The 72,089-nt window shown below is 39.9% G+C and overlaps 1 protein-coding gene across 2 annotated transcripts; it reads right to left on the reverse strand.

The window, feature by feature from the left end:
• Window positions 1–5,679: 5,679 nt before the first annotated feature.
• Window positions 5,680–51,453, reverse strand: septin12 (septin 12). Of its 2 annotated transcripts, none has more exons than XM_061089763.1 (10): window positions 51,391–51,453; window positions 25,124–25,531; window positions 16,690–16,818; window positions 12,341–12,422; window positions 11,593–11,730; window positions 9,908–10,025; window positions 9,582–9,677; window positions 9,078–9,174; window positions 7,916–7,967; window positions 5,680–6,928 (listed from the first exon to the last, which is right to left on the reverse strand). In XM_061089763.1, exons 1-10 carry the CDS (start codon window positions 51,431–51,433, stop codon window positions 6,763–6,765), a joined length of 1,329 nt encoding a protein of 442 aa, XP_060945746.1. In that variant the 5' UTR covers window positions 51,434–51,453; the 3' UTR covers window positions 5,680–6,762. The 2 variants fall into 2 exon arrangements, with proteins under 2 accessions (XP_060945746.1, XP_060945747.1); XM_061089764.1 differs by lacking the exon at window positions 51,391–51,453 and adding an exon at window positions 39,447–39,503.
• Between the last annotated feature and the right edge of the window lie 20,636 nt (window positions 51,454–72,089).

The following is a 72,089-nucleotide window of genomic DNA, read 5'->3' on the forward strand; positions in this document are numbered from 1 at the left end:
GATAAGCTTAGCATTCAGCCACTGTGGCGCTTTTCGTCTCTTATTTGTCCTCAGATGTGTTGACTGCCACCTGAAAGATTGGATCAGTGTCAGCTAGTATCAAGTTGTGCCAAATGCATCCCCAGCAGCGCAGAGAAAGTGGCTGGTCGCCTCTAACTGATTACTGACCGCACTAAAACGGACTGTTATGTACGGACACAGCAGACCATGCATGTTTTTAGTTGGTCTGCATTTCCGTTTTGAGGAGGCTAATTCTAGAGGTTGATCTGCATCTCTTCATTGTACATACATTTATTTATTTATTTATTTATTTATTTATTATATATTTATTTTAATTAATTTGTGTCTTATGTGATTTATTTATCAAGTGACATTTATCAAAGGGTTATATTCTAATGAACTTCACATTTGAGCCTGAATAAGCTAATGCATTGATTGTTGGTTTTGTACTTTTAGTTTTCACATTTTACATGATTTTCTAACATTTTAGACCCCATAGTGAAACAATCTACATCTGACACATTGAACATGCACTCTTTTAGACACCAGTGACCATTAACATCATAAATGCCTTTTAAGTCATCATAATGTGTAAGAGTATATTTTCCTCTGTGCAAGTGAGTGTCAAGTTCTTCAACACTGTTTCATTATTAAGAACAAGGAAATGAACAGTGGTGACAAATTATAATTGCTATAATTTTTCAGAATGTGGCAGCAAAACACAGAGTATAATATACAAAGAAGAATTTGAAGAACTGACTGTCATGGCTAATAGTGTTTACAATGTCTACTAACATCTGTTTTGATGACATGAGGTTGTATGGAAGCCTATTACTGGCAAAACAGTCCTAACAAATTGAAACAGGAGTATTATCAAGCGAGCTAGCTTTAGCACTAGCTCAGTGCTCACTAGCTTTGGTTTGGGTAAGCCCACAGCTTTATTGGATCTTAATGGTGACACTAAGAGACAACCTTAGGAGGGCAAGGTTAAAATGTGCAGACATGCATTTATATGTTTTCATTATTAAAAAAATGATTGACTTTACTCTTAAAGACCCTTCGTTACCACTGCAGCTTTTCACTCATGGAAGGAAGTAACTGTTCCTTGTTTGTAATTAATATTAATTGGGTGCAGCTGATGAAACCTAAGTTCATGTTTAGCAGAATGAGTACCTAAAACATTCAGAAAGATTTTTTATATTTACCTAAATTAGTGTTTTTTAATAACTGAATGAAATCGTTGTCATTTAGCAAAGTTCACTGAATCCTCTATTAATTTAAGGTGTAATATCAACCTGCAGAAGTATTGGCCACTACTTAATTGTCCATTGCAAACATGCTATGTACAAGCAATTCTGCTCTTTCACTCTTAAACCCTTGCTCACAATTTGATAACTGATCTGACCAATACAATGTCTATTGTGATCTTTCAGTGTTTAAGCTTTTATTGAACTTCCAAAAGGATCAAATGTAAGTTTACATATCATGAACTGTGATATGCACAGTCATGCAGTTCTTAATCACAAACAACAACACAAAACCTGTCTAAGGTACACTATAATCTAAGGTACATTTTCTCAATAAATAATTCCTTTTATTTATAGTGCTGTCTACAGTTTTTGGTCTACATCTTTCACCATTTTGTTAAAACTATTGTACAGCACAACCTTAAGTAAGCAGTTAAATAAAAACTGACAGTTTACTGATAATGTTGAAATTGTCAGAATCTGTGTGCCCTTCCAGGTGGTTTAAAAAAGGATTCACTAATACCAACATCACACCAACATGTCTGTTGACAACAAGTGCCACATCAAGGTGTGGTCAACAAGTGGCTTGGATTCATGGTAAGAATTGAAAAGAACAAATCATTTGTAATTCAGTGCATATGTCAGTATTTAAGTGGCAGGTGAAATGATGCCAGAAACAATGGATGTGGTCAAATATGTATTATTAGTTGCAGTTCGAAGCAAATAAAGATAAATGTTTAAAGTATGGGGTGGACTAAATATCAAAAAACAAATATGATACACAAGGGGGCTACTGGCATAGGCGACATAGCTTTAGGCTTGACTCTTCGAAGACCATAATCATTTACCCCCGAACCAGCGCAGAGAAATGCACTTCCTGTGTGAACAGCCAGGCGGCTGCTCACATGAGAATTGCACATCATTAATACTTATTTTTGTCGACATGAATAACTAGCTAAATGTCAGTACATCAGATTTCAGACTCTTTATATTTTTTATTATATATTTGTATTCTTTTTTATAGCCTACATTTTTGTCTGCCTTTGTCTGCATCTGTACATAGTCCAAACGTTAGTGGGGATGCATGACAATTTGACAGGCTATTTGAGAGCATGTGAAATATATAATGTAAAGCATTTCCTCACGTTTTACATATCGATATGTCAAACCTTGTTCATATTGCATTAAAATGCAGACACCAAATGGATTCTGATGTGCATTTTATACACATCGCTTGCAGTTTTGCATGTGTATGTTGGGGGGCCTGGGGGGGTGCCAATCTGAAATCTCGCCTAGGGCTCCAACATTGCCAGGTCCGGCTCTGATGATACACATCAACTGACAACATGCATCAATTGGCCATATATTCAAGTAGTTTAAAGGCTTTTCTGGACTTCTCAACCTTATTAGCTTGCTCAGTTGTCATCACATTACCTAGTTATGGAAAAAGACTCGGCAGAAGATCACGATGAACCGGACGATGGTTGTGGGCCGCCCTCAAGACTCCTGTGAAGTAACCAAGACTGGTAATTCAAAAGGGACCAGCAGAAATATGCCAGTGAAACTCCCCTAACTGGCTGGACTGAATTCAGGTCTCCTGCACCAGAGGACATGCAACACACCGTTCCATCTGCCAAACCTCTGCACTTTTGCTTGCTGCTTTGCTACATGAAGGACTAACTACTTTGGTAATTTGACAGATGTAGTTGGGAGCCAGTAAATGGACCTTATCAAAAGAGTTGTTTTGTAAAACTACTATGTCCAAGGTCAATTGTGAAAATGTTAAAAGTGTAATTTTTAGAAGGCTCTGACCTCATTGTGTTTTCAGGTTATCACAAGAGGAAAAATGCTTCCTGTTTTTTATTTATTTAAATACAAGACATCTGAGAATTTACTTGGTTGTAAGTTAGGGTCTGACCAAACGTCCACACTGTGACATCCATCTGACATCTATCTTTTACATATAAAAAACATGTTTATGCCTTTTATGTATAAATATGTCAATTACATTCCTGGCTCAAAATTTGAGGCCTGTGCCATTTGTCAGAGCCATCTTAGATTTTTTGCAATACACATGAGAAATATTACCATATTAAAACAAGAATTCTCCACTCATATCTCAAATCACCTCATTTTTTTCCTAGTTGAGAACTACAGATGAGATAATGGGACTGTTACCAATGTGGACCATAGTTTGAAACCATAGAAACTAACACTGATAGAGGATATTCAAGTTTTCAGGAGATTCGAAAGAACCAGAGTCTGGCTATACAGCTACTATGTACCTCATCCCTTGATTGACACCAGAATGTTGATAAAGGTAGCGTCCCCCCAGACTGCACAATTTGTGCAGTCTGAAAGTGTTAAATCTGAAAAACTTTCTACCAGAGGAAGTTATGTGATGTAATAGACACAAAGCGGTGACAAAGAGGTTATTTGTATAGGACTCCTGAGTGAGGCTATTGTTTTTTTTCTTACGTATTTTTTTGGGTCCATATATATTTGAGTGACTTGATACAGTGTTTAATGCAACGATTTGAATTCATTAAATGCCCATTCATGTAGAGTCCAGTCGTTGAAAATGAACATCCCCTCAGCTTCCCCAATGTGCACAAATGAGCCAGGGCCTTTTAAATGCTACTTGGAGCTTTAATCATTGATTAGAATGATTCTGTTATTGAAATGCATTTTCCCATTTTGAGTAACATATTTTGATAAGTTTAAATCAGCACAAATTGTTCTGACATGAATTTGAATGTCTGAAATTCGCAAGCAAATCTCCCGAGACATACTCTAAACCAGAGGACACTAACCAACCGACAGACGGACCAAGGTGTTTCTAACCAGCAGTTTTTCTAGCATTTACAACACTGGTTTCAGTCAAATAGATTAAAAATAAACTAAATAAATAAAATAAGATCATGAATTGTGGTGGCAGCTGATCATGGATTTCAAGTAAACTGTTTAGCTTGCTGCTACCTGTATCTCTGCGTAACCTTTTTCTTTTTTATGAATGCTTTAAACATTGAAACACTGCAGCCTCAATTCAGACTCATCTGGAGAACATGTTGTGTGTAGATAAAACTGTGTAAGCAACCATTTCTATTCTCTGGACCCACTAACCAGACTCAATGTTCGTATTGGCTGCGTCAACCAGCATAATGTAAAGTGTAAGAGTCAACTCTTCTATATAAAAGCACCTTAGTTTGTATTATGTGTTACATTAGCTGCATTATACCCGCAGGCAGTGGGAAACAAACCTTTGATAAAACACAACCTTTTTTAAGGTGAGCACAATATGACCTAAAATTTATTTTTTTCAGATTTTGACATTCATTTTCTAGGCCACAAATACAGCAATAATGCAGCAGAATCTTTTTGGATATTGTTGTAATATAGTACTGAAAAAGTTTGCAATTAATCAATTGGCAAAACCGAGAATGACTGAGCAAAATAAGAACCAGCAACATTTGCAGAATAAAGTTTTAGTATAAAGAACAATTTTATTATGATAACATGCAGTGATGTAGAGCTCTGTTGAGATGGACTTAGAGCTCAAGGGTAGTAACTGTGGTAGGAGCTTATTACAATGACTACACTGGACTAAGAATGTTGAAAGTATTTCATTGTAAGCTGTTGACACAGCGGTCACAGTGACGAGCTGGGAGGTAAGAACACTAACACTCAATTTCAGACACAACAAGTCTGTATGTGATATGTAACTGCAGAGCGAAACTAACATTTTGGCACATGACTTGTGCTACAGATGACTGTGTTTGCATGTTTACTCTTAAATAACTAGGTTAAAGTCTACTTTACATAGCAAGCAGGTGTTTAGTTGTTTATGTAATTAACTGATTAACTGACTTAGTCAAGCTATTAGAAAATAATTCGTCCACAATATAAAAAACACCTACATATTTCAGTTTTGTAAAACAAATTTCTTGAAAATGTGCATGTGGATGAGCAATAATTACAGTTGTGTCCTTGTATTTAGCCTGCCCTAAGTCAAATACAAACTGAAACTAACCCAAAGCGGCCTGCACAAGTCTAAATAAGTTGGTTGCCACCGTGTAATTCTAGAAGGTAAATTCTGACACACAGCTAAAATCAGTGGGCCATTCTTATAAAATTATTAAAACTAGTGACTGATTTGCTGCATGCGTGTAAATGAAAATTGACAGTAATCAAGTAAACAAAGTGCATGTAAACAGGTTACTCTGAACAACCTGTTCTCTGTATCACTTGGCCTTGGAGTTTTTGTTGTATATCTCAGAATAAACACCATGTGCACATTTCCTCCACTGGGCGGCGTATTGAACAAGATTAAACACTGATGACATAAAGACTTGTTTTATTCTATCTGTGTTACAAATGTTACAAAAAGATTTTGGAGTTTAGTTTAGCTTAAAATGAGTAAGAGGATAACAACTTCAATCAAGCAGTTGCTTTGGCACTTTAATAGGGAATACATGTGTTAAAGTATCTGAGACTCAAGTGTGGTTCTCAAATATTAAAAACATAAACAGAATATTCAGTTTTATCCATGTAAGTGTAGACATAGAGACCTGACTGGAAAAAGAAGCTAGCAAATGTCGAAACTCAAAATGATGAATCACGACATGTCCTCCAAAATCTAATCATTTTGACTATATTTTCTACAGTCACATATATAATTAATGCAGCTCAGTTATAAAAGGCAGCTATCTTGTTATAAAAGCAACTTAAACCGGGGGCACATCATCCACTTCTCCACAGCACATGGGTTGACTTGATTCTCACGAGTTTTGAGTACGTCAATTCAAGAGTACTTTAGGTAATATGTTAACTCAAAAGGAAGAGGGCAGCATTGGCAAATGAACAGCTTCATATTCTTAAATTGACAGTTTTATTGAGGGGGGTTATTTGACCTGTTCTGCATGCTTTAACTATTTGTATGTTGCTTGGTATTTATTGTTACATTAATCGTCAAAATAATTCAACCTGTCCTGAAGCAACAACTTGATTGGTTTCTCCTTCAGGTCATATTCAAAAGAAACCAGGACAGAATGATACACTGCATTAGTAAGTGTGTGTGAACATCTGTACAAAGTGGGAGTGTGACACCAAAACATTCTGCCCATATGATAGTTGAACATGAGCCTTAATCTCGTACTGTAACAACCTCCCCTCATCTACTTCCAGACCTTCCAGCAGATACTAAAACATGGCTGCAGCATTGGACCAATGCTGACATTAAGTGATAAGGTCTGTTCAAATTTAATACAGCTGGCAGATTTAGATCTATATTACCTCTTATTTTGCCATCTTCTTCTGCCTGCTCTCCCTTGCCTTGTCTCCATCCTTCCATGAAATACATATAAGCGGACATTGAAAAATATAATCATATTTGATGTCTTGTGTAATAGAATTTCTCATTTAAAAACAATAAACAAGTTGGTCCCATGATGAAAAAAGGAAAAACATATTTGAAATTTTTTTATGTGGTGGAGCATCAGCAGAGACTACAGAGAGATTAAAGGTGACTCTCTGATTCACATTTGTCCGCAGTTCCATTCTCCAGTGGCCTGGTGGACAGTCCCATTTCGCTGAAGTTCATCTTGCTCTCGTTGAGCCGTCGTACACGATAGGTCTCATAGTGGATGTTGTGCGTCACCTCTTTCAGGTCCTGCAGATGAGACCTTTACAAAAACATGGAAACAGAAAGATTAACAACATCATATTGTTTTTGCTGCTCTCTTTCTTACAATCCGGTTTGCAGCTTTTAAATATTTATATTCCAAATCAATATATTTAGAGTTTTCTTCATCAAATATTTTGTTAAAAAGGTAATTTTGATGCATTTATTATCTACACAGAAGTTATCTCAGCTGTGTTTGTTTAATTATCCATTCAATGCATGTCTGACAGTACAAGTCACATTTCTCTTGCTATATTTATATAAAGAGTAATTTTACTTCTCATTACTCCCTCCATTTTACATAATTAACTTCATTGAATGTGTCTTGGGTGACATATAATCAATATGTGCCTGGATGTTTTCTGCATGGACAGTGTTACTGTTGTCTGTCTGTCTAAATACCAGACACTGCTATACATGTCATAGAGAGGATGAATAATAATAATAATAATAGTACATATTATGTATACAGCACCTTACCAAAAAGGTAGATCCTGGGGTTTTAAGGTGTTATGGGATTTATTTCACCTCAAAAACACTGTAGCTTCTCTCAGACTACTTCAGGGTAAGTTCACCTACATTACTATTCAAATTACTTATTTCTTTACAATCTTAGGTAGTTCTGTGTTTGATACTTGAACCCGCTCTCCAACTGATTAAGATTTTAAGGTACACGGTGCAGCAATTTGGCAGCATTAGTATGCCTTTAGTTGCTGTCTGTCATATGACCCTCATCTACAAAACTGTAGTGATCCTAAAAAAAGTAAGTTACCAACTACCAGTAGATGTAAGTAGGTGTTAGCGGCCAACAGTGGATGTTAGGGACAACTTCAGTTTTTTCGCCTTTTTAAACTGAACACATACTGTTATAGGCAGCAGAGTCAAAAGCGGTCCCATTTTTTAAAATAGGACAAGATGGATGATATCCTCCCAGTTGATGTTTGTGAGCATTTTAATAACGAATTGAGTGTAGCAGTATTATGCTCACCTGATCAGTAGATCTCTCAGGTTGGCAAACTCGCAGTGTGCAACATTCTCAACTGTGGAAAGAGAAAAAAGATTTGTTGCAGTTAAGAAGTAAACTCATAAGTGTTACGGAAGTTTTCTGGAAGCTGGTGAAAGGAGAACTGATGTTTATGCAGATCATTTTAATGTAGACTTTTAGGGAAACCAGAAGGTGGAACAATTCCACACATTCACCCTTCTCTCTTGGAGAGAGAGGGGAGTATGTGTGGAATTAGACAGGCACTATCGTCCTAATGGTATTGTGCAGATGTAATGTGTGAGGATGGTCAAAAATAACTCCTTGTGTTGGACGAACCACTTCTACAGATTCATGTATCTTTACATTTTCTATTTCATTAAGCAGCAATTACAAGGGATGCTGTTAATAGATGCCTAGTTTATTATTACTATTTACCTGTATTATTATTACTTTTATACCATCTGTGTACTTAAGTTAAGTTAAAAACAGGCATGAGCCATTACCTCTATAGTTGTGAGGACACTCACATTATTGACATAATGCATTCTCTAGCCCCTTACCCTAACCATAGTCATCACAACTAAATGCCTAATCAAAATCTAATGCAACCCTAAAACCAAGTCTATACCAATTAAACAAGCCTTTGAAATTGTGAGGACAAGCAAAAATGTCCTCACAATGTCAAGATGTCCTCACAATGATGGTATTGCACCAAAATTGTCCCTCTTACCTAAAGATAGCCATACATACACACGTCATATATAATCACTTGAGATTCATTTGTTTGTTTAATGAAATTTTAAGGTAATGAACATACATTGGTTAAAGGGAATGACACAGGTAAACATGCAACTGGTGATTGTCATTCCTGTGATAGAACAGGAACCTGGATGTCTGACTCTAGTGATAAGTGAGGGTTCTGCCAGGGAGAAATTATAGTTCAAGTAATAGGTCAAGACATGAAGATGTCTTCCAGAGTCCGTTAATGATTAGTTGTGTGTTACACAGGAAGTTTCAGGTTGTACCGGAGCAGCTGCTGTACTCTCTGAAGCTTCAATCCATCTACTCATGTGTGTGCTTTTTAAGATCACAATCTGTATACATTGGAAACAAGTTAGTGTTCATACATGAATTAGGTTTTACTGATGTAAAAGGGAAGCCTTACCTTCAATGATACCCCACTTTGTTTTACGTCCCAGCACTGTGTTTCCATTCACCTGGTGCTCCTTGTCGGTTCCCACCACAGCAAAGGGAATGCTTTCCTGGACACACAATAAGAGAAAGTCGGACTCAGGCCTATTTGACAACTGAATCATTCATTGTAACATGAGGAAAAGATAAAAAAGATGCAGGGTAGAAGCAATGAGCTTTATGTAAAAAGTAACAGTTGCAGATGACCCGAACTGGAAGATTACACCTGATTTCCTCCGTTTATTTCATCCATGTCCTAAAACAAAAATACTTTCCTCTCAGCAGGCTTTGTTAGGGTAACAATGTCAGCATTAAATAAACTAAATTGATTATATTGAAATTGTTATTTGACTGTGTCTGCTGTCACTTCCTGAATTAGATTTTGGGACAATTTTTTATACAGTCTATCTCTAGTTAAATGATATAAGTAATAGAGGACATTCTCAAACTGACTAAATAAAAGGTGTAGAGACATTACCCTGATCCTGTCGTTGATGATGTGCTCTTCTAGATCTTCATCGTACTCATTTTGGGGGTAAACCTGAATCCCATTGCCTACCAAATCTTGCCTGATCTGTCAAAAGGTCAAAGGTTAAACACAGGTTAAATATTTCAGGAATGCCACCGACATGCAACCATTTATTAAAGTCCACACTGCTGACAGAGCCACAATTACATGCCCATATCAACAGATTATTATTTATATCTATTATGAAAGTCCAAAGTAAATAAAAAATCATATAACACGTCTCTTGCTATTCGATGTGCTGAGTAATTCAAGGCATTTTATGTGTGTTCCCTCACCCTCTCTTTGAACTCCTGTCTTTCCTCAATTGTGAGCGTGTCAGCTTTGGCAATGACGGGTACGATGCTCACTATCTTCCCCAACCTTTTCATGAACTCAACATCAATGGGGCGTAACCTGGGAACAGACACATTTTTGATCAGTTTGGACAACAATGAATATCTGTGCAACCCACACTGTAACACTGTTGATAAAGAGCCAACACTTAGACATTGTTAGGACATTACATATGGTACATTGTTGGTTTTGGCCTTATCCTGGGATTTGTTGAGAATTATTAGAAGTAAAACATTTGAAGGGCACTCAGAGACCACGTAAAATCTTTGAAAACACATATAAATTCACTACATCCTACATTGCATCATAAATATCAGTCCACGTAATATGTCAGTTTTTTGCAAATGTAGAAAAAAAAACTACATCACAATGTTAAATAATGTGAAAAAAGATTCCTGGATCCGCCCCCAACATTAAATGGATTATTTCCTGACCAATACCACATCCTTCCACCAGGTTTCTTGGAAATCCAGCATAGTTTTTTGTGTAATCCTACTAACTAAGAGACAGAAGAACAAAACAAAAACATAACCTCAGATGAAAATATGATCCTGGTCCTTTTACATGATGGATTGATCCAGAAAAACCCTCATAAGATGTTACAGCGGTTGATTGGAGAATCATTAAAATTCAGCTTTTTGTAGCTGAACCATTAGCAGTACAATCTCCTTGACAACATAAATGAAGCAAAGATTGTTAACCATAACCTGGTTTCTAATAACACTGACTTCATATTTACACATCAAGTAAGTTACATTAGGAGCCCCACTCTGGGTTCAGGAGTCAGACACCATCTCTAAATTAAAGGTTAAACATAAATGTTCCTTTTTGATAAAGTTAGGGCTGGGGGAACTCCCATCATGCACTAAGCACTTCTTCTCTTCTCTCTGTCTCTATGTCACTAGCTATGTGTCTTTTTCCTCCCATAGCCTCTCTCTCTCTTTGCAGGTGTCTCCAGCCCCAGAGCTGCAGGATAACAACTATTATTATTATTACTATTATTATTAACATCAATACCTATTATTACTTTATTACTATATGAACTGTTGCTGCTATCATTAATAATCAATAGCATCTTTACACTGTTATTGTTTTCATTATAACTAGTCAGAGCTGATACCTCATCATGTTCCTGGTCAACCTCTCCTCTCTCACCCCCCTATCTCTCTCTCTCTTCTCTCCCCTCTTTTCCACCCATCTCTCCTCCCCATTTTCCCCTGCTCACCTTACCGATCGAGGCAGATAGCCGCCCAGAGTGAGTCTGGTTCTACTAGAGAATTCTCCACAGTCGCCAAAGTGCTGCTCATTGTGGGAACTGTTGGGTTTCTCTATAAACATTTTTAAGGTCTTGACCTTCAAGTGCCTTGAGATAATGTATATTGTGATTTGCCCTATACAAATCGAATTGAATTGAATTGAAGAACAGGTGTATTAATTGATTTGTTATTTCAGTTAAATATAGGAAAATATGCTTAATGTTGTCCTTTGATTAGTTAACATTTTTCAGTGTACGCTGCCATGGGTGCCGCAAGCCTCCCCATGAGGTTGAAGGAGCTGGATCGAGTTCACAAGTAATTGGGTGAGTGCAGAAATGTGATTCTGCATCCATTAGTAATTGAGTACTGACCTGTGTCCGGTGGCAGGGAGGAAGTAGATGCAGCAGTGGACTCTGGTGTCAGGTATTCTTGTCTTGCGGTTCACATGCAGCTCCTCTCTTAGGTATTTCTCATACTGCTCATTGACGTACCTCACTATGGGCTCCCAGCTGATGAGAGGAGTGGCGGGAAGAGTTAGTGAGAGCCTGGAATATTCTGTTCTTTTCAAGATGCATAAGGTTGGCATTATTCTTTCTCATCAACAGGACCTAAAACCATCAAGAAAATCTATTTTCTGACTACTGCATAAGGGGTCTTGAACTCTGAGGTTTCTGATTATGAGATGTTATGCTACCCTCCAAGCATTAAAGAAGGAATTAAGATTCCAAATTGCTCAAGTATGTCACTTCATCACAGCATATACAGCACAATATTCTGAGGCTAGATTTTTGACATTGTCAGGCACAACAAGAGTAGCTGCATGGAAATATATTGCATCTTTAAAAAGTGTTTAAAACAAGACTGTAGCTTGAAGTGGAAGGAGGGACAAGTCAGCCTTAATTTTATACAGAATTGAATGCCATATAAAATGACACATTGTACAGGACTCACCCAAAAATATGGTTTAGTAGGGTGGTGTATGTTTTGATTTATGTTGAATCTACAGTGTGTGTGTGTGTTGGTGCTTATTTTTATTTGAATCCTACAAACAGCGTAGACAGTATATAAATCATTAAAGCAGCGACAAGATTTAAGGTAATTTGAGGTATTGTCACTCACCAGTTCTCATTATTAATCTGGTCCCCAAATCCTGGAGTGTCGATCACTGTCAGCTTCATTTTCACTCCCTTCTCCTCAATCACTGGACAGAGGACAGAGGGGGTTACATACGGAATTGTCTGCAAGACCAGACCATCAAACAAATCCTCATGGTGATGTGTCAAATCCGTCAGTGTGGAAGCATATTGAAAAACAATTGGCATGTGAAGTTTTACACAAGAGGGCAGAGAGAATCAGGCCAATGTGAGAAATTTACCTAATTTATAAATGTAATGAGAGGCTTATATCATACAGAATCGAATTGATTAAGAGAATAAATGCTCTTTATTTCAAGGCAACTAAGCAAACAATCAGTAAGAGGAAGGGTGATTAGAATGGGAATTAAAAATAAAGCATACAAGTTTTCACTGAAAACACAGTACAGGCAGTATACAGCCATTGGCATAGATTTGGGTGTCAACTATTTAATAGTGTTGTTAAATTGCCCTAACTGCTATTTCTACACATCTCACATGATCTTGCAGTTTGAACTAATCCCAGGATACCTGCAGGGGTTGGGGCTGTGCAGTCTGTGATGGGATAAAAGGAGTTTGCAGGTAAATTCTGAATAAGTTCTCTATTGTAAGAGCTCTCACGTGTCGGGCCATGTGTGAATGTTTTAGGGAAAGCTGAACAGAGAAGTAAAGACCATCATTTTAGTCTATTGCCCTTCTTGAGTAAGAACACAAAAATCCACTTTGAGCTTAATCAATAGAGCAAACATCTGGAGCCTGACTATTAAGATTTTCACAAACCTGCAATAAAGTCCCTCTTTGTGGGTGTCTGGACCAGTCAACCAGAATGACTGAGAATTGTACATACACTGGATTCACTGGTTCAATCACATTCGATCCAGAGGGCATGATCCATATACCAATCAATACATTTATAATATGGACATAAACTTGATTGCTCCAAGGCTAGTTAACTTCAATCTAATTTAGATCTACTTCAGCTTTACAAGTGAGTTGGAACTGAGTGGTGGCGCAACCCAGCCCTTACAGGCCAAAGCACTAACCACTAACCAGGGTCAGAATTTGGCGTAAACAACATGAAAGCATGGATCCATCCGGCCTTGTATCCATCCTGCCTTGTATTAACGGTTCAGGCTGGGGGTGGTGGTGTAATGGTGTGGGGGATATTTTCTTGGCACACTTTGGGCCCCTTAGTACCAATTGAGCATCGTTTAAACTCCACGCCATCTATGCTACGAAGAATTAAGGCAGTTCTGAAGGCAAAAGGGGGTCCAACCCGGTACTAGCAAGATGTATCTAATAAAGTGTCCGGTGAGTGTATATATAAAAATATGTGTGTGTATTAGTTTGAACAGCTTTTATTAAAAAAATAAATGACATTCATAAAAAGGTATGGGGAGATGAGACAGGGAATGAGCAAGGGTAAGGAATGTATTGGGTATGACGTTTATAATAGATTCTTAGAGGCAACAATCAAAGTCATACTTACAACCATAGACTGTATATAAAAAGCTTACAACAGAAAACACAGTATGGTAATATGTCTCCATTTGCATCAAAAGGGCCCATATATTTATTCATCTAGTTTCAATAAAACATATATATTCTTTTGGGAAGTGGAAACTGATCATTAAAAAGGTAACTGGTTTTAATGTTGTGGCTGATATATATTTTATAACTTATTCAAGCTAAGATGATGAACTCAAAATTGCAAATCAATACAATAATTTAATTTATGGTTAAGAAAATACATAGCCAAAACATTAAAATAATTTATCTCTTGTAATGTTTTGGCTGATTGGTGTTTATGTGCCATAATGGTGTATTAGGGCCGGGGTTTGGCTGTGGCTCAGGGGTTAGAGCGGTCATACTCTCACCAGAAGGGAGGCGGATTGATGCCAGTGTTCCCCATTCCGCATGATGAAGTATCTGTGGACAAGATACTGAACCCCAAATTGCCCCTTCTCAGGGAAAATGGTGCGCATAGATGCGCTGTATGAATGTGTGTGAGTGGGTGAATGTAAGACTGTACTTAATAGAGAAGTAGCCTGACGTCCTTCTTCCTGGTCAAACTTGGATATGTAGGCTCCAAAGGAAGGCACCCAGGAGCCATCCTGACTACATTCGCGAACCACCTCAGCAACACGAAGAAGTAACAGATCTACTCTGGATGTCTGAACTCTTCACCCTATCTATAAGGCTGAGCCCAAGCAGCCAACGCAGAAAGGTAATTTCTGCCACTTTTATTCTGCCACTCTTAGTTCTTTCAGTCTCAACCGGTAAATTGAACGCTTTCACCACAGCAGCTTGGTACATCACCCACATTACTGTTGACACTGCATCGAGAAGTCCACAACTGACTGTCAAATTAAACAAGGTATAATGCAAACAACAAGAAGAACACCAATTCTTGTTGAGAATAGAGTTACACAGAAATTACTGTATTTCACAGCAGTCAGTAGATTTGAGCTATCAGAGCATTTGAGCCAGGTGATGTGTGCAGATAATGAATTAAATGAATTGCCATCTCAATATTTAATTCCTCAATCAGCACACTAACCTTAACCAATGACCCACATAACAACTTTTCAACAACACGCAAAGAGAATTTTTATGAGGGTCACTGTTATGTAACTGCATTTCCAAAGGATTTATATGCAGTGAGGAGTTTGTCACTGCAGATGTCTAACTCCAGATTTGAGGCTTCAGGGAAGTTTCCACTGTTAGGATTTTGACAGAGACAAGAGCATTGTTGCCTGAGGCTATGAGACTCGTCCCTGAGGCAGTGGAGGTAACTATAAAAACCTTGTGTGAAAAGTGTGAGGTGTGACTGGGAGGACTGAATACAGCAACAAGACAGATGATTATCTTTACTGGAAAAAGAATGAGTAACCATATACCGGTAGAAAATTATAAAAATGTAGCAGAATGACCTTATAGTGCTTGATCTGCGGTAAAGAGCAAAAGGTTAGCTGTGGTTTGCCTCAGGTTATTTACTATATACTGTAAGTTTCATTCTGACAGTCTTGTCATGTGGAGGCAAGCCTCACTTCCTCACATCCTCATCACAGCACCTTAACTTCATGAAATACTTAATGAATGCAGGTAATGGATTTGTTCTTGACTTGTCATTTAGCACAGTGGTACAGAGCAACCATTCTCCCTAATGATTTTGAAGACAATTGGATCATTTTGTCTGGGGAACATTTCTGATTCCTCATTGAAAAACACATCGTCCAAATGTCCTTAACTTGTACACTGATATTTCAATCCAACAGTCTATGTTTGCTGAGCACATCCTCACCAGAAGAGGACTTCATTTGAGTTTAATAACAAGATTTTAATTTTGTCTCCTAAATTTAATTAAGAAAACACATGAAAATAAGCAACAATTATTTGCCATTATGTGATGATATGAAAACTTATATTTTAGAGAAAAAGAATGCAGATGTGCATTTATGTTTACAAATGTTTAATGTCTTAATAACAACTTCTTTATATTTGTTTGTATTGTTTTTCTTTTTATTTGTAGGTGTTTGTAATAAAGTCAATGGTTAAATTGTATAAAACCTCAATCATACAACTTTTCATGGGGTTTGAAAATGATATCCGCTTTGTTATTAACGATACATCAACATTGGACAGGTTTAATCCTTAATATCAACCCCAAACATCCATTTTGGTAGGGCTCTTAACATGTAACAAGCTCATAAGAGTCTTCATCATCCTTATGCCATTATCAATTTGTTTGTATACTCAGGTTTTAAGCCATTTAATACATCTTCCTGTCACTCTCACTAACCTGCAAAGGTCATAGCCGATGTGATGGGAAGAGATCTGTAGTTTGCCTGAATAATGACCATATTTAGATTTTTTGCCGGGATGATATGTGTGTTCAGCAGCACTCTCTGACCTTTTATTCGTGAGTTTCACCATGAATTCAATATAAGAAGGACTACCTACATACTTCACAAAAGGACTATATATTCTGAGTGCAACATTTTATTATTGAGGCAGCTATAACCTGCCTACATCATCATAGTGAAAATGTGAAAAACTTGAGAATTGGTTGGGAAGCAGTCATGGTCATGAGACAAGCAAAAAGGAAAGGGATGTGAAAGTAGCATGTGAAAGCTCATCAGTCATAACCTCTTCACACTGGCCAGAACAAATGTAAATGTTGTAGACATGGGAGGACAGGGAACAGAAACACATGACCATATCTGATATTCAAGGTACACCGTCTCTTATAAAGCCATAAAGGGACAAATCCACATCCCTCATAGCCTCAAGAATCCTAAAACATTCCATGTGTGTGTGTGTGTGTGGACTCACCATGGCTGACTGAATGCAGTTTGACTGTTTTGGAGATCTCCTCTGTGTAGTTGGGCATGCAGGACTTTCGGCTGACTTTGGACTTGAATAGAGTGTTGACAAGTGTGGACTTCCCCAAACCACTCTGACCTGCAGGCACATAAAACAAAGGCTTTTAACCACCTTCAAGTGAATATCAGAGTGTGTTTTATATGCCGAAGCCCTGTTCATACCTGGATTTAACATGTGGCTTGTGTGATCTGTTCAAAAGTGGACAGCTCAAACAAAACCAGTTTACACCTACTTTCGAAGGTGTTTCCAGTGACCACTTGTGATCGGATCTCAATGTGCAAAAAAACAACTGGTTTAACTGTTTAAACAACTTAATTGGCAGCAAGGCTGTTTCCTTGCTGCCGATTAAGATGTGGAGCAGTGTGTTTTATTCTCCCACAGGTGAACCACTCCTCCACCCTACAAACCTCCAGGGAATCTGGAGCCCTGCACCTCCCACTGGTTTTAGATTAAGATTAAGATACAGATTAAGATTAATTTATTTGTCCCAAACACATGCACAGACATGCACAAGTACACTCATGCAAGGACGGAAATGTAACCTCTGCTTTTAACCCATCTGGTGCAGGACACACACAGAGCAGTGGGCAGCCATGTACGGCGCCCGGGGAGCAGATGTTGGGGAGTAAGGTGCCTTGCTCAGGGGCACTAGACAGGGTAGGGAGAATCCTCTTGGATTTTTGGACAGATCAATCCAGGTTTGTCTTTTTGTTGTTTCTCCGTGGAGTCAAACCACGGAGACCTTTTCTGCCCATAGTCCAAGTTTCTGCCACTAGTCCACTAGTTCAGTGTTCAACAGTGGTAGCTGGCTCCTCCTCCAATTTTGTCAGCAACCTATCTCGCTCCCTTGTCCCTGTTGCTGAGAATATAGATATAAACCCTGTGTAATGTTGCTAGATTTCACTTGATCAGTTCGCCTCGGTGCCTCTCATTGTGTCATGTTAACTAGTGTGTGTTTTGTAATCGAGTAATGGTTTGCTCTAGGATTGTTGATGGATCTTAATTTGTTAGGCACGTGTTCTGTGATTAAGGGTTTGTTTGGTGGGCTATAGTTTAGTTGGTTATTGTCTTTATTTCATTGTGCACTTCACCCAGACTCTTTTTGTTATTTCACTAGGCCAGGGGACAGGGTCTGCAACCTGCGGCTCCGGAGCCGCATGCGGCTCTTCAGCCCCTCTGCAGTGGCTGCCTGTACAGTGCGTGTTGCGCATATTTTTCTCGAACAGTGAACTTAACGAATCAGTTTTCATATGATGAAAGTGAGTGAAAGTCACGTGAACGTTCATCAGTCATCATCGTATCAGGCCGTCATGAAATACCAGGAGCGGGTGAATGTGTGTGTGTGTTTGCGCTCCCAGATAGCTTACACACACACAGGCCCCGAGGCTCTGCCCCTCGCCCCGCGCACTTGCTCAGAGACTTACGTCCGGTGTGAACCTGGCGTCACACCATGAGATCAGAGCTCGTTCACGTGAAGCTCAGTGATTCACCGGCTGCTTCTTAACAGTGAAAACACAGAGTTTCTCTGGTCTCAGCTGCTCAGAGATCAGCGCCGCAGCTTCTTGATCAGAGCAGAAGCTGCAGGTGGTTTGTACTGAGCTTAAGTTTCTGTGTCTGCCTCCGGTCTGACCTGCTCTCACTTTTTGATTTAATATTTCGTCAACTAAAATATGCGTCACATCCTATTACGTCTACGTCCCGGCGCTCTTCCCTGCAGGTCGCTTATCTAGAGGTTCCGAACCCCGGCCTCGGTAAACTAACCAGGGACAAATCCCCAAAAAAAAATCTGGGAGGAAAATAGAGAGTTTAATTCTGCGTGTACAGTTTCATTTGCTTTCACTGCCACTGCCCCAACCCTATGTCAGCCTGTTCAGTCTGCAGGTATGAGGCGCGCTGCCTGGAGTCAGCCCAGAGGGAGAAACCCCAAATGTAGCTTAGCGTAAATTCAGTCAGGAAGACTTAACCTGAATATTGATCAGCTGATTGTGGACGTTCCTAAATGTCCAATCATGTCTGCTACGGTCTCTTTCAGCCAACCATTCAGCAACTGTCAAAAATCCCTTCTCTCTTCAGCAGTCAGCCGTCTTTCAGTGCATAACTCCTCCTCCATCCCAATTTCCTCCAGTCTTCAGCAGAATATTCATCACGTCTTCTCAACTGATAGTATGCATAATCCCACATCGTTTTGGCAGCGATCATGGATAATGATGATGGATCCCAATAGTATCAGTGAATCATGACAATGGATCGTGGATTACGGCGGCACCCAACCATGGTGGCAGCTGATCACAGACAAAAAATCGACAAGACTGCCTGACAATATACCTATTACACGTGGCATCCATTGCACTTCTATCCGTCCTCGAAGGGGGATCCCTCGCATGCGGCTCTTCCTGAGGTTTCTACATTTAGTCTTGTTTAGGGTTAAGGGCAGAGGATGTCACACTTAGCAAAGTCCAATAGGACGATGCTCATGAATATAGGCCATCCAGAACAATCGATTGACAGATGAACCACCACCAGTGTCTAGACCCCGGGGGTATTCCTGCTCGACGCTCTGCTCCAACCCCTAATCCTGCAGTTTCTTCCCCCATATATATATATATATACCGTTCAAAAGTTTGGGGTCACCCAGACAATTTCGTGTTTTCCATGAAAACTCACACTTTTATTTATCAAATGAGTTGCAAAATGATTAGAAAATATATTCAAGACATTGACAAGGTTAGAAATAATGATTTTTATTTGAAATATTAATTTTGTTTGCTTTCGTCAAAGAATGCTCCATTTGCAGCAATTACAGCAACAAATTTCAAAGAAAATTTGCCAGGGCGTATAGTTTTATATTTAAATGAGTAGAAAGGGAAATTATTATTCTGTTTTGGCCGAATATGTGCTTTCTCACAAGGTTAGATATCCCTTGTCTTCCTCTGAAAATCAAAGTAGCCCAAATAAAACACCTGCTAAAGAAGAGAGTGTTTCTTTTGCAACAAAACTGGACATGTGATCGTTATCTGTATATTGTTAAAGCGCAAAGCACTGCATTGCCAACTCAAAGTGTATTGAATGAGCAAAAACCAAAAGACATTGGATTAATTAAATCTAGTCTTTGTGGAGAGACTCCAGAGCAGACTAAATGGTTTAGTGTCATTGATCCGCACATCAGGTGATCAAAGGCCCTGTGAAAATTTTACGTGATACTAGATGGTCTTAGTCTGTAATTCTATCTTAAGTTTTTCAGTTTTTTCGAGCAGTCTACATGTGGCTACAGTACTCAGTGGTATTGAAATGGGTTACGTCCTGCGACCACAGCATTTTTGGGGTGTTCCCTGTTGCCTTATGCCCAGCCTAGCCCATCAGTGGGATTGCCACTGACAAACGATGTTGGTGGAGGACAAGTAACTCCTGCCCTCAAAGTGTTAAGCAGTACGTTTACACTGCACAGCCTATATTCCCTTGATGCATAGTTAAGCGCACCCGTGGTAGAAATTTATCGGACAGAGTATTTATGACAGATTTGGCAGATGATATCAAAACAGGACATATCATCTTCGGACTGGCTTCAGCTGCCAGCTGCGGCTCATTAAAAAGACCTACCAACATGCTTAGCTGTGGTGGTGAGTAGTAAGCAGCGCACATAGGAATCACCAAGCTACTTTGTAGATAATGATGTTCTGATGCGCACATGGTCATCCCTGATAGCTGAAAAATCTGACTGGAGGGTAATTCGCTAAATTGTTGTGCCTTCCATTTATTGTCAGCATGTGTTGACTCTAGCTCATTAAAGCCAGTGGGCTGGCCATTTAGGGGTAACCAAAACATACAAGCTCATTCTAAAACACTTTTTCTGGCCAGGCTTAAAGTCTGATGTCAGTAACTATAGCCCTACCTGCCACATGTGCGAGTTAGCAGGAAAAAACGAATCAAATTCGCAAAAGTTTTCAGTCTTAATTGTTCAAACAGGTCCTTAAATCCTTAGACATCCAACACAGCGTTTGGAGTGCCTACCTCCCGGAGTCACAGGAACCCTTGGAATGGTGGCAACAAACTTTAAAATCCATGATTTGTAAATTTGTTTAAAAAATGGGAAAAAGCTGGGATGAGGGTATTCCGTTTCGGATTTTTACAGCGGGAGGCAGAGCAGGAATCATTACGATTCAGTCTAGCAGAAAGCCCAGTTTGACCGTTCCCTGGTAGCTCGCCACATCAATGTAGATGATAAGGTCTTGGTGTTGTTACCAGTCCCTGCCTCGTCTCTGTCTGCACGTTTTTCTTGGCCATACAATATCAAAAGCTGAGTGACATAGACTATGTAGTTATTGCTCCTGATTTGAAGATATAAACTCTTGTCTTTCACATCAATATGCTGACACTATATTTCTCGCGTGACAGCGACCCAAAAGTCCCACGATGAAAGGCGATCCACCGCTTGCTCGGTTCTCAGTGTAGAGGAAGGTGATTAGCTGTCAGTGTTGGGGAGTAACGGAATACATGTAACGGCGTTACGTATTTAGAATACAAATTATGAGTAACTGTATTCCGTTACAGTTACAAATTAAATAGATGGTATTCAGAATACAGTTACATTGTTGAAATCAGTGGATTACATGACGGTACTTCTCGAGTTTATTCACTCTCTCGTAAATCCACCGGCGGCAAAGCCCCCAGGAAGCAGCTGGAGACCAGGGCTGCAGTAAGAGCGCCCGGGCCCCCGGCGGCGTGAAGGAGCCTCACCGCTACCGGCCCGGGACCGTTACAGGCCCGGGACCGAGGCTCTGAGAGAGTTCCGTCGCTACCAGAAATCTACGGAGCTGCTGATCCGCAAGCTGCCCTTCCAGCACCTGGTGAGAGAAGACCGACCTGCGCTTCCAGAGCTCCGCTGTCATGGCTCTGCAGGAGACCAGCGAGGCACGCCGGGTTCACACCGGACGCTGAAGCGCCGGGCAGCGCTGATAATATCACCCGTTGACCCAGTAGTATAAAAGCATATGGTCACTTGTTGCTCCAACATTAACTGCAACAGCGTCCCAATTTAATTTCATCCATCTTCAAGAGCTTCTCCGCTGTTTGCTCGTTCAATGTCGGGTGTCGAGGGTAAATTACGTATTCTCCGCCCCCCCCCCTCTCTTTTTATCTTTATGACTGCTTGTGTGTCTGTAGTGGATGGGCAGAGGGGGGCATTTAATAATGTGATCGGTAAAATTGGTAAAATTAAAACTCCAGGACAACAGAAGGGGAATACAAACTATGGGATGCATACTTTATCATTTATATCATATAATATGTCATCAATATCGTTTAAACTGCTGCTGCTCCACTGACTATAACAACGCCGCAATCATACACTTAAAAAATGCAATACAAACCGGAAGTATTCCAAGTATTCAGAATACGTTACTCAGATTAGTTAATGTAATGGAATACGTTACAGATTACATTTTTGGGCATGTATTCTGTATTCTGTAACGGAATACGTTTTGAAAGTATCCTTCCCAACACTGTTAGCTGTGCATCCACAAATCAGCGATTTTAACTTATCTCTGGTCGTTTACATTAAATTAAAATGATTAAAACCCACTTGTATTTTAAGCACGTATATATAATCACAACCAGCAGCTCATGCGCTGGGCTCAAGAGATTAACCTTGTGATAAAACCCTAGACCGATGCCCTGTGTATGGTGCAGTTATTCTATGTTGTTACCCTTACCCCTAGAAGCATTTTGGGTTGTAACACCAAAGCATCTGAGAAGCAGCTTGTAGAAGTATTTGTATTTTTACACCACTCAGGGCCGGTCTTTCCTACTAGCGACATAGGCGGTTGCCTAGGGCGCCACTCAGAGGGGGGCACCAAAAACTGCGGCCAGCAAAAAAAAAAAAAAAAATATATATATATATATATATAAAAAAATTTTTTTTTGCGCGTGTCTTAATTGCTGCTGCATTCATCCTGTATTCTACGGGTTAGTAGTGGGTGAGAGTCACCTACGTTAGCTCCTAAAGCTTCGCTTGATCACCATGAGTGTCATTGAGACATATTGATATCGTTTTGATTGTCAACTTAGACTGGAAAAAACTTAGAAACTCCGCTGTGCATTGGGACACTCGCGCCAATAGGTGGGCGGGGCTACATTCACCTGTATAGGTGTTTATTTTACCTGCGCGTCGTCTTGCAGGCGGGTCGAGATAGTATTTTGTTTACTTTAGACAGGGTGTAGTTCAGCTCCGACACAAACAGACTCTGTAATTAAGTCATGTGTTGTTATTGTGCCTTATAAAGACCAGCTATAAGCCAATGTTCAATAGGTCTATATTGTAAATGTTTATATTTCTTTATGAGTGATAATGTTTGAAGTAAAGAGACACCATAATAATTGAATGTATGTATTATGCACTTTAAAATGCAGTTACACTCAGAGAAATGCTTGTACTTGAAATTGTGTTTAATTTGAATAAAATGCATTCTGGATGAGGAACTGAAGGCTCCATGTCGTTATTGCTGCTCCATTCATGCTGTATTCTACAGATATACTTTGTTGCTGTGGTATTAACATTAGGGTAAAATGAGCCAAAAATCGAAAAACTGTGTTGTCAGAACATGTTAGCACATTGAGGCTTATGTTAGAGTGTGTGTGTCCAAGCAACTTCTACGAAGAAAGAAATCATTTTATAAGTTTTTGTGGAAAATCGTTTAGAAAAAATATTTTATATTATTTTTATATATTTTATTTTAGCTTGCCTAGAGCGCCAAATGTGCTAGGGCAGGCCCTGACACCACTGACAGTAAAGTAACAAACATATGTATGGCTGTTTCTCAACTTTGTACCATGCAATCTGTTGGCTCACCTGCCTTCCACCAAAGTGAGGCAGTGGAGGAGGCATCAGAGACAAACACAGCAACGTTAAGTGTTCATCCTCATCTGACTTGTGCAGAGGGGAGGTCAAATTTCAAATTACATTTTTAGAAAAAAACTGTTCTTAAATTGAACTTAAAAATGATTTAGTGATTTGACTTTTCTCTGATTTCTTACAGGTACAAGAATATAGGATTGTTTCAGACCTTTCGAAGGAATGATCTGAAATTAGTTTACTGTTATTCAAGTAGAAAAGATTTTCATTAATGCATTGTATATTTCATTAGATTATATTTATTTATAATTAATTCAGACTTGACCTTTGCAGTTCAGCCAGAGTTTGTCTTTCACACATGCACAACACAGCTGGGGTTCTCTGCACAGACGCGTTCACAACAGCAACAAATCCTCCTCATTATGAAGGCGAGAGGTGAAGCAGCCGGATGCAGCAGGCAGACACAAGAAGTGATGGATAGACAACTACAAATATGAGTTGATCTTTTTGACAACACACAGAAACAGGTTTCAGTTATTATAACCACGACCCCTTTTAACCCTTAGTCTGTTTTATTTTTTGTGTGTAAGTTGCGTGTAAGAAGTGTCATCAACCCCCTCATAGCAGGAGGCCAAGCAGAGAAAGTCTGCAAAGACTGCAACGTGTCTCACTTGGACATTTGCAGAGTTCAGTGCATGTGTGAAAGCAGCTTTATTCAGCTTGTAAACAGCCAATCTGACATTATCCTGTCAGGCAGGCATAAACTCTACTGTATACTATTTATATTGTCCCCTTTTCATATTTGCATATTCTAATTGAACCTCAATTGTTAATAAGTTATTGTCAACACAAAACACGATGGAAATTATTAGCTTTTATCTACTAGGAAATAGTTATCAATGCAGTCCTTTGCGTCTCTACGTGTGTGTGGAGGCAAAGAGAAAAAACACTTCCTTATCACACAGTCTCACTTCCTATTTCAATATGAAACAATATGTATTACAAACACACACATGGCAATGCACATCGCACGCAAACACACATACACACGCACGCACATGCAGACATACACATACACACAATGAAGGAGAGCAATTGTAGTTTGCTGTTTAATTTTGGTATTTTAAATGTAAAGAAAGGAAAATCCAGTGTTCTGACTTCTGAGCTTTGCTAAGTGGCTCAGAAGAGACTGATCTCACTGACGAGCTCTGTGATTGGTCAAAGCACAGCAGGTATGTAGGACTGAATCAATGAAAGAACCTTTTCGCAGAAGAAAGTCAGCTCACACATGCACCCACAAAATGAATATGCATGAGAGGCATGGAGTTGGTGTGTGTATATTTGTGTGAACTGGCACAGTGGCAGTTGAATAAAATAGAACAATAAAAAAACAAATAGATGAGTGTTGCTGCATGAGTTTTTTAGCGTGTTTCCAGGTTGCCTGGGTTTTTCCCCGGATTGTTTAGCCAAACTGGAGACTATGTTACAGATTTACTGTTATTCGGTCTTGCTTGTGTTTGTGTGGGTGAGACTCACCAACTACCATGATGTTGAACTCGAAACCAGCCTTCATAGTCTTGCGCCTCATCTGGTCCAGTACTGCCTCAATGCCCACGTATCCAAACAGGTCAGTGCCTCGGATGAAGCTAATCTGCTGGCCAGGCAATGACTGGCAGAGCTCCCCATCAAACTCTATTTCCAGCTCCATTTCTTTCTTCATCTCTCCCTCCTTCATTCCCTTCTCCTTCCCCTTCTCCTCCATCACTGGGCAAACCTTCAAACAGTTCTCCTGTTTTTCTGTCATGGAATTCTGGGTAGTCATGCTGGCGGGTTGTTCATCATTCTTGTCCTCATCTTTTTGCTCTTGTCCCATGATGCCTCCCTCTTCCTCCTCTCTCTCCTCCATTGGAGTTGGCGGGGGTGTATCCAGCTTTTCAGCAGTGTCTGTGGGTAAAAAAGAGATTTCTCAGTAGTTTTCAATGATTTGGCTTTGTGGAGGGTCATGTCTGTATGTGCCACTATTTGTAACACACTGAAAATCTAGCTTTCATTTGTTTTAAATATTCACTTTTTAACTGTCTGCACTCATTAAACCCATCCTGCTCACTAAGCAGGTTATCATTTTGTTGCTGGTAGAGTGAGGTTGTCAGGTTTGGTATACCATTGTGTTTGTGTAGCATCAAATCTGGGCACCTGGATTAACTGCTGTCTGTTAGGACATGCAGAGATGAGACTGAATAGCTCAAAAAAATCTTTGGTTGGAAAGAATGTAAATAGTTAATACCAACATATATTAGGGTTGGGTAAAAGTAGTAGTAATAATAATAATAACAATAATAATAATAATAAACATTACTTTAACTGTTTTAACAAGAAATGCAGCTTTAAGTGCTTTATATACAATATAGATGAAAATAAACCATGTTCAAAATTTATTGAAAACAAAATAAGAACATGGTGAAATGATATTGAAAAGAAAAGGACATAAAAAAGAATTAAATAAATGTATAAATAAAATGTAATAGAAAAAATGCATTTAAAAGATAAAATTATAAAAAAAAAAAAGAGATAATAGTGCAGGAGTCCCGGCAAGTACAAGATCTAGTAAAGTGCTGAAGTAAAGGGGACATTTTTAGGTTTTCTAATAAATAAGTTTACTGAACTAGCTTCTCTTAACCCTGGCAGATGTCTGTTCAACAACTTTGGAGTGTATTTACAAAAGCTGCATCGCCGCTTTTCTTTCGGCTGTAGTTAGGGACCTCTAACAGATTTGCTGCAGATTATCTCAGCGTTCCAGAGGGGACATATTTAACTAGAGAATCAGCTATGTAACTCAGTCGAAGCCCATTCAGAGCCTCAATTCAGTGTATTATAGGCAACCAGTGCAAATGTGTCCTCCCCATTTTTCTCCCATTTTACCTCAACTGGTCAAGGCAGAGTGCCGACCAAATTGAGTCTGGTCCCCCTCTGCAATGTTCAGGCGAGAGGTGAGGCAGCAGACAGAGAAAGGCACAAACATTCTTTGCAGAGACTGCAGTGTCTCACTTGGATATTTGTGTTCACGCATTTGAGTTTGATTGCTTGCATTACCTCATGCCATTTTGCTGTATTAAGACACTGTTTTTTAGTATCAATTATTGTAGTGGGTTAGGTTACATGTATTATGTGATTTTGATTGTTTGCACAATTCATATATGTATATTTAAATCACATATAATTTAAACTGCTAACTGTTATTATTAACTGTTTTTCAAGAAAAGTATGGCTTCACAGGTCAATATCACTAGATCACTGACATAATACAAAGTTAGAATCAGAAAAAATTAACACGGTGTGTTATTAGTGGATGTGAAAAAAACTAACTTATAAAATCATGCACAGGTGACTGAGAAATATATGGGTTTCACAAAGCCAAAGAGAAACAAGAATCTTCACACACAACATACAATTGTTTTAAGACTTAGCTGGACTATATGTAACACAAGTCTATCCCTTCCCTTATCTGCAGGGGTTTGTATGTGTAGTCTGGTCTGTGCTGTAAGAGGATTGAATGGTGCTGACAATCCCAATGAAGACGAAAAGCTGTGTGTATGTGTGTGTGTGTGTTTTTGTGTGTGTGTGTGTTTGTACAATTCGTTTAAAACAGTCATCTGAAACCAGCATGACTGAGACTTGTATGTATGGATTTGAGAGGAGGTGCACATGCACACTCACAGACACAAAGCCACACACACACACAGACACGCACACACACACACACACACACACACACACAAACACATACACACACACACACACACACACAGAGGCTGATGGTAAGTGTTAGTCCACATAATTTGATCAGCTATAAATATACTCTGTTTATCCATTGGATCCGAACTAATCCTCCTCATGAGTCAGGACAGTGAAGGGCAGAGTTGGTGACAGAGACAAGTCTCTTTCATTAATGAATAAGGAAGTGTTTTTCTGTAAAATATTAAGTGAATAAAACACAAGGGAAAGTATTTGTTGAATAAGTAAGTAGGTTTAACATCCTCAGATGCTTCAGTGCCATTAAACAACTACCTTGTAGATAAATTGCAAATGTTAAAGGAGGACTCCATGTCAATTTCACATAAAGATACATTTCTTTTACATTCTCACTACGCCAATGAAATACAGATTATATTCTCTGTGGCTCAAGAGAACCTTAAAAAGTCTTGGCTATCGACTAACAGCCTACAAACTGGAGACCTCAAACTGGTTCCATTTTGGGAAATTTGGGATCCAGTATTTTGTAAGCTTGACTACAAAGGATTCAAAGAAAGCCTGATAGATTATCAATGTGTCACATGTGAGTGCCCATTAACCTCGACATTTACCACACACTTGATGAACTGGAAAAAAACCCTGGCCTTGTTCAGGTCTGAGTATGTCAGTCACACCTGCACGAGAGTCCATCTCGACAACATCACTTCTGTATTTCACTCTCCCTCCAACTGGTCCTGCTCCTGCTCACTGTCAAATGAACAGGTTATCATCATATTACTCATCAGATTTTTTGTTTTCAGGTCTGACTGTTCCCTATAATGCGTGCTGAAGAGACACTGCAACACTTTTGGGTGGAAGTCTACAGATGTACATTATCCAAATGGGGATAGTTATGCAAACATTTAGCAAGTTTTCTTTCAGAGTATTTAAAAGTTGGACTAACTTGTGACAATAAAAGTATGATAAACGAAAAAGTTGAATGATTAGATAAAAGTTCTAATCCTATATATTTTCTAAACCTTTCACAAGCAAGTACTGCTTATCGCTTTTCTGAGTATGTGAGATTGGTGGATTGTGAGATATGACAAATTGTTGGTGATGTGTGGAGTTCCAAGGGCTAGAGCAGTACACCAAAGAGAGAGTGCAGTTTGGAGATGGAGTGATGACTTGATGACAGACAATAGCCAAGTGCTGAGCTGACTGAAATTCACACTGAATAATTTAAATGATAAAGTATGAAGCATTGATCTATGCAATTATTGAGCAGCATGGCTTCTGCTGCGTTCACCTGCTAGCTTGCAGACAGAAAGTGGTGGTCTCTGCAGCATCTCATAAATCTGTAGATCTGAGGGGCTGTTATGCTAGGAACACAATTAAGATACTCTGCTGTGAGAACAGAGTAGTTTTCTGCTGCAGCCACTGCAAAAATGTGGTACTTCTTGATAACAAAATGCTGTGTCATTTTAATAACATTGTACATACTTTTGGTACAGTTCTGTGCGTCTGTTTCTTTAGAGTTCGAATGAAGAATTGTTGGCTCCTACTCGTTCATCACTCAGCTTAACTCAACTTTCTCCTGTATTATGCATTATAATGGGTGCTTTTTAAATTTCCATGGCACAGTCAATGCTAGGTTTTCTGACAAAAACTCCAGAGGATGTCTGCAGAATTGTGTGTGGACTTTCTCCTGAGTTTGCCCTTCACACATGAACAACACAGCAGGAGATTGTCTCCGTACAGACACGTTCATGACAACCAAAGATCTGAAAAGAGAGTGCAGGCGAATGAAGACACAACAAACAGAGGCAGGATGTAACATAAAATCCATTGCTGAGACCACGTGTCTTTGTTTACAGCACATCGGCATTTGCAGTGAATCCTGCAGAGGATCTCCTCTCTGATGTGTTCTCACATGTGCTCCTGCGGACTAACCGGACAAGTTTCTTCAAGGGGACAAACCAGATAAAGTCCCACTCTTAATGAATGAAAGATCAATATTTTGATGTTACATAATCAGGTCATGTGGGACTGTGATAAAGACTGGTATATTTAAAAATCTGCATACATGCAGTACAGTCCATCAACATAGGTATTTTCCAATCAGAGCTGTGGACAAATTGTGTTTGACTTTGACAGCTCCGCTCTCCTAATTTGTTGCACCTGTTTGGATGGGATGACCTCCCACTGAAAAGAGGCTCTACAGCTGTGTACGGTCTAAAACAAATAATGAGTATTTTGAACTTAACAGCAGATATACCTGTTAAAATTATTATTAAGCTGTGAATAGCTCAAATTTGGGCTATTTAATAAATGAGAAGAAAAATTAATGAAAATGTTCTTGATTATCATAAAGATACTACAGCACAAAGTTTGTATATGAGTTTAAAAACCTAAAAAAAAAAGCATAACTGGAGTCTTGGGATACACAGTCTACTTTAGTTTCAAGAAAACTACAAAGATCTTCCTGATGTAAGAAACAAGCTGAGGCCTAATAACCCCCCAACCCCCATTCTGACCGCCGAAGTGGACCAGTCCTGTCAGCCTTCATTGTTTGCACAGAAGACTGAGCGTACCCCACTGATATCCATGGAGCATGAGAGAAACAAAAGTATCCTACCTCCTCTCATTCACAAAGGCAGTTGCGTGACTCCCTGACAGGCAGCGAAGGGTTCTCAAAGCCGACCGGGACAGAAACTCTGCTTACCAAACTACTTTTTCTGCTCAGTGTGTCTGCAGTGATGGTGCTGCACTCTCTCTTTCCCTCTCGGACCGCATCTGACCCTCACCCTCTCTCTCTGGTCTTCCCTGATGTTAGGAGGAGTGGAAAAAGGTTGAGAGACACCAAGAGAGAGGGAGAGGGGTTGAAAGGGAGAGAGAGAGATGGTGCGGTAGAGTGAAAGGGGGGTGTTTGGCTGCTAAAAGCAGGTCCAGGAACTATTCACATGCAAATGGCCCAAGCAGCTTCCACTAATCCCTGAGAGGAGAAGGAGATTTCTGTAGTCAACATGCAACTGACTGCAGTTCAAAGTAAGCCTTTTTTTTTTTTTTTTTTTAACACAAACTATCATGTAATACTTTGACATTACTATTTGTCAAAAACTAGGGTGATATAATGAAGCGTTATACTAACTGCAACTACAGTAACATGTAAAATCATTGATAAAAAGGTCTAAATTTTACTTAATTTTTTAGTTTAAGCAAAATGTCTATATTTTTATTGACAAAAAAATTTGGATACTAAATCACTTTTTTTAACAATCACATGTTCTTCTTCAATAGGATGGGTTGCAGATTTCTCCTCCTTCTGGTGATTCTGCACAGCATCACAACATCAAAGTCAGCCTATTGCTGTGCTGATAATGACTTGAGATTTCTTCAGACATGACTCTCTCCAGAGCTTTACTTTCACACATGAAAATCACAGTGGGATATTCTCTGCTCAGACCCGACAGCAACAAATCCTCTGGTGAACTCAGGTGAGGGGTGGTTCCAACAGCCAGAGGCAGCAAGTAATGCATTGAGGTCACATGTTTCTGTTTGCAGCACATCAAAACCAGCATCGGCTCTTACGACAAGCTCTCTGCCAAGATGTTTGCAATAATCATCCAGGACTGGTAAATTGGGCTTGAACTAGTCCTGACTGTGGCTGTCTAGGTACTTTGTTTGGTTTAGCACTGTTCTAAATGTTGTATTTAGAGATTTGTTTACATTTTTAGTTTAACATCAGCTGAGACTGCCTTCCAGCCCTCTTACGGCCTGCAATGATAAGTGGATGCAGCTAATGAGTGGAAATTAAAAACCAAATTAATCCACCCATATTACAATTAATATTTTTTCTTGTCATTTCATTGAAAAATTCTACTGATATGTTTAGACAACGTTTTTTTACAAACACTTTAAACACTGGAATAGAAAGCAAACAAGAGAGAAATTATTCAAAAATACCAGAAAATCTTTTCCACGTGTATACTAGATGAACCAGTTTGTCTCTGTGAGTTGAAGCATCATATCTGATGTCTTATAAGTCTAGATAACTATATAACAATATATTAACCTGTACTATTACTCTCCAGATAAATGTTTCCACATCATCCACCCAAATTCAAAATGTCCCCCTAGCAGCCTAATTTACAGTAAATAGATTCATGTTACATATAATTTAATCTCTTCCCTACAAAACACTGACAGCATATGATTTCTCATGTGTTACGAGGATAGGTTTTCTTTTTCAACATAACAATGGATGAATATGGCGTGCATACCTACATCATCATCTTGTTTAATAGTAATGTAACTCCTGATAATCAAACAGGAGTGTCACAACCACACACTGAGAAGTGTAATGGAAAACGGACAACACTCCCCTAACACTCTCTGCAGACATGTTGGATGTTAAACATAAAATGTGAAGCTAGAAACCTTAAAAAAGTAATACACCAAAGAAGTTCCAATCATTAAACCAGCATAAATACAGTAAAATCGTAATTCACGTCGGCAGCAACGACTCCCGGCTTCGTATGTCGGAGGTCACTATAGTTAATGTTGAGTCGGTGTGTGCATTTGCAAAAACGATGTCTGACACAGTCATTTTCTCTGGCCCTCTCCCTTACACAACAGGTGATGACATATTTAGCCGCATGTGTCTTTTAACCACTGGCTGTCGAGGTGGTGTCCTGTAAATGGTGTGGGCTTTGTAGATAATTGGCAAACTTTTTGGAGGAAACCTGGTCTTGTTAGGAGAGACGGCGTCCAACCCACTTGGGATGGAGCTGCTCTCTTATCTAGGTATATTATCAATCAATCAATCAATCAAGTTTTATTTGTATAGCCCACATTCACAAATCACAATTCGTCTCATAGGGCTTTAACATTGTGTGACATCCTCTGTCCTTAACCCTCAACAAGAGTAAGGAAAAACTACTAAAAACCTTTTTAACAGGTAAAAATATGTAGAAACCTCAGAGAGAGCCACATGTGAGGGATCCCTCTCCCAGGACGGACAGAAGTGCAATAGATGTCAAGTGTTAAGAAAACATCATCAGGATTAAAGTTTGTTTCAGCATCGATAAGGGTAAACATTTTTTCAATACTATATGTGAAGCAGTCCTGCTGCAAGCATAGTCTCTGGTCAGCAGCAAGATCACGATCCAGCATCAGGATGGGATCCACTATAGTCCACAGTTATTGTCCACTGCCGCTAGTTAGAATCCATTATCAGCTGCCGCCTCGGTCGTGGTCCACCATCAGCCGATGCCAGCGCGACTAAGGATCCTCCATTACCACTACGATCAGCTGGCACGATACAGAATCCACCGAACTGGATCCACCATTGCGACCTCTGACGCGCGATCCACAATCATATCCATGGTGCGGCCACAGCTGTATATATATATATTACCCAGTCTATTACATGACAGCTGTTGGGCAAGGCCCAGTGATCTGACATAGAACAAAGAGTCGTAAAACCTTAGGCCAGGCTCGGGTAACCCCTCAGATAAAAATTCCAGCATGGAGATCTCATCTCCATGTGAGAGAAAATCACTTCCTGGGTCCACCACTGTAAGCCGCTCCCTGAGACTTGACTTCTGACCTTTCAATTGGCCGAAGGCCACACTGACCCCTGACCCCCCCTCCAAGGAGGCCGGCCTCCTCTCAGGGGTACAAGACTGCTGACCTCCCAGAAATCATTCTCTCTTTCCTCCGATGCTGACGTTCCCATCAGGCCCTTTCGGGTCTGCCCAGAGGTTCCAGCAAACTTAAGGAGGGAACTACTTTTCTCTTAACTGCTCTCTTTTCCTCCGATGCTGATGTGACAACGAGACCCCCCCCCCGGGGTCTCACCAGTTAACCCAGCAACTTAAGGAGGCACTTAACTCTTTGTCCTCTTTTGCTACTCCAACGCTGAAGTTACCACTAGGCCTCCCGAGGCTTTACCAGACGACTCAGTAAACTAATGGAGGCGATAAGACGTTTTGTTTTATTCATTTCAATTCATTTCATTCATTTATTCTTTTATCTTAGTCGACGTTTTTATTTTGAAAAGGAAATTTCCTGTTTTAACTTTGAAAGACCAAACAGGAAATTGCTCGCTGGACGATCTCAGACTGTTTCCTTTTCCACACGGACTTTACTTTTATTCTTTCTCCACACGATCTACAACGGCTACAAGCAGCCGCACGTTCCTGCGAGTGACCACGAGCTCCGCTGCTGCAGAAGAAGACGAAACCTCATCTCGCCACGGAGCACGACGGATCGGCTCCGGCCCAGCTGCGGTGCTCACGAGAGCCCGCCTGAGAGAATTCAAGCGATTCACTGAACCTCCGGGAGATTCGCGCCACGCGCATGCAACCCACGAAATCACGGTCACAGTAAGAGGCTTATGTTGTCTGGGCAGATGTTAGTTTTAATACGTAGCATATTGATTTAATACTTGAGTGTATTTTGTTGAGGGAACCTCCGTGTTCCATTGTTTTAGCCGGCCACTACTCCGAGCCGCTACTTCCGGTTTGACGTCAATGTTTGGTGTTATAGTAAATAGGGCCGCGAGAAGCGCCTCCGCCCGCACTGTTAACGTCTGTGTGAGTCTGCAGTGATTTCACCGATCAGAACCTCGGCCCACCACGTTCGCTTGAGGGCTGAGGGGTGAATCACTGTTAATCTATCTCTGGCGTGTTTTTAAGAGCTTCTTTGAACTCTCCTTACATGTTTTCTCTCTCTCTCTCCTTCTAAACCGACCTATACACACTTCTGTCACATAGTTAAATCTATGCTTAGAGAGGCTGAACACATCTGGAAACCATTCGGCCCCCAAAGCCAAGCAGAGATAAGAATTCTCTTTGTCTAAAATTTCCTTTGAGTAATTCATGTGACGACCACCAGTGTGCGCTCCGGCCACATGGTGTCATTAACATAGACTCCATCTTGAATAACGCAAGTTAACCCACCATTTTGAGTCTATTATTGCCACGCCTCCGCTCTCTCTCTCCTCCCATCCTGGCTCTAAATTCATAACGGCTCCGCCATCTTGTTTTGTAGTCAATCCGCCATTTTGAGAGTTTTTAGGCCTTGATTCCACGAATCATGATCGGCCTCCATCTTAGATGTGATGTCACTACGCGTCATCGCCACGCCCCTTCTTTTTCTCTCTCTCTCGCACACACACACACACACACACACACACACACACACACACACATTGATAGACACAGACAGATACACACACACAGAGACACATAGATGGACCAGAGGTTACATGCGTGTTCTAAATTGTGATAAGCTGCTGTTGTTATCTTTGAAATATGGGAGTTTGTTAAAATGATAAATCATTAAATAACACTAACTTTATTTCACATACACACACATAGACACACCCACACAGAGAGACACTTTGACACAGACACACACACACAGAGACAGACATACATAGGTAGACCGCAGGTTTTACATGTATTTTCTGAATTGTGATAAGTGCTGCTGCTGTGTTTATCTTTGAAATATCGGAGCTTGTTAAAATGATAAATCATTGAATAACATTATAACTTTATTTCCCCTTTTTAATAAATACTTTTGTAATTAAAGTATCTGTAGTCTGTGATTATTTGTGCATAAGTGTGTGATTGCAGCTGGATTATGATTGCCTGTGCTCGAACTTAGAAGCCTTCACTGTTTATTAAGTAATCGTTAATATTAAAATATTGACATTATTAATTTGACATTTATCATTATGAGACTGATAATTATAGCTTGACATCGTTGGTCCCTGGAAACCAGGGTGGTGCCCCCCTTTCTCAATTATTAATATAGATAGTATTATTCTTAAATTGATAATTTTATTGTTTTTGACTAATTATTTTCATTATTCTTGGTTGATAACCTTATCATTGTTAATTGATAGCTTGTACTTTCTAATTGATAATTCCTATTTTCTCATTAGTGGTTTTATTGTTATTTGATTACTGATCATCTTCAATTAATAATTTAATTATTTTTGATAGATAATTTTTATTATTTTAATAATCATATTTCATGATTATTAATAATTAGCCAACGTCAAGTCTACTCCTATTGCACAACACAACTCAGAGTTGGGACCAGGAAGTAGAGCTGCAGTGCTAAACATTTCTCTGCGCTCCCTCTGGATCAGTCACACATAGAGATTGTGTCTGTCCACCGTCCGATTAAATTATTTAAATTAAACAATTATAGAGCGAGAACTCCACACAATAATCTAATACAAATTAACACAACCTCTGAAACAACGCAGGAAACTAAGACTTTTAAATGTGGTCTTTTAAACATTAGATCCCTGTCATCGAAGGCTATTTTAGTAAATGAACTAGTCTCAGATTACAACATAGATTTATTATCCCTCACTGAGACGTGGCTGCATCCTGATGAATATGTCAGTCTAAATGAATCTACTCCCACCAGTCATATAAATTCAGTTGCTGCTATTTTTAACTCCAGTCTATCAATTAAACCTAAACTCAGCTACAACTAATTTGAATGTCTTATTCTTAGTCTTCCACGCCAATCAAGGAATCACCAACAGCCAATCATATTTGCTGTAGTTTACCATGCTCCTGGGGCTTATACTGGATTTTTAATGGAATTCCCTGAGTTTTTATCAGACCTAGTCCATAGACTGATAAAATTATTATTGTTGGTGACTTTAATATTCATGTTGACAATAATAAAGATAGCCTTAGCGTAGCATTTATTTCGATACTAGACTCAATTGGTTTCAGTCAGTGTGTACACCAACCTACTCATTGTTGTTACCACACACTTGACCTTGTATTATCATACGGTGTCGATATTGAACATTTAACAGTACTTCCGCGCAATCCAATTCTATCAGACCATAATTTAATAACCTTCGATTTTTCATTATCTGAATATATGCCACTAATAAAAAACTGATTTTCTAGATGTCTACCTGATAGTGCTGTAGCTAAATTTAAGGAAATAATTCCGATTACATTTAAACCCGTATTATCCGTCGATTAATTATCTCCGTGGTATAATTCCAATGAGACATGAGTTAAAACAAGTATCAAGAAAACTAGAAAGGAAATGGCGCTCCAGCAACAGTGTTAAAAATCTCCTAGACTGGAAGAGTAGTGTTAAAGCATATAAAAAGGCTCTCCACAAAGCAAGAGCTGCCTACTATTCAAAACAATAGAAGAGAATAAAAACAACCCCAGGTTTCTCTTCAGCACTGTAGCCAGGCTGACAGAGTCACACCTCCACCAAAACCCAGTATTCCTCGATCCCTAAATAGCAATATCTCTATGACCCTTTTTATGATAAAATTCTAACTATTAGAAATAAAATCAACCATCTCCTGCCCTCAATTGGCACTAATACCCTCCGAACAACTGAGATCTCAGAAACGGCTGAGAATCCTACCCATTATTTAGACAGCTTCTCTCTGATCACCCGTGATTGGTTTACCAAAATAATCTCAGGTTCTAAACAAACAACCTGTATCTTAGATCCCATTCCTACAAAATTACTTAAAGAAATTCTGCCCCTAATAGATAGTTCGTTACTTAACACAATCAGTCTGTCATTATCATCAGGTTATGTACCACAGTCCTTTAAAATAGCAGTAATCAAACCCCTTCTCAAAAAACCCACCCTAGACCCAGAGGTTTTAGCCAATTACAGACCAATATCTAATCTCCCCTTCTTGTCTAAAATCTTAGAAAAAGTTGTTGCCAATCAGCTGTGTGAATTTCTCCAGGAAAATAATATATATGAAGACTTTCAGTCTGGGTTTAGATCTAATCACAGCACAGAGACAGCCTTGGCAAAAGTCACTTATGACCTTCTAATAGCTTCAGATCAGGGACTTGTGTCTGTCCTCAGTTAATTAACATTAAATGAACTGCCCTAAACTGGTTTATTTTTCTGATCGCTCCCAATTCGTGCAAATTAATGATGAGTCATCTGTGCACACCAAAGTTAACCATGGTGTTCCACTGGGCTCTGTGCTCGGCCCAATTTTATTCTCATTATATATGCTTCCACTAGGAAACATTATCAAGACACACTCTGTAAATTTCCACTGCTATGCGGATGACACCCAATTATACATGTCAATAAAACCTGAACAAAATAATCAATTAACTAAACTTCGAGCATGTCTCAAGGACATAAAAACCTGGATGACCCGCAATTTTCTCTTATTAAACTCAGATAAAACAGAGGTTATAAATACTTGGCCCTAAACACCTTACATATACATTATCTAATGATACAGCTGCACTAGACGACATTGCCCTTGCTTCCAATGAAACAGTCAGTAACTTGGGAGTGATCTTAGATCCTGATTTGTCCTTTAATTCTCACTTAAAACAAATTTCTAGGACGGCCTTTTTCCACTTGCGTAATATCTCAAAAATCTGACATGTCCTTTCGGGAAAAAGATGCAGAAAAAGCTAGTCCACGTCTTTGTTACATCGAGACTGGACTATTGTAATTCATTATTATAAGGCTCCAGCAGTAAGTCGTTAAAAACTCTGCAGCTTGTCCAAAATGTTGCAGCACGTGTCCTGACAAGAACAAAGAAAAGAGAGCACATTTCTCAGGTATTAGCATCGCTACACTGGCTTCTGGTTAAATCTAGAATAGAATCTAAAATTCTCCTCCTCACCTTCAAGGCCCTTAATAATATGGCACCATTATACCTTAAAGAGCTAATAGTACCTTATCAACCCACTAGAGCACTCCGCTCCCAAAATCCAGGCTTACTTGTCGTCCCTCAAGTCTCCAGTGGAATAATCTCTCACTTACAGTTCGGGAGGCAGACACCATCTGTACGTTTAAGAGTAGGCTAAAAACCTTCCTTTTTGATAAAGCTTTTAGTTAGAGCTGGTCTGGGCTACATGGTTTTCCTAGTACTGCCATACAAACCAGTAGCCAGTCTGATTTACCTTGAGCCTCAGTGTACCCTCAAGTTCGGCCTGTATCATTGTATTATTGATTACATTTCAAAATAACCTGATGACGCTAAGGTGCAAAGGGAATTTATGACACATAACACAGGGAGCTTCTCTTTCCAGCTTCTCCTTCCTCTTCTCAAATCATTATCACATCAAAGTAATTCATATCTCATCAATACATGTTTCCGACCCTTGTTCGCCTTCCCCGGAGTGCCTTTGCCTTATCGCCCGCAGATCCAGGGCCGCAGCTGTAGCTGGATTACGATTTGTGGATCGCGTATCAGAGGTCGCAATTGTGGATCCAGTATGGCGGATTCTATATCGTGCGGGCTGATCGTAATAATAATGGCGGATCCTTTATTGCGTTGGCATCAGATAATGGTGGTGGACCACGACCTAGGTGGCAGCTGATGATGGATCGAATTGGCGTCAGTGGACAATGACTGTGGACTGTAGTGGATTGATGGTGGATCGTGATCTTGCTGGCTGCTGACCATAGACTACGATTGCAGCAGGACTGCTTGACATATAGTATTTAAGTTATCCTTCAAAATGTTTACCCTCATCAATGCCTCCAAAACCTTTATCCTGATGAGGTTTTCCTACACTTGACATCTATTGCACTTCTGTCCTGCCTGGGAGAAGGATCTTGGACATGTGGCTCTTTCTGAGGTTTCTACATATTTTTACCCTGTCAAAAGGGTTTTTAGTAGTTTTTCCTTGCTGAGGGTTAAGGACAGAGGATGTCACAACATGTTAAAGCCCTATGAGACAAATTGTGATTTGTGAATATGGGCTATACAAATAAAATTTGATTGATTGATTATAATGAATGTTAATATTAACCTCTAAAGCTTAAAAAACTAATCACAATTGCATTACCCTAATTTCTGATAAGCTTTTCATTTCTCCTAGTACTAGAGTTAAAATGTTGAAATGAAACATACTTTCTGTTCCCTAAGCTAAGTTGCATCACATTCAAAGCTGACAAACAAGCAGACTAGTTTTCACATGTTCAGCTCTGAAGTTCCAAACCTGAAACATTTTCACCACAGAACAAGTGTGTGACTAACAGAAAGCAATAATGTCAATGTTACACTAAGGACCAGGTATAAGCAGTTTAAAGGGGCTGAAAACAGGAAGGAGAGAGCCGTTTTTACCTGGTGTGGAGACCCAGCAGTCAGAAGTGACACATAAATACAACTGGGCAGGATGTCCTTTCACTGCCTGTGTGTGTGGAGAGGCGTGGCACCTTGTGTGTGCGTGTGCGTGTGTCTGTGTATCTGTGTGTGTCAAAGAATGATGCATTTCCTGGCCTTGGGGAAACTGTTTCCTGGTAAGATCCTCTGCTGGCTATATACTGTCTTAACAACAACATACCATTAGCTGACAGTGATGCTACATGCTTTTAATCTCCATAGTTGTTGTTTCCATGGTTGAAGTATTACATTTAAATCAGGGCAAAATTGGATTTAATCATAATGAAGTAATAAATGCCACTAACGCCTCAACATTTTCCTCCCCTGATCTTTTCTGATTTTATAGCAGCATCAATTTGTCAGTCGGTTTTTGGTGATCAAATTGAAATCAGACAGAACTTGACCAAATAACAGTCCAGGTGTAAATTAATGTAGAAGAAGGATAGTAACAAAATGTGGAAATTTTACACATGTTACCTTTTATTTTTGTCAAAAATGTATTTTTGCCCCAGGACAAGGATTCAAATTCTCCACTGGACTGACACTAGTAAGGTTCTAAATGGTCAGTGTGGACGGGAGAAATGGTTATAGCAAAGAAAACTGTTTCACTGTCCATTTTTTGTTTTCAAATGGGTAGCTCTGTTAGCGGCCTTATTACATTTCTTACCTCAGTATTGAGCATCTTAGGTGGCGGGATTCCTCTATCACCCACTTTATACAATTCCCAGGCACTCCACATTCCCATCCCCCTCCTTCATCCTACACTATAGAAACAGAGCAGCTCACTGAACTTTCCCTGCATGATAAGGTATCATCTGCCAAATCTTTTCAAACGATGTTTAACCAAATGCCCTTGTCAGTTTGATTGAGGATCTATACACTGATTAATTCAATTATTATTGCTATAACACACATTTGCTTTGCTGCTCTAGGTCACATCATGTATGATCATTAGTACTTAATTTAAGGTAAAAATAATGGTTCATATCATGCAAGCGCACACCTCTGGAAACATTTAATGTGAACGCTGTATTACTACTGTTTCACTTATAATAATTGCAACATAAGATAAAATGATTCCTAACATTAGTATTTTCATTTTACAACTGTGGCAAACGACTTTGCCACCACCAGTGATGTGCCAGTTTAGACTTAAAAATAACTAGTTCAAAGTTCAGTTCATAAATATGAAAATGAACTAGGACAAAGGCTGTCACAACTTTTTAAAGCCCTATGAGACAAATTGTGATTTGTGAATATGGGCTATACAAATATAATTGATTAATTGATTGATTGACTAGTTCACCTTCATAGTACATTTTTCTTTTTTTTTTTCACTTAGTTCATGGTTCCAAAAATGAACTAGTTCACGTTCATTTGTTCATTTTTTGGGGATGGTTATGAGGAAGATGACAAACCCTTGATCATGTGATGAGTTATTAATCAATGGCGTCAGATAATGAATCTGTATCTCTCTGGTCACTTTAACATTGAGTCCTGACTGTTTGAGTCAGGTCTTGTGTTGTACTCAGCCCAAAACTCATATTTCATATTATTATTCGCTGTCAGTCTGAGGAGTCTGGGAGCACGCGCACACACGCATGCACGTGTTAAATGATAAATTCAGTTCAGCGTTTACAAAAAAATATGAATGCGTTCATGCACAACACTGCAAAAGCAGCCAGAGACAGACCATTCTAGTTTCAACATCGTTATTTGGTGACTGCTGGCGTCTTGGCAGCTCAGCTCTGTTCACTCTCATGTCTTTCTCTTGCTCCCCTGCTCCAACTAGACTCAGCTGTGCCAATTATTTCTCTCCTTAGACCATCAGTGACCCACTGTCGAACCGGTCATGCTGGATGATGTGACAGGCAGGATAACGTTCACCGAAGCGTCTCCAGACTTTTACACTCCTGTCACATGTGCTCAGTGTGAATCTCATGCTCTTATCTATGAAGAAAACAGGGAGCCAGTGGCAGATCTGCCAATTCTGGTGTTCTCTGGTGAATGCCAATCGAGCTGCTAGGTGCCGGACTGTGAGCACAGGTCCCACTAGAGGATGTCAGGCCCTCATGCCATCCTAATGCAGTCTGTTTCTTTAAGTTTGGTCAGAAACATGCACACCAGCGCTTGCTGGAGGTCACTTTGTAGGGCTCTGGCAGTGCAGGTACGTCGGGGCCATACACAGTTACTGCAGACATGTCAACCTCTAGGCCTGTGGGCCGCTTCTGGCCGTGGTACAATTATATATGACCCACGTAAAATATCATATGTCTATCTTAACTGGCCCGCAATGCGACACACATAGTGAGATCAGAGCTCGTTCACATGAAGCAGCCGGTAAGTGACTTTGTTGAAGAACAGTGGAAACAGTGAAAACACTGGTCACAGCTGCTCAGTGATCAGCGCAGAAGCGGCAGTAGTTTTACCCTTTTACCGTTTATTTTAAGTGTGAACTGGCACAACACTGCATATCTGTGTGAGCAGCTTTTCTCTGTGATGAAGATGAACAAAAACCCACACAGGAGTCGTGACATGATGCACACCTTCACTCCATCATGAGGGTTTCCACAGCACTGAACTTAACCCAAACATTAATGAACTGGCAGCCAAAAAAAGATGCCAAACATCTGGCTCTGGAAGAATGTAGCCTATATGCTTTCTTTTTGCATTTTATTTAATATCCTGTCTATCCTGTTTAATAAGTATTGACCCTGTTTGGCCCTCAACGTAGTCCCAGTTTTTAATTTATGTGATGTTTGATTTAAGTATTCCCTTAATTTTTTGGAGCGGTGCATATAATTAGTAAATAAATTATAAATGTCTGTATTCTGCACAAGCTAAATTAATTAAATTTACAATTATCCTAAGAACTCTCATCATAAAATTTAAGCTGTGATTTTTTCGTGATGATTGAGTTGATTCTATGTAGACATAGAGGCTGCGTTCCGAAAGTCTAGTTGTTGCCCCCGATGGAATACGTCACACAGTCAAGGAAAAATCTGAAGGAGAAGCTGTACGTAGTTGGACAAGGAGAACCAGGTTGCGTAGAAAATCCGTCTCCACTTTCACTCTGCATTTTTTCTTTATTTTTAACATAAGCTAAACAAAAAATGCACGGTACTCTGTGCAGTAGGCTCCACTCTCACAGTTATAATAAAGTTACCTGTTAAAAACGAAATTATATGTCCTGAGTAAAGATGTTTTAAATTTTTTCAAAGGGCACATTTAATCATTACCCACTCAAAGGAAATAACAAAAAAACTGATTTAAAAGAAAATATAATACAATATAATAATGTGAGGAATATACGTGGAGACAAACTTATCTAATTGGCAAAAACAATTTTTTTCAGTTCACAAATAGGGGATTTAAATATATTATATATTTGTGTTATAGTTAAGTTATTCTAAGTTACTATGATGATATTTTGAACTGAAAATATTAGTTCAATATGTTTGTTGTTGATTGGACAGAAGTGACATGAGAAATGAGTTCTAAATCATGTCATGAGATTAAGCGGCTGTTGTGTATTTTATATTTACTGTAAGAGCCATTATGCAGTATGTGTGTGTATAGTTAAATATTTATGTTGGTTTAGAATTTCTTATATTATCCAGGTTTGTAGTTTAAGTTTTGTACAGTTGAGCACTGTTTATGTTTTTTGCAACAGTTTGATGAAGCCGTAAGGCGGTTCTTGATATCAGGTGGGTGGTGAGCCAGCGGGGCTGGTTTAGTGACGCACAAGAAGATTGGTGAGTTTAAGGAGTCTGAAGGAGTTGACTCAAACAAGTTTTGACCGTGTCATTTATGTGAAACGTGCGTGAAATGTTGAGTGACATTAACGTGAAGATGACGGGAAAGTGATGGTTAATATCAGTGCTTGAAACGAATAAAATACCTCACTTCAAGATTAACCCGCCTCCTGTATTCGTGGAACAGTGGGTTATCACGCAGGGTCGGGCCTGGTTAGTACATGGACACGAGTCAGCTGTAGGAAATACTCCTCAGACAAAATCAAGTGGCTGTCATATTGGAACGGAGTGGAACGGCCACTACATTTACGTTGTCCAGGTGCAACTACGAGGTTGTATGGCTCTTAACGTTGCTGTCGCAAAGAATTGGTGTCTGGGTTGTAATTGATGAATATGGAGGCATTTTCTCCTTTCCTTTCATAAAGTTCTGCTGCTTCCTATGCTAAAGAAGGTAAGTTGGGAAGCACTCCTTTCCTTATCCTTCAGAGAATTCGAACAGCTCTTACTATGGCAGCTGCTGAAATACTTCCAGGTCATTTCACTCAGTTAGGAAGGTTCCTAATTAAAATGGACTTTCCAAACACTGCACAACGTCAGCCTATATAGGTGGTGTGTCTGTGGTACAAGAAACGGATAAGAGGGTCACTGAAATTGTTAAAATAAGTACTCTCCATGTTATCATCTAGTAAGGTGAATTTCCAGACAGAACGGTATTGGGGGATCTTTTGGCCTGAGTTTGGGTGAGATGAGAGGTCACAGGGCGGCTGTGGCTGAGAGGTAGAGTGGTCGTCCTCCAACCTAAATTTCGGTAGTTCGATCCCCAGTCTTTCCCATCTGCATGCCGAAGTGTCCTTGGGCAAGATGCTGAACCCTGATTTGGCCCTCATAGAACAACAAAAGTGCTGCTAATAGATGCACTGTCTGAATGTGTATGTGAATGGGTGAATGTAAAACTGTACTGTAAAGTACTTTGAGTGGTCATCAAGACTAGAAAAGCGCTATATAAATACAAAACCATTTACCAAAACCATTTACATAAGCTGCTTTCAGATAAATTGGATTTCCAACAATTTAGAGTTCCGCAAACGCAGATCAGCAGGAGGATAACAGCAGACATTTAGGCTTTAACGAACAGTTGCCAAAGTGCTTGCTCATTGTGAAAACTATTGGGTGTCTGTATAATTTTGTAAAGCGCCGTGAAATAATGTCTGTTATGATTTCGAGCTATATTAATAATATTGAATTAAATTAATTTGCTCTCCCAGTTTTGTCCTTAATTTTTGATTTTAGACTATTCAGTATTGTTTTTTTAATTAGACATTTTATTTAGGGATGGGCGTCTTCAGTAGTCCAGTTATTTAAAATTTAAAAAAAACTTAAATCATGGCACTTCAAAGGTCTTAGCGTCCTTTCTAATAAGGTCCATTGTAAAGTCGATCAACTGTTGGTTCAGAGAGTCCATATCAAAAGATTTTGGAGTAGTGTTGTCCCGAACGGAACATGAAGTCACACTCCCTCTCACGCTCACTTATTTGTTGTGATCCGAGCTTCTCTGTTCTTTGTTTTGACAGCCAGTCCAGCTGTGCGTTTACATTACTCATGTGAGTCCCCTCATGTGAAACCTTTGGCACTCCCCACGTTTATAAAGAAAAACAACTTGAGCTCCAATCATCAGTGACTTAAATCATCATCTGGTGCCTCTGGTTGTGTGTTTACAGGCTGCCTTCATCAGGGTTTAATAAAAATAATTTCATAACACTATTCTTTTCTCCTAAATTCTTTCATCCTTTTACTAACTCTTCCCTTCCTTCCAGTCTGTCTTTGTTTGCTTTTTCTCTCTTTTCTCATCCTACAACCTTTCTCGTCATCCCTGACTGTCTTAAATGAGAAGGATTAGAAGTGAATGCTGGCCCCCTGAGGCCAAGAGCCACATTACAAGGACATGCCCTCTTGAGAACAAAGGGGATAAAATCATTGTGTATAATGGCAGATATGTAGGTTAGGGTTGGGTGGGCATACAAACGGTCAAAAAAGGTATGAAGATACATTACATGAATGAGATTCTCTGCGTTTGGTCTGGGCCAGTTATTATAAGTTCTGATAATTATACTATAAGAAGACAAGATCAACTTATTAGTGAAAGGTCGCAACATCAGAAAATGTCCCTTTTCAAAGAACTATTTTTAATGCTTAATTTTGTCATCAACATCATTTGGTTGGTCTGAAAAAAAGCCTTCACAATATGGGAAAATCTGTATTGTGTGAAAACATTGATATTGATAATAATTCATCCATTCATTCTGTATTTTTCACTCTGCATAAACAATTTCCAAAATAATTTTGACACTAAATCTAAAAATTCAAAACTATATGGATGATCCTGCAAAGAGTTCTTATCACTCCCTTTGCTTCGCTCCACTGCTTCTGCGTCAGTATTGCCAGTGGATTCAGCATCTCCTTCACCCCAGTTCCACCTTTAGACTCTGAAAGGGAGTTATACTTTTTTTTTCATGGCTCTTTTGCTTATGATTGGAAAAGCCAAAGGGCAGCCATGTTCGGTCAACTAAACAGATTGAAAACAAATCCAAACCAAGCCCCGCTGCAGGCCCCTGCTTCTTAACCTAAAACAAACACACGCACACTGACCAGTCTGTACGTGCCTGCTAACAGAAATCCCCCTCTTCCTTCTCTTCCTTCACACATGGCTGCAGTGAGTGAGTGAGACATCCATGACAAAATCTGTGTTTTTCTGACCCTTTACTCCAGAACATTCTCCACAGAGGTGTTGGAGCTTCCAGTGGGACGTGTACTAACCAGCCTTTGACAAGGCAAACAGCTACACAGCAAATATGTGTGAAACAAGATATTCCTCGACAATCTTGCCAAACATCACTCATAAAACAAGAGCAAAAGACGAGGGAGGAGTAGTTCTTGTGGATGGACTGCTGACTGTTCTCTGCTGCTCCGGGTATATATGTATGCAACAAGTAATCCATTATAATTGATTAACTTAAAACAACTGATTTCATAATGGGTTAATTGGGCCTGTTGTAATACACCTGACACTCTGGCGATGTCTCCTGAAGTGGGGGCAGGAAACCAGCCATGTTGTGCCTTTTGTAGCTCACGTAACAAGACCGTCTGCTGAATATTAGCTTTTTAAAAGAGGCAAACACTGTTAATGAAACAGAAGAGACAAGTGTATGACCCAAGTCATCCAAAATGTTGGAACACTTCACATTAAAGCCTTCAAAGAAGACCATAAGCAGCAAAATGTGCAAAGATGATTTAACATATGGCAGAAGTACAACATCACTGTGGTATGAACCTGAGCAAAAAAAACACGTTGGAGCAATTCTACTTCTGTGGACACTTAAGCCTTTTTACATTTTATCAGTGTCTCCGCAACTGTCTGTCCTACGTTGTGTGCGTATGTTCAGCCCAAGTAGAGTGAGCTAATCTAATCAATTGCAGGAAACACATTTCAGGGTCTTGAACCAAACAACTGGACAGGAAACTGGGCTCTAATCTGAGCTGATGGGAAAGACAAACTAGTGGGTTGCAAGAGATACAAACTGCAGCACAGAGGATGATCCCTTACAAAAAGATACAACAGGATGTTTCCTCCAGCTGCAGTTTTTGAATGTGCTGAATAATCCAAATGCCTTGAGTGCTCAAAAAAGGGAAAGGGATCTGCTGAATATATTGATCAATCTATAGAAATTAAAGTATAAATAAATAATCCCACTGATGTTTTCACTTGTGTGTGAACATCTAAATTGTACTTTTTGTTTTTTTCCTTACCCTCAAATGGGCTGTTTATATTTGTATACTTTATATTTACACCTCGAGTGGGTCCTCTCTACAGGGGCCAGCATGTTTTTTTTTAGAGTAGCCCAGATTGGACAAGCTAAACACCTTTTGAGTTTTTATGACAGCTATAGGATTCCACAGGTTCTCTTTCATGTTTGGAAGAGGAGTGTGAGGGGTATTCAGCTGCAACACGCTAACTTTACCACTAGATGTCACTATATTCTCTACACTGGACCTTTACAAAGAGGATTTAGAAAAAAGTAGTAAGTCAAAGAAGCAAAGTCATTCCATTTCATGGTTCTACCGCCCATTATCAAAGTTGTTCTATTTAGAAAAAAGGAGATGTAAAGTTGACCATCAGTTTAACTAAACCATCTCTTTACTTACTGTTCTAAGCCCTTAATGAGAAAGCTCCATCATAGCTTAAAGAGCTCATGGTAGCGTGAATGTGGGTAAGCTAGGACATTGGGAAATGTGGGACACCTCAGCTTCAGTCTGTTAATTTCTTATTCTAACAAAATCACAATCTATTCAACAGGATCTTTATAACAGGTAAGCATGGTTATCATGTGACTAAATCCTTATACTTCATGAGAGTGATATCACAAAAATGTAAAGGGTAAATGTCAATCAGAAGCTCCCCTTGTAAATACATGAAAAGGTTAGTGACATGAAATTAACGTTAAGGATACAAATCTTTCATAAATTAGACAATGTTGCTAATTGTTATCGAATTATGTTTGTGATGTATTCAAGTAAAAAAAATCCAGTGAGTTGTTGAAAATGTTGTATTCTCCAAACATTTCAGTTCTCCCACTTTATCAAATATGATGATAATGTGGGACACCATGCTTTGGGTAATCTGGGGTCATTTAAATTCTCTAAATGGGGAACTTCCTGAAGTAAAGAGATGTAGCATATGGTCTGCAGTTTTCAGTTGTAAGTTAAATACAGTCTGCCTCTGTCTATTCAAACTGATGAATATGAGGGGCAATTTGGGGTTCAGTATCTTGCCAAGGCACACTTGAGCATGCAGGTGTGGAAGACTGGGATTGAACATTGGCCCTTGTGGCTAGAGGACAACCGCTCAACCCACTCAGCCACAACCACCGAAACATTTTAATATTGAGCCTGGCATGCGTAAATCAAGATGATTTTTTAAAGCCCAATACAAATGTCCCAGATTACAAAGTGACCTGTCCCAAATCATCAAATTCAAGCAGAAATATTTTTTTGGGTACAAAGAACACACATAGCTGTATCATGTCTCCTCTGGGTATTCTGTCTTTGGTGTGGTTAGAAAACATTTTAAGGATTACATAATGGCATAATATGTTTATCTAATAATAATGAAAAATCGTAGAAGTCAATGTTGCAAAAAATTTCCTAGATACCTGAATTCACCCTACTTTATAATCCCGGAACATATTTCACTCTCAAAATACAGGTTTACCTATGCTCCTAGTCTCTGTAAACATCACCATACTTTTTTTTTTCTCTCCCCTGCACTTTTCCTCACTGTCCTCATTGCCCAGGTCTCCAGAGCAACAGCATCCAGATCTGACATTACTACTAAATTAGCCTTATAGAAAGCAACAAGTGTATTTCTTGGCCAACATACAAAAATTGTGACCAAATTCAAGTGATAAGAGTCAAACAAGATGCAGACTTAGACATCTGAATGAATCGGACTGTATTGCTTTTCAGATCAAAAAGGTCAACATTAATAAAAGAGCACAGAAGAGCTGAATAAAATGAGTCAAGACAATGCTGTTGTTTGTTCGTGGTGTCTGGACGCTGCATATTTACAATCATTACTGGCAGTCATGCATGGAATACTGAGGTGAACAGATGGGGGAATGCAAAACCACAGAAGCAAGATGTGGAATATGGAAAGAGAGATAAGAAAGCTTTGCAAATATGGGGAAGATTTGAGTCGGATATGAAGAGGGAATGATAATCTATGTGATGAGGGAAACAAAGACAACCATACTCATGTGTGTGAATTACAGTATACAGAATTGCCTGGTATGGTTGGATTCTTACAGTCTTATTACGACTGATAAAATGAATTATACAAAATGTAACTGAGAACAATTTCAAGGTGATTGTGTTTGTGTGTGTGCGTGTCACTCTTTTTCTGCATTGCAATCTTCTACTGTTTGACTCTGTGCATTTCTCCTGAGGCAGAGGAGGACAGTCGAGGAAAGGGCCCCTGAGCTGCTTCAATGTTTTCATAATTTTTTCCTTTTCCTTTTCAACCATCTAAGTTAATTACTGGGTCGAACAAAACAATAATTCCAAAGTGCCCACCCATTATGGCACATTAGACTGTTAATAACACAGTGAACACAGATGGCTGCCACCAAAGTTCAAACTCATCTTCACCTGACACATACATCAAGAGTGTAGTAGCATGAAAGTAGACAACCTAAAAGTAGTCAAAAAGACAGACATTAATTAATTTCTATGTGGCCGAGCCTGAGTCTGTTATTGTGATATTGTGCATTCTGACTTGTTGTTAAAACCTGAGACTTCCTGGCAGTTTTTGTCCAGAACAAATTACACATTAAACAAAATGCATACTCACAAGACTTGTTTATCGCTCTGACTGTCAAGTGAGCCTAGTTGGGAGTCAGAGAGAAAGAAGCCACCCTCTTTTATCCCTCTTTCATCTCATAGGAACTTGACTAATTCCATAATGACATTGGAAGACGGAGGGGAAAGTCCCCAAAGGTGCCGAAAACAGATGCTGTTTGTTTTCTGAATCTGCAGTCAACAACGTTCTAATATAAGAATCCAGGCATGTGATCAGACTAAACCAAAGTTGGACAAGAGCTAGGCAGAACATCTCACTATTCCATCGAACTGACATTATATATATAGAAATGAGATCCATTAATGAAATGAATTGAAAATCATGTCAGTAATACAACAGTCACAAGTGTGCATTTCTTGTTTTGGGCAGGGCAGAGTCAGTCAATACAAGAAACCGTTCAGTAGGTGTTGCAGCTGTGCTCATCTGAAAACCTTGACTTTTCTACACCAACATAAAAACAGAAGGAAGCTCTGTCATCATTTGCTAAACACACCCCCATTCACAAAATGGAACACTCTTCCATGTCCCTCAAGTCGGAGTTTCCAGGCACCAACAGCTTTTACTGAAGCATGTGCAGACAGATGGATGCTTGTTATGTGCAGTATTTAGTAGTACGCTGGCAAAATAACATTTATGTAGAACGCACTGCAAATGTTTTTTTTTCTCCTCAAAGGTATTTGTACATATTACAAAATTAATTTCCCATCACTACAAGTGGATAATGTTGTAGGCTACTGAAAGATCTGATATTTTGGTCGAAAATTAAATACTATATGTTGTCAATGATCAGTTTACTGATACAGTCAATAGCAATGGCCTTGTTCACAGATGATCTCATTACAAACTCGTTTGAAAGACCGTCAACTCAACTGAAATCCCTGACATTTATTGCAGGGCTATTCAATAACAAATTCAGAGGGTTCCAGATAGTGAAAATGTCCTCAAGCAAATGTCTCCACCATCATAATGTCTTATTGATATATATAAGATATATGTAATAGAAAGCTTTTTCAAAAAATGTGCATCTTTAAATAAAGTGCTTGATTTCAGATAATGTAAATTTGTGAACATTTTTTCAATTTTTTTTCTTTTTTTGTCAACTCAATTTCAGTCTCAACCAGTTTTTTATGGTTCCAACTAATTGTTGTAACCGCTTTATCACCTGCTTTTCTTTGTCCTGCCAGGGTTCGAAATCTGGGTTGTAATTGTGTATAGAGTTGTTTCAAATTGATGCTTTTGACAATCGCCACTCTTAGCTAGAGATTTTCCAATACCACTTTTTACCCTCCCGATACTGATTCCAATACCTAAACTTTGCAAATCAGTCAATACTAAGTTAAGTGGTAGTGGTTTTCTCACACACTATCTTTGTGAAATAAAATTAAGAGAGACAAGGCATAAAGAGACATATACAGTACTTGCTTGAGGGGCCAAAGAAATACTCTCTGGCTCCTAGCATTTGCATACACATGGTTTCAATATGCAATCGTTTTGAGGTCTAGTTTAACACCACAGATCTTGTTATTAGATGGCTGAAGTATGTGTTTTCTGGTCTTGTTGATGCAGTGCTCACAAACCCAGACAAAAACACACAAGCACGCATAAAGTTGACTATAACTTTAAGTAACAATTCTGTTATTTACCTACCACTAGAATCTGTTCAGCCCTAAGGGATTGTCTCATGAATAACCACACATACACAAACCCAGCACTAAGCACTTTGCAAAGATCATCTTACCTTCATGATTCTTCTTCCAGTTTTTCCTAGAGGGCATTGGCATGGTTACAGCAGGGCAACCGATTGTAGATGACAACCAACCATTGCCTGGGCCTGTTGGGAGCTGGGTCACTGTTGCTTGCGTTTTGTCAGTGGCTGCAAGCTGAGAGAAGGAAGCGATCCTCTGTAGGATTGAGCCAACACTATCTCTGGTATCACATGCACAATTCTCCAAAGACTGAGTGGCTCTTGGGCTGGAGGGGCTTGACAAGCTGCAAGGGCTAGGTAGGATGGCGACCATCTGAACAGGTTGGGGCCCTGTGAAAACCTCCAGCTTCGGGCTCTGGCTTGGCGTAAGGGGCACTCGGGAGCAACTCATCTCTGGGTCGGGAACTGAGCCCTGTAAAGGTTTTGGATAACATGGGGAGAAAAGCAATAGGGGATTGTGCTGGGATAGGGGCAGAGTGTCAGAAGTACTGTCCAGGCTGTTGAGAGAGGCTGAAGGGCTGGCGGAAGTGGGTGGAGGGCTGGTGTGGTGGGGGATGCCCCCTGTACTCCTTAGAGTAGTTTTGGGGTTCATGGATCCTGCTTGAGCCTTGGCAGGAGATATGGAGGTGCTGCTTACCAAGCTGTCCAAATCCAAGGGAAACTTGTTGAGACGCGGTATCTCTTTGACCTTAGGCTGGGGAGACTTGAGGACCTTGGGGACCACAACAGAAGTGTCATTATGACAATGACCATTCCGGTTGGCATTTGCATTGGCATTACTCAACCCTCGAGACACCTGGCCTCCAGCCACCATTCCTCCTCTTCCATCACAAATTTGGACGTCTAAGGTTGGCATGGAGCCAAGGTTCGTCCCCCGAGGATGTGGAACACCCAGCATCATCCCTGACCCACGGTCCATCTCGGTGTGGAAAACACTCCCATGGGAGGAGAACTTCTTCATTCTATAATTGCTTACCAAGTTGGCCACTCCACCTAGTTGCTGTTGTGGGGGTTGGGTTTGGTGGTACTCTCTCTGAGGTGGAGGGCTAGGATATGACCCTAGTTTGTTAAGAGGCAGGGCAACCCCACCACCCCCAGAGTACTCCAGGCTGGAAGAGGAGCTGTGAAGACTGTCGTTGTCACTACCGGGCCCAGAAAACATGGAGTAGCTTTTAGGATTTAACTTGCTCTGGAAGGATGAGGCTCTGGCCACAGAGGAGCCATTATGGTGGACGGCGGGCTTGTTCATTGTTCCTCGGTTGAAGGAGAAGCTGTTAACTACTGTACGAGACTTGAGAACAGTGCTGGGATTGCAATGCAGGCTTGTGCAGGAGTGGTGGGCTGTAGAGTCTAAGGTGTTGTTGTTGAAGGCTAATGAAGAGGACTGGCCATCTCCACATATCCCCTCAGTGGCTTTATTGTGGTTAAGGAAGAAATGCGAGGAAGGGTGAGAAATGGGTGAGGAGATAGGGGAAGCTGAGGAGAAGGACGGTATGTCATCCACTTCTTCGATTTCAAAGGATCTCTTCAGTGCTGCAGGTGTGAAGAATAAAAAAACACAAGTCATTAGGCAGATTTAACAGTTGAACTAAAACCTGCACACATTATTGTGGATACTATCCAGTTATTGAAGCAGAAGCATTCTGTCAGACAGGGATGAGTGTAGAGATTTAACGGTGTGAAGATTTTGTATCAGGATAAGAGTGAACAAAATGATCACAGTTATCAGTCATATTGCACTGATGTTAAAAAGTGCTGATACACAAACAAACAAATTTTCAAAATTTATATTGACATATTATACATATATTATATCAATATAATGTGTTTTCATTCTTTATTAAAGTTCGACAACTTGTTACGTTAAATGCATACGTCAAGCCTAAATGTCAAGAATCAGAACAAAATATCAGGTTGTTTAAAGAAAGCAACTTGGCCTCGGTAGATGATGGCATTTGTTATCTATGGCCATGGATTATGTGTTCTACAGTATATGTCTGTGTCTCTGCTTATAAGATCTTTTAAAATCTCTCCTTCTCTTCCTTGGTCCTAATTTACCCTGGCCACTTGCATGCACGCATGCACCTTAATATCTCTCCGATACCAATTAAGTTCCGTAACCAAGAAAAAACTGGTGAATAGTAGGCCAGAGATGTAAAGTAAAAGATACGTTTTGAGACACGTCTTCTTACATATGCAGCACACAAGGCGTATTCACACTTGTTGTGAGAGGAGAATATCTCTGAGAAGTCCTCTCCCTGCATTTTTTTTGTTGTCACCTCACCTAGTCTGGCTCTATCAATATAAGCTGGGGGCATTAGACCTGTCTCTCTCTCCATCTAACTTTCACAGCTTTTGGTTTTAAATGATTTTGATGTGAACACTTTAATTTCATTTTCATTTCTTTAAAATCATCAAAACTTATTTTCAGTTATAACGTCTCTCTCCTTTGTACAGCCTTGTACCAAGCTGTGACAAAAAAATGAACGGGTAAATGGCAATAAAGAAGGGGAACACAAGCTTTGGCGACTCCACTACATCATCAATGTTGATAAAGCATAACCATGAAGGACCCAATTTTCAATGACACACTTAGAACAACTTCTCTGGCAGAAACCCAGAACATGACTGATGTGGAATTAAGCTGTGGAAATGTAAATTATTCTGTATTTCTACGACATGTTATTAACCCACACCTCAATATTTATGGCATTTAATTACACTACACTATGAATTCTAACAACACCATTTGATGGGACTCAACCCTGGTCAGTATTCAAGATTGAGGAATATTCAAAGATCCTACAACATAAGTTCGGACAGACTTTTGGTACATGGCAGTCAACTCGAGCCTGCCAGTTATATTACACGTTCATTTGTGCTATGAAGTTTCCATTAGAAGTGAAACAATTGGTCGATCAACAGAGGAGATGAATTTATAAGTTATTACATATCTTACTTGTTATATATGTAAATATGCACACACTGTATATATATATTTACTGTTTGTTTACGTACATTAAATAAAAGGAATGCTCAGTTACATGTTTATTTTTAACATGCAGACAGTTCATCCTAAGTTTTTTAACCTAGTTTTGTTCAATAAATACTTGAGCCAATTGGTCACAGCTTATTCCCTCGGCTCCAGGAAGGCTCGGTAACGGTATGTGTGGTGTGGGGGGTTTGTTAGCTGAGGCTACAAGTGTGAACCTGCTCTCCAAACAAAAGATAAGGAGACCTGCTATCAGGTAATTTCTGGCACACTGTCAAACACTAGGGAAATAATTACGGAGCAGTTATGTGCCCTGTGTATGTGTGTGTGTGTGTCAGATTTTTGTCTATATTTGGCTACACGCCCTCATTTCTCACAGTTGTGCAGAACCTAAACCCCACCTCTTACACAATGCCTTTAACATCTGATAAAGAGAGATGCTCAAACTCAGTCTCTCTCTTACACACACATATGCACACACACACGCACACACATAAACACAGATACTAGTGTGCACTATTATAGGAAGTATGCGTTAGATTATCAGCCTGGCCAATTATCAGTTTGGTTGGATCTGATTTACAAAAAATATATACACTTTCACCAATTAAAATGCCATAACTAAGTTATATGTAGAATGTTTGCAAACAAAAAGGTCATTGGTGAAGGATTTTTAAGGAACATCTGGGGTAAAAGCGCAAAAGTGACAAGGCATTTCATAAAATAGGAGTGAAATGTGTGGCTAAATCAGTCACTTATCTCTTATGCTATAATTCCTGCATGATGCATGTCAGTGGCGATTTTAGCTTGAAATTTCTGGTGGGGCAATTTTGTATGACGTCATGTCACCATCACAAAAATAGAGGTAGCTGATTATTATAAGCAGTAGGCCTATAAAGACCAGTGAGATATACCATGGGCTGCATTTTGAGTGCCAGCAGGGAGCAGAAATCCTATTTCAAATACATTTCACATGCTTTAGCGCTCAACCCGACACAAAGATGTTGCCTATAATCGAGCATTAAAGTAAAATGATTGCAACAAAGTTAAAAGATTAGACAGACACATAGCTCAATAACTTGCATAATTAATTAATTAATTATTATCAACATGAGGCGACATGCACCAGCTTCATATGCACAACAATTTGTGTTTTCTTCCCTTAACTAAAGAAGGCCTTCAACTGTTTAGAGTTGGCAGTCATTGCTAGGTGTCATGGATAATAAAGTTAATTTCTATATTCATTATATATTATATATTCAAATGAACACTTATTAAAACAATGTTTATCTTTTGCTTTCTGATTTGATACACTTTAGATAAGAACCCAGTGTTTTATTTTTCTTCTTTGCCATAAGAGACAGAACACGGTCAGCACAGCTGTGTCCTTCAGGCTCGTCCGTACCTAATAAAATGATAGGAAACATAAAATATGGCATTATTGTAGAGGAAGTGTTACACAAAGTGTGTATCCTTATTTTCAACTACTGATTTTTAATATGGTTTTGGATTAAACTGTGCACTACCAAGACAATGCATGTACTGTATGGAGTTCTTCCACATTATTAGTATTGCATAGCCTATTCTCCAAACACACGCATCCTCATAAACTAACGCTTCTCTCTGCTTGGTGGACTGGATCATGTAGCCTGCCTGCGGGCTAGCCGCCGAGCTAAGCTAACCACCAGGTACACGTCCCTTTGAATCACTACTTACAGATAAATACAATACTAAACTTGAATAACCTCAGAAACGGGACGTCACAAGTCTTTAGCCTCTGCCAGGAAAACAAGCAGAACTTCAAAACTTATTATTCATCCGATGTGAGTGAACCTCTCCACAGACCCGGGTGGTGTCCACTGACGAGGTAGCCTGGTAGCTCAGGTGACGCCGAACGGAGCGTCAGCCTGTTTCCGGCTGACGCTGGAGTCAAGTAGCTTGCTGGGAGACGTTGTAAGGCCCATCTGAATAATCACCACCTTCCAATGTTAACAGTGGCCTTTGTGGTTCACGCTGATTGGTGCTCCCATGGCACTGGTCTGCCGCTTGCCCTGTTGTGCCCACAGCAGAGACGTACGGCAAGCGAAAAGCGTTTCACAAAGCCCAGAGCAGACACGGACGGTGAGAGAAAAGCATTTGACATAGCGAGCACACAGACAGAAACACACACGAATCAAATTACTTCAAAACAAGACTATAATGCTTGTGAGTCAAGTTTATTCACACACACATTCACGCTACTTTGCATATAAAATAAAATAAAATATATTTTTGCTACAAAGTTCAGATATGCAGTATTTAGCTTTCTGCACAACAGCGCCATCTGCCCCTACTGTAGAAACGCCACTGATGCATGTAGTAAAAGATAACATTACCATCACTTTAGAATGATTGTGCAGTTTGCCTTTGTATAATATTGGTAAACATTGAGCTACAGATGGCTGACGGCTATTGGATGGTCAAAGTTTAACAGAAAATCTTCTGTATGCACAGAGGCCCACAAAATGGTCTTGAAAACATTATGCTGAATCTTTTCATGAATAACCTGATCATTATCACCAGTGCAGGAAGAGATCTGTTTTCTAAACTTAAAATTCACTTTTCGAACAAGAACACCTCTCCAGAGGAGTATAACGCCGGGTTCACACCGGACGCGTAAGCGCAGCGCCAAGCCAGAAAAGCCAGCTGGATCCTGCCACTCCCATGTTAAAACTTTGTGCGGGTCACACCGGACATTGAACGCCGCGCCACGTTGAGGCTGCCTAGTGCCGTGCAGCAATCGTTTCGGCGTCGAGTCTATTTTTTCCGCTTGACGTGAGCGTAATCAGCCCAGGAAACACACTGGAAAATGATTTTAAACGATATTGATGACATATTTTATATGATATAAATGATCAAATATGCACATACTTTGTATTACCCTTCTGTTGTCCTGGAGTTTTAATTTTACCAATTTTACCAATCATTACCAATGTCCCCCTCTGCCCATCCACTCCAGCCACAAAAGCAGTCATATAGATAAAAAGAGAGGGGGGGGGCTACGTATTCTCCACATAGGCTTGAGTGGAGAATACGTAATTTACCCTCCACACCCGACATTGAACTGACCAAACAGCTCCGTTCAATGTTGGGTGTGATAACTGCGATATCAAATCAGAAAGCAAGACTTGTGTTTTTTGTGACACAGAAGCAGTTTCTCTGTTTCTGTGTCTCTCCTGCTTAACTTCCTGTTATTGTCTTAGTTCCTGCCCTTGTGACCGTCTGCACCTGTTCTCATGTGTTTCACAAGTGCTCAGTTACCCCTTCCTCTCTTGTGTATAGTCTTTGTGTTTCCTTTTGGCTCGGTCAGCTCATCTGTTTACACATCGTGTTTCAGTTTTAGTTTCAATTATTCATTTAACTGTTAATTCTTTGCTGACTGCTTAATACCTGAAACCTTAAGCTTTAGTTCTGTTTCTTTTTTGCATTAAATTATCATTTAACGACCAAGCTTCTGTGCCCACATTTGGGTCCTTTCAGCGGAGCGTTTGCACATCAGGGTTATTTTTGGATATATCAGATTGGCATGTGGCACGGTTGGTTGATTGGACAAATATATAGTTTAGCTGCAAAATGACTGAGTCCATTGTGGGTTGATTTATTGTGCGATTGTTTGGCCAATTTGTCATTTTATTTGGCTGATATAAGGCTGCTATCCTCAGGAATTAATTCAACTGTTGAACACAGATAAACAAATATGTAATATTTAAATATACAGTTAGTTATATTCAGTTTTAAAGCATGATCATAATGGGATGAGTTTCTGCAGCTGGAACACAACAGGATGTTGGCAGTAGGTAAAGTGAAAGAAAATTAAGAAAAACCTATCGTCATTGCAGAACTACAGAGTAAGACATTTCACAGTGACTGGGTTTGGAAAATTTATGCTCCAGTAATAGTAAGGGAGTAGTAATTCTAGTTGATAAATAAGAGTTTAATATACTTTTTTTACTGATGATGATGATGAAGATCATTGGCGGGTGGTCAATAGAGGGCGCTGCCCTCGCTTGTGGACAGTGTGTTTATTTTTTTTTTAAACTTTAGATAACTTATTTAAGTATTTGTGTGTTTAAAATTCACAATAACGTGTGTTGTATAAAATACAAATAAATATGTTTAGTGGAAATGTGTGGATAAACGATCAGGGCACACAGTCTATGGTTCAGGGGCGCTGGAAATGTCGCCCATAAAGCAGAGATGAGTAGCCAATAAGGGACTGTTGCAGGGGAAGATATGCGTATAGCAAAGTAAATTTGGCCGATCAAACATCATCGAAAATAATATGCGAAAGGTGATTCTAGTGGCACCCAAGCTCAGTGTTGATGGTGGAGGAAGAGATATGAAACATTTATCAGAGAAAATAAAGAAACATGATTCTACGAGGGCGCACATGGGAAATACAATGAAGCCAGCTATGTTAGGCACAACTAACATCGCTGCGGAGCAGGCCACAGGATCTGGGTGAGAAAACTCAATGAATATTTTATTAAGTCTTAATAGTGATTGTATATTAGTACTGTATATGTTTCAGGAATGAGTACTTAGTAAACACTAGTAACCAGACTCAGTCTGTAGTCAAATGATTCATACTCTACTTACTATCTGTGCACAAGGGTAACAACTAATAATAATTTACAGTATTTATCAATCGGCTGATTATTATTATTCCTTCTTTCTTTGATATGTAAAAATGTAAAATAAATAGGTATTTGACAAGGTTTAAAACTGTAGCAAACCCGTAAACTACAAAAAACAAAGGTCTGTCGACATCTTGAGTGATATTCCTTAAGACTTGAGCTTGATGTTTGATCATTACTGAATTCCCTGAGTAGGTTGTTTACTGATAATAAGTCTAACCTACCATACACAGTCTCATACAATATAGGCTCCATTTTAAATATTAGCTCATGCTAAGTTGACGATTATGTGGCCAGTGGGCAAAACTGGCAGATCATGAAGATGAAGGTTGAGTTCAAGTTTACTAAGGGGTCAAATGTATAATTATAAAAAAGATACAAAATCTGAAAGAAAACTATTTTTTTCAGCATAATCCCCTAAGAAAAACCCAGTGTAAACTTTTCTTGGAGGATTTAAATTGTGAAATACCACAAACACAAACCATCTCAACTTTGAAGAATGAAGTCAAGACAATCAAGAACAAATGAAGCAGGAATGACTGAGGTTAAAATATAGGATTGAGCGTCTATATCAGGGGTGTCCAAACTACGGCCCGCGGGTCAACTGCGGCCCGCCATCCATTTTTAATTGGCCCGCATCAATGTCTAAAAATATATATATATTTTTTTAAAGTCAAAATTTAGTAGCTCTCAAATGGCACTTACTTAAAGCACTTTGTTTTGATTTATGGGCCCAGGCTTCTTCGACAGGGGAGAGGCCGGTGCATGCTTCTGCGTTTTCAGAGACACGCAAGAAGGGTACGCAAGAGCCCCTTGCGTGCCCCTTCTTTCGTGCTTGCGTGCGTTCACCAATTTTTGTAACTATACGAAAAAGCTACGCAAGCCTCACGCAGCCCGCAAGGCTGTGATTGGTCCGCTAACTACATCCTTTCCAGAGTCATATTTCCGGTTTCATGCACCATAATACCGGCAGAAACCAAGGAAGATTTAGAAGAACGAATATGGACCAAATAGAAGAGCACTTGGCAGAAGAGATCTGAAAGTATGACCACTTGTATAACCCGTCACTGACTAAATACAAGGACACGCAGATGACCTGCAATTCCTGGAAGGAGATCTCGGGCTGACGTCGGTTTGCAGGTCGACAAGTATACGAATCTGTGAAGAATGATCAGGGACAAATTTGTCCTTCAGAAAAAGTAATAAACAGTCGACAAAGACTGCCAAACACAAAGAAGGTGTCTCTAAGGTTGTCTTCGACAAAAAACTTTACTCCACCTAGTGGTCTGGCGTTGAATTGCTTTGCTGACTTGCTAGCTGTCCCTCAGAACGCCACCACGCCACGCCCCCCACCCTGAGCGACGCGAGTGTCAACAGTCCACTCCAGGGCAGGGGGGCGTGGCGGCGTGAGTGGCCCAGTCCTTGGTATTTTTTTCTGTATGTGGCCCTCCGGACAAAAAGTTTGGACACCCCTGGTCTATATGCTTATACCATTATGCCTTTTACTTACAGCCACTTGGCACAGTGGACCCACTCTTCCAGATATTGGCTATCACTAGGCCTGTCACGATAACACATTTTTCTGTGCGATTAATTGCCCCAGAAATTATTGCGATAAGCGATAATATTGCCGTTTTGACACCATTTTCAACTTATATAATGATAATGGCATAACAATGCAAGTACACCCTTTCGAAGATCAATAAACTTTTATTTTTAAAGAACACTGGAACTGGACATCTGGAAGACATTTAAGAAAGACTTTTTTATTGCCAAATATATGAACTGTTTGAAGTAGATTATAAATATAAATAAATACAAAAACTTAAAACTATGAATAATATATGAACTGTTAACAAAAGTTTACACTATACTTAAATAAATAAAAATAAATACAAAACAGACACACTCTGACTCTGACTTGGTGCCTGAGCCAATTGAGACCCCTTGTCTCCGCGGAGACCCCTGTGTCAGACCGCTCGGAGACCCCCGTGTCTCCGCGGCTGGGGCTGTCGCAGGCAGGCTTCCGCCCGCCTTCGTCCCCCCGAACGCTTTTGTGAAACCTTTCTCGCCGTGGTCTCCGTTCTATCCGCCCCGAGCCTTTCCAAGCCGACCCGGAGCTGTCGCGGTGCACCACGGAGGAAATGCGCCCGGCGGGGGCCAGCCAGCGCTTGGGAGAGGGCTCGCGAGGAGATCCTCCCACACCTGCACGGGAGCCCTGACGCACGCGGGGCGCGGGCAGCGCGGAGACAAGAGTCTGTCCACCGGCAGCCGCGGCCGACTGCCGGATGGGATCTGCATCGATCTCATTTTTAGCCTTATGCGAGCGGAGTTGACGGACATCCGTCATAGCGACGGAAAACTTTAATCCCTGAATTTATTGCAGCCTGCAAAAAATTATCGCTCATTTTAATTTATCGCGCAATTAATTGATTTATTGCATATCGCGACAGGCCTAGCTATCACTCCATTTCTCTTTCCTGTAGTGCTCATTACCATCATACTGCCATATATTAACATAATTTGGATGAAAACTGCAAAGATCCTCCTTTTTAACACCTTCCTGAACACAGCCTCTCACATATGGCTTTAATCTGGCATATCAATTTTTATTTCTCACACTATAGGAAAGTATGGGTGCGGAGGAGTACAAACAATGCTTGGGGACTTCAATGCAGGTCGAATTTAAGATTTTGAAACTGTATGTACAACAAATGTGGAACCACAAACACATGGGATGAAACGCATCACATACTCAAAGGTAAGGTTATTTTATGGAACCAAATTCTAATACTACATTCATATTCATAAGTTAAGGCCGATATATGCTTCTCCGTTTTGACTGACACAGACTGACACGGACAGAGGAACGCCCTCTTCGAGCGCCTCGGAGAGCTTTTCGTGTACCTCTGATTTTTCTAACTGTCCGTGGGCATTTCGAGAGCCTAGGGACAGCCTTTGGCTGTGATTGGTCCGCTAACAAATTCATTTCCGCACAACGTAATTTCTGGAATCTCACATTTCCGGACCTCAAACTTGTTTCATAAAATAAGTTACAAGCAAGTCCTCTTCCATGTCAAGCAGCTCCAGCTGCATCAACGGCCTTTGTCTGTTAGTTGCCATCGTTCACTGTGTGTGAGGAAAGCCGGGAGGAGGTAAATAAACAAACATGGACTTCTTCTACGTTCATAGAGGTAGGCTTCTCTAAGCTCGTCTTCAGTAGCGCCACCTACTGTTCTGGCAGTGAATTATTTTCAGCACCCAGCGTTCGGAGAAGCACAAATGAAAAAGAGTCCGTGGGATCCGTGCGTCCCTCCGCGCGCAACGGAGTCGGAGTAGCATATTTCGGCCTTTACACCTACTGTCCACACTCCTCAAACCTTTTCTGCTCCTACAGTGAAGAGGTCTTTCAACCTCAAAAATCTATTCTTTTACTTTTCACCATGGCAGTTTTTCATTCATATTAATTTCTGTAACTAATCAACCACCTGCACTGTTGACAAGCTGCCTTCTGTTTACAACTGTTTAGTCATTTGTACTAAAGGTTTTCCTCTTTATTGTGTTGAAAGCTGAAATGTATCAGTGGTCGAGGATCTTAACACAGTATAACTGTGTCAAACTATCATATAGTAAGAGAACCAGTATGAATTCAGAGGATGGGAGGCCTAGCCTATCTGATGTACATACACAACGTAAGGGGATGCTGAGTCTGGGCATGTCTATGACTACCCCCCTCCCTGCTTTGTCACACACACACAAACACACACAAACAGGCTCCCCACCCCCTACCCAGCACATTCCACAAGCTTTTCTGACGGACAAAGCAACATGTGCACTGACACGTGTGAACACGCACAGCACACACAAAATCACAAAGACTAATAAGGGAAAAATTTAATTGTAAAAAAGTTAGATCTGAACAATTCATTGAAATTTTATTGAAATTGCAGTATTGCAATATCCATATGTGAAGATACCAGGCAAACAAATAACTTTCTCCAGACATAATGGAACATGCAGACCCTATCAAAAATTAACAAATCCTTACTTAACATTTTTTTCAGTGAAAATTGAAATTTCCACAAAATGGGGCCTCATGCCGATCACAGCATTTGTCAAAACTAATTGCTAAATGTTTTTTGTCCTATTAAAAACCAATTGGATACATTCACAAAAATACACTCTCATCACTCTTTAAAAGCCACAAACGAACACACACACACATTAAAACAACTTCCACTTACTAAAAGCACATCTGGAAGACACATTCCAAGAAGCATATGCAATGAAAATGATAGACTGAAAATAACAGTGGCTGAGGAAACACACACACACACACACACACACACACACACATAGTGCTTAAATCACTGGATTTCAGATGTCTGACTTGTACACTAGTTATAAATTTGGACACTATATACGTTCCTCTGGGAGGAAAACTATCCCGACAACAAAATAGTAAAAATCAAGTTTGCACATACAGTGCAAAGACAGTAACTGAGAGCATTGGTAGACCATCAAATGATGAGGTTGGAGTTGAACTGAAAAGGGTATGTTCATTGCATATCAGCTAATTTCTCTAATAATCTTCTTCTAATAGAGCTTCATATTATATGACTACAACATGTGCAAGTTTAGTGCACAGGTAGAGGTAGGCACTGTGGTCCAGGTGATGCGTGGATTAGTCTGTCAGCTCATTCCTGTTAGCTATTTATCACCAGTTAAGGTAACTGTTCAGAGCCCAGGGCAAGATGGTTGTCAGTGGATTTTTTATCAATTCAGTTCATTTGAGATAATTGTTTTCAGCCCAGAATCATTATGTTTTCCCCGTTAATGGTTTTGTCTCTGTTCTCTTATTGGTCCATGAGAACTGAGCGGTTGTTTTTTTAAGGACCTGACAACTCCAGACATGTCGAGTACCAGGCAACCTGCACTGATGTCTTGCCAAACTCTTATCCATTATGGGAGAATGACTTGGCCACAAGCCACATAATTTGTGACCTTTATGTGTGTGTGTGTGTGTGTGTGTGTGTGTGCGTGTGTGGGTGTACAATCCTTTTTATTACCCCTTTAGGACCTTGCCAGCATAAGCCCTAACTTTGTCAGGACTGGAAACCTCATTGGGACCAAAGCTTTGTCCTAATGAGGCAAAACACCATTTCTCAGGTCCTGATAAATTTTACAGGTAAGACATGAATTGGTCATGGTTAAGGTTATGGCAATGGCTTTGACTAGGCTGTCAACAAGAAACGGAAGTCAATGCAAAGTCTTATTAAGGATAGCTGTGCAACTTGTGAGCGTGTCTGAGAGATATCATGGGCAAACACTTGTACCTGAGCCCAAGGGAAAGTGTTTGTACAAAATGTGAGTCATGTTAACTACAACCACTATTGCATTCTCTTATGTTATTCTTTTTATCTTATAATTAAAGGTGTTCACAGTTGAACAGAACACACAGTGGGTGTCTCAGGCTGTTGTGCTCCATTGCGTTAATGCAGCCTGGAATGTCAGAGGGGGACCAGAACTTGTCATGGGCAAAAACAGTGTGCGTGTGTGTGTGTGTGTGTGTGGTCACTGGGTCAGTAAGTCATGGGACCCTCTCTGATCTTTGCAGGCTTCGTGCCCTACGGAAGCCCAGTACCAGGATGTGGCAGGGATGGGAGGGACAGCTCTTATCCTGCCTGACCTTCTCTAATCTCCCATGTCATCCAAAAACACAAACCCTCCTTCTCTCCCTTCCTTCAAGTGCACTCTCTCCATTGCCTTGATTTAGTCTGCTCCTGCACACACATCATGTTTGTCCTCACCATTATGACGGATTTGAAAATTGTCCTCACATTCTCATTAAATTTAGTATGACTTTCAGAATAAGCTGTGTAGAAATGCTATTTTTTGACATGTTAGTGTTAATATACAATATCACCCTTTAATACCGTGAATTAGGGCTGAACGATTTGGGGAAATAATCTAATTCATGTGCGGCTGGTCGTGCAGCGAAACGGAGGCACCAGGCCTCAGCAGGAACACCCCCATGCTGAAAACTTCCGTCTCGCAGATGTGCATGTAGGTGACCGGCGGGCTCTGGAGCCCCGCCGCCCCGGAGCTCGGCTTGCTTTTCCGGGGAGGGATTTCAGGTCCGCCGTCCGCACCGCGGTCACCAGCGAGATAAGCTCGCTCTATGTTTCCGCCACGTGAAGACTTGAGGCACCTGTAGGTGATGCAGGTCTGCTTCGCTATCTTCTGGATCAGCGGAGTTTTGTTGTCCTGCGACATTCTGGCTGCGGGTGATGATCGCAAATGCAATTAATCGTTCAGCCCTACCGTGAATTCAAAAATTCATCGGTAAAGATATTTCTCATCCACAAGTGAAAAGGAACTGGGACTCTGTTGTTTTAACAAAGTGACTCATACAAAGCAAAGTAGCACATTAAAAGTCTTCAAACAGCAAAGCAGTGGTTTGAGTCGGACAAACTGTCCATTACGCTAACCATAAACAAGCAGTAACAGAAACCAGAGAGCATCACTACTTATTCTAGAAATATCCGTTTTTTGTTGTGTCTGTCGCTTCCATATCTCAAGAGCAGTTGATCCTAAAGGCTTCACGCTTGTGTATTACACATATGTGTGTATATGGACACATGATACATTCCATATTTGAATGAACAGGAAAACAGTGCTTTGTAGCAGCGGCGGCTGGAACTCATCAACAATAATGACGTTGATAATCACGACAACAGCACGTTCATGACAAATGGCACACCCAAGACAACAGATTTTCAAGTTCTTTGTGCAGCAGTGGTGGCCTTGGGGTTCGCAGGCCCACAACCAGTCTTTTTTTTGCCTTGACTCAATTAATTCAGGCCACTGTTACAGTTTCAGAAAGACAGCAGCCAACAGCATTACCAAGGGTCAGGCAAAGAGCCCATTCAACACAGGCCAGTTTAGAATGAGCACTGCATTAGTTTATGCATCTCAAGACTCTCACTTATTGGATGTACACAGATAATTCTGATCGGCTCTTCAACAAGAAGAATTAAGCCGCTTCCAGACATGCACTGAACTATGAAAATTCAAAAGGCCTGAATGCGTGAACGAAGAGTTTGATAGTCCACAGACTGATACCGGTGTGAGGACACAGCAGGATGTCTTCCGCAGGAGTTACCTCTCGCTAGCAGACGTGTGGATGAAGTTTCTAACAGAAGACAGATATTAAACCAATTTTTTAAAAATCTAAAAGAAAACAAATATCAAAGGATGAAAATGCAGTGCCATACGTAGAAGACCCAGACTAAGATGTCAAGAGAGTTTTTGGTGATGAGGGCTGACACAGGTGTTGTTAATTCGATGTGCCGTAAACAAAAACACATGATTATTTCCTGCCGCCACCTGCTGCACAACCGATTACCTAAACGCTCTGCAGATATCTTTGCTGTTGTGAACACGTCTCACCCGAGAATCTCCCACTGTGTTGTGCATGTGTGAAAATCTGGAGCCAATTCTCTGGACATCCTACAGTGACTACTTTACATAAGAATAAAGGTTTTGAATGTCAGCATCATTAATGGTTCACTTTTACAATGTGAAACAAATCCTCTGCAGACAGGCATACACAAAAATGCACCTTTTTAGTTATGCTTCTTAAAGCATGCCTTACATATGCCTAGAGATCATGGCACTGATTAATAAACAAGAAGATGAGACATCCATTTCAGCTTCAAAAGTCAGAGCTGCTGATGTTCCTATGACAGTGGTTTCAATTGGTAGACACAAACAGTCATGCAAAAGCAACTACGGCTGTGGCCGAAGGCTCCACCAATTTGTGTAGAGGCACAAATCAAACACATGTCTAAACAAAAGAACATAAGAGAACAAGAATAAAAGAAGTGGGGAAAGCTTTCGTTGTCCTGTCCCTGAAGGGTCCCAGGACATGATGGATTACACTGAGGAAGAACAATATCCGCTCATTCCTCTCCTTCTCTCACTGAACATACTCCGAAGAAGCAAACATGAGTGTGTGTATTTGTGTGTGTGTGTGTGTGTGTGTGTGTGTGCTTTTCAAATGTTGTTTTTGCTTAATTTACCTGACCTTATTGTTGCAATGTAAAATTGTACTCATTACTGTACTTTGGTCAGTTCTTTTCAGAGACCATGTTTAAGACCATCATCTCAAATGTTTTAGTATGCTATGTGATTAGTCTGACCCTTACTTTTTATTGATTCTGCATCAGTCATGAAGACCACAAGTCCACTTGCCTTGTTTTAAGTATGTGCACAAACTAACCAAACTACAAAATGAACTGTGATGAAAGAGGAGGATGATGGGACGAGAAGACAGAGTGATGCCAGAGGCAGGGCAGCGTGGTTCTACTGCTCCATTAGCCCTCTATAACCTGGCTCTCCCATACCTTTTGGACTTTCTTCATCCCTACACCCCAGAGCCCTGCTGCGCGTCTCCCTGTCCCCACATTCAAACTTAGCACCCTGTGTGCCAGAGCCTTCAGCTGCTCTGCATCACAAATCTGGAAAACTTACACCTCACACCTGCCTTCTGGATTCTACTGGACAGCTCAACTCTATCTAGGCCCTTTTCAGACCTGATATTTACAACTGCCTGAAGGGATCTGATCACAAGAATATGTCATGAATGTGTCTCCTGTGATCACTTTTGATAAGATCTCTCTTCTCTGCTCTATATGTAAATACAAATGTATCAGTTCTGTTCACAAAGACCAAATAATGTTGTGTGTACGTGTGTGTGTGTCTGTATACGGAATAGTATTCAAGAGAGAGAGAGCAGAACCAGAATGGGCTGAACCAATCAATCTGTACTACAAAACTAAATTGTACTCATTGAAAAAGCTAGAAAATAAACATGCCATTCTAAGTTAATACTGTGGGGCTGACCACAAATATGGCAGACATGTAAAAGTACTTTCAGTGCATTATGAAACTGTAGCAGGTCAGAGGATGTGAACTTGGTTCTTTTGTGCTGCCCAGGACACATTTGATTTCACATAGCTGAAAGAATGTGGCTACATGTGGCCTGAGTGATCATATCTCAAATGTGTCCACTTGTGATCAGATCTCTTAGAACGATGTTTATACCAGGTCTGAATATCTAATATACTGCAGATGCCCCACCCCCGAACTTAGGCATTGCTTAAAGTGAATGCTCTAAATTGACTGCAAATATACTAGTATACTTTATACTTTAGTTAGATGAAATTATTAAAAAAAGTACCGTTATATACATTTTTTATACAGTTGGTTGCCAATAGTCTGAGAATTTTGGTACGCACTGTGATTTTATGTTTTTATGTACTAAGATCAAGTCAACGCAAGTAGCGTCTCAGTTTGACAGACAGATCTGACAGAGACAAATAGTGTTCAGAGCACACATAAAAAATGGCAGAATTAACTGCTTCTAAACACACACTCACACACAACATTGACTAACACTCATTTCCTGGAGACTTACTCTAACATTAACTTTAAGTATACTACTTGCCTAACTCTAACAATACCCAAACCTATGAGAATGTCTTCACCTTAAACTGCAATGACTTGTGGAAAAAAAGTCCCTATTCTGTAACTGTGTAAATAGATTTAGGCCCCCTGAACATTAGTAATACCTGGACCACACACGCAGACACACACACAAACACACGTATACACATATACACACACACACACCCCCAGTCTGTATTCACGGAAATCTTTTCAAGGGTATGCTTACACTGTGTTATTAGTTATTTTTTCTTAGCTGTCTAGGCTGTTTAACATCCGACTCCAGTTATTATAATGTTGGTCTCACTCAAATACATACACCAAACATTCTAAGGTGATGCAAATGCTTTCTTGCTTATACAAGGATGGTTGGATAGCGGGTCCATGACAAAAACAAAATATTGTAAACCGTTCAGATTTCCACATTTAAGATACTATGCTGCTTCAATGCAAATGCGGTACATTAGTGATGTGCCGGGACTTTTACAGGTTTTGTAAGTGCAGAAGAATTACATCTTCACCCCAAACCACCATCCCAATGTGTGATTCAGCTATTTCTGAGAGCCGGAACACAGCATACTTGCTACTGTTACAGAAGTAGGATACCAGCAAGTCTCTTAAACAAATAATGATAACTTCCCTTTTCAGTGTTTTTTTAATTTAAATCATTAATTTAAATCATTTATTTGTATATACTATTTAAGATCCACTATGGATTATGATTGTGGATCGCGTGTCGGAGGTCGCAATGGTGGATCCAGTTCGGTGGATTCTGTATCGTGCCAGCTGATCGTCGTTGTAATGGAGGATCCTTTGTCGCGTTGGCATCGGATGATGAGGGACCACGACCGAGGCGGCAGCTGATAATGGATTCTAACTGGCGGCGGTGGACAATGACTGTGGATTACAGTGGATCTCATCCTGATGCTGGATCGTGGTCTTGCTGGCTGCTGGCCAGAGACTGTGATTGCAGCGGGACTGCCTGACACATAGTATTGAAAAATGTTTAGCCTCATGGATGCTGCTAAAAATGATGTTTTCTTACACCTGACATCTATTGCACTTCTGTCCGTCCTGAGAGAGGGATCCCTCACATGTGGCTCTCTCTGAGGTTTCTACATATTTTTACCTGTGAAAAGGGTTTTTAGTAGTTTTTCCTTACTCTTGCTGAGGGTTAAGGACAGAGGATGTCACACAATGTTAAAGCCCCATGAGACGAATTGTTATTTGTGAATGTGGGCTATACAAATAAAACTTGATTGATTGATCCACTAAACTGGTGGTAATTTTCCAGAGCAATTCAAGATTAACTTCAAACCAAATTCACAGATCCACTTTTATTTAACTAGTCAATCCTCAGATCTTCATCCCCTAGATGTCTTTACAAGCAGATGTAAATTTTCAATTACATTCTGGCACAGAACTGTTCTTCTATAAAATGTTGTAAAAAAACAAAAAAAAAGCTTAAAAGACCATTTAACTGCTGCCTTATAGCTGTCCTTTTATATCTATTGTCTTTAAAGATATGATTTTTTTTTAACTATAGTTCAGGATTCAATACATAAAATGCATAAAAATCCTACCTCCCAACAAACATTCACACTCAGGTGTACATTTGAATGCATCTGCACACCTGTCCAGATCACATTCTGCCTCCCCCTGCACTGAATATTATTATTTGTCATGGGAAAATGTTTCTGTGCTAAATAAACAGAAACAAAAAGCTCTGTCTCTCAACCCACTCTCTCAATCTGCTCTTGAACATCTCCAACAGCTGGCTTATACTGTAAAAACCCTTTATACAGGTGAAATCACTTGCTTCTCTAACCACACTTGTTCTAATCTAGACAGGTGCAAAAATTTAAATGTAAAAATAATACAAAATTTCAGGATGAAAAAGCGGTGTGTCCTAGAAGACACTGATGAAGATGTCGGAAGAGCTTGTGGATATACGTGCTGGTAACGATGTCACCATGTTATTAGCAGCCATGTTGCCTACGCCTGAAACATGTGAAGGTTTCCGAAACCTTTTGATTTAGAATAAATATTGGTGCCATTTTTTCAGAAAATATCAAACATCTTTGATATTTGCGATTAGTAGTTTGAAAAGTATGTAGTAAGAAAGGAGCAGTGTTTTTTTAAGTGAGCAGGAACCCACAATAGGCAATGACACCAAGTTGCCCTGAAGCGTCACCAACAGGACATCGCATACTTGTTTTTAGAAACAAAACACGGATGCCTACATCTGTAAATAATATTCCTTTGTCAGGTGGACATTAGAAATAGCAGACAAACCTGTAGAATTGATGCAACGCCATAAGTATGTGACGGTAGGGTTATTACGTTTTTCAGTCCAAAACACTGAACTATTAATTGCAACCAGCTGACTATGCTGTAAGTCCACCTTGTTTCTCTCCTTAAGTCACTATTGATCACGTGAGTTTCATGCATGTACCTGGGAGCACTGTATGAGTATAATTGAGCATAGTTTCACTTCCCAACAATATTTACCGTGACCAGATAGTGGTTATAAAACATGTCACTACCTTAAACATCTCCAGCATGAATATGGCACGTTAGCTTCTAATATCTTAAATACTGTAAATGCTACAGAAATGAAACATGGCACACAGTTGTTGAAATGCTCTAGATAGTCAAACGCTGTTGCAAAAGCACCCCCCCTGTGTCCATTTATTGTTGTTTTATTTGTCTCATGCTTCAACACATATATTTCCTTCTTGTTAATGTTAAAGTTGCTTTTACTACAACAACATCCTTGCTTGAAAATCAATCACCAGACGACAGCAGCAGCAACAACAAACACAGCTTTTTCTTCAGTAAATACTGATGTTCTACCTCTGATGTTTGGGTGTATTTTTGGCTTTAACTGGTCAAGCACTGCCTACCTTGTTTGTCCATACAGAGACATTGATTGAAAAAAAATCTACCAGTGAATGAAGCGACTTTATACACTAACTGGTCACAAGGAATTCTTGAACAAGGATTTACCATCACCGTCAGTTCTACTAATTACATTCCTGCAGTTGTTTTTTCCATTAATCAATTGTTTGGTCTGTGAAGTTTCCAACACATTGTCCATATCCTACGGTTACATCTTAGCTTTTACTAATTTGCAGCCCTAAACCATTCTTTCACAGAAGAAGATGCTCTGTGGAATAATCTAGTTTTAAGACGGCAACAACAAATCAAATGTTGATTGCAGGGGTTGTTTTCCCCCGAATAATTATGGTACAACGTGTTTTTGCGCTCATGCCAGCAAACAAATGGTTATTTTAGAACTTAACAAGAGAGTAAACCGTTTCAGGCTATGTTATTTAACGATCCAGTCCTGATTACGACCGCGTTGTCTCTCTGAACAGAGGTACAAGAGCCCAGAGCTACATCCCCACGTTTGCTTTCATTACGCGCCGCAGTAAAGCAATCTAATATTACAGCACATACCTTCGAAATCTGATAAAATCCCCTCGAGGTGCTCATTCACCGAAAGCTCCGACATTGTGTCTGTGGGCAGGAGGGTGCGTGGTGTCGCTGCA

The sequence above is a fragment of the Limanda limanda genome, chromosome 17 (assembly GCF_963576545.1).
Source record: "Limanda limanda chromosome 17, fLimLim1.1, whole genome shotgun sequence".
NCBI classification, from domain to species: Eukaryota; Metazoa; Chordata; class Actinopteri; order Pleuronectiformes; family Pleuronectidae; genus Limanda; species Limanda limanda.

What these genes read in the sequence shown, in the direction of transcription:
- septin12 (XM_061089763.1), bottom strand. Translation starts at nt 51,433, where the DNA reads ATGCCAATGCCCTCTAGGAAAAACTGGAAGAAGAATCATGAAG. An exon ending in GTTCAACATCATGGTAGTTG is followed by an intron (nt 16,819 to 25,123) that starts GTGAGTCTCACC and finishes ATGTGCCTGCAG; the next exon opens with GTCAGAGTGGTTTGGGGAAG. An exon ending in GACAGGAGTTCAAAGAGAGG is followed by an intron (nt 9,678 to 9,907) that starts GTGAGGGAACAC and finishes ACCTTTTGACAG; the next exon opens with ATCAGGCAAGATTTGGTAGG.